The sequence below is a fragment of the Eriocheir sinensis genome, unplaced genomic scaffold, assembly GCF_024679095.1.
Source record: "Eriocheir sinensis breed Jianghai 21 unplaced genomic scaffold, ASM2467909v1 Scaffold290, whole genome shotgun sequence".
Classification (NCBI taxonomy): Eukaryota; Metazoa; Arthropoda; class Malacostraca; order Decapoda; family Varunidae; genus Eriocheir; species Eriocheir sinensis.
This window is the reverse complement of record NW_026111599.1, coordinates 279,691-351,779: the sequence shown is the minus strand read 5'-3', so window position 1 is coordinate 351,779 and position 72,089 is coordinate 279,691. Positions and strand designations below refer to the sequence as shown.

Genomic DNA, 72,089 nt, shown 5'->3' with positions numbered 1-72,089 from the left:
AAAATCGTGTACGAAAATGAAGCACAAATATAAGGAATTCGCCGATAAAGTGAAATAAAATATAGAGCTTAACGGGGTTGACTAAGTCCTGTAAATATACAAACAGGGAAGAACACACACACACACACACACACACACACACGCGCGAGCGACGCATGTATTAAATGAAATCGTGTGTGATTGAAATAACACAAATTACAGGAATTAGCCGATAAAACGAAATATAATACGAGGCATTGCGGAGCTGATTAAGTCCTGTAAATATACAAACAGGGTAGAACACACACACACACACACACACACACACACACACACACACACACACAAATACACGCATTCTTTATGTTTATATTTTCAGCAGAAAGGCTGCCTCTCATTCTCAATAACCCGTTTATTATTATTATTATTATCATTATTATTATTATTATTATTATTATTATTATTATTATTATTATTATTATTATTATTATTATTATTATTATTATTATTATTATTATTATTATTATTATTATTATTATTATTATATATTATGTTGATGATGATTATGAGGATGAGGATGATAATGATGATTACACACACACACACACACACACACACACACACACACACACACACACACAAACACAGTTACGGTGGTTCAGTGGACTACATCTCTGCCTTGTCAGACTTCGGCCTGTCATTCTGAGATTCGAGCTCCGTTATGGCCGAAAAAAAAATTCCGCTAACAAGGAGCGGTTACTTTCCGCTAACGAGCAAGAGGGATATGGGTATGTGGTGTGTGAACTGTGAAGGTCAGTTGCCTTGAGGTCGGCTAACGAGTTGACTCTCACTGGAGGGCACTTGCTGGTGGTCACGAATCCAGCAAGTGATCAGCCTTTGGTGAATTAAACACACACACACACACACACACACACACACACACACACACACAGACATAGTTAGTTAGTTAGTTTTATTGACCACAACAACTGTCTTATAAAAAAACGTTACAATGAAAGGTCCAACACAAATGATTTTCATGAATTACGTCTCTGAACAATAAAAATATCTTACATTAAAAAAAACTTTTCTAGCCGCATTAGCAGACATTTATAAGGACTATAAATAAGAAACTCCCCAAAATGCAAATAAATACCTATAAACTAAAACAAACCAGACACTAAAGCATATACAATCAAGCGAAAGCCACAAAACCGCGAAAATAAAACGACTCTCTCTAAAAATTGAACACTACCCAAAGTTTACTGAACTCCAGTAAAGCCAAACACTAAAACATATGCAATCAGGCAAAAGCCACAAAAAAAAAAAAAACACGAAAATAAAACGACTCTCTCTAAAACTTGAATCCTACCCTAACTTTAATGAACTCCAGTACCCAGTAAATATACTACTCGTATTTCTTTTAAGACAAAACGATTACAAAAAACTAAAACAATTGCATCAAAAAAAAATAATAATAAAATATATTTGACTAGAAACAAAATTAAGAAATAATGCGGACTATAGAAACATACTCAAACTAAAATACGTTAAAACAACTCCAAACGAGCAACGTAAGATTAAGCGTGACTAATTTAAAGGACTAGGTTTTGTAAACATCCAGGATCATGTATATTATATAGCATCTTTGGGCGTCATCATACTGGTCAGAAAACAAGTCAAGGATATTAACAAAGTTGTGTGTGTCCCTCAGTCGCTGTGTTAATGTGCAGTCCTGTACTACATGCATCTCTGTTTGGATCTGACCGCAGAGACAAAACCGTTCTTCCAATGGTAACCTTCCTCGTCCCCTTCTGTTCCATCTTCCTACCTCCACAGCCAGCGAGTGTGCGGACACACGGAACCGCGTGTACGCAATTCGGTGGTGCTCGCTAATGTGAGTCTTGGCCTCCGATACAGAAGGGACAGATAAACTTGGATTTATTTCTTTATATGTTACACGCTTAGAGGAAGGTTGAGTTAATAATATTAGCTTTTAGCTCTCTAAACCCTTCATCAGTGTCGTCAGTTACCCTGTTCAGCAAGTCATCGATGTATATCCAAGTCTGATAATTATTCTCCATGACAGTATTTACTGATAAAACTAATGGGTCATCCTCCATTCTTTGCCTTTCGCGCCACATCTTAGAAAAGAAGCTACTCTGCCTACTTCTAACTAAGGAGTGTAAAGGAGGATAGCCAGACTCAACATAGCATACATCATTGCACGTAGTTAACTTTACGTCAAGTAAATTTTTTAGTGACCAGTTGTACAGCTTTTTTATCGGCCTAAGGTCTGCATTCAGCCAGGACTCGCACCCGTATAAAATAGTTGACATCAAGCAAGCCTCAAATACACGTTTTTTAACACGAAAAGGAATGTCATTATTCTTATTTAAAAAGGACACAAATTTGATGACGTGAGGCATCTTGGCATCTGCATGAGCTCTGACTGACGACGATACTGAACCATCGGCAGTGAACGGGGAGCCCAGGTACACATCCTGAGCACACCGCTCCACCACCAAGCCGTTGATATGCAATGGCTCGTTGTCCTCGGGGGTGCCGTATACTACAAAACTATTGGTCTTTGACTCGTTTATTTTCATCCCATACTCGCTGCAGAATCGCTTCATGAATAATAATTTATTAATCATTCTCTCTCGTGATGTTGAAAGTATTACGGTGTCATCCATAAGTATAAGAATATGCAACCATTTTAAGAAGCCATCATCTTCGCAATTATATCTAATCAGTCTAATTAATTCATCCACATACAGTACAAACAGTAAACAGGATTTGGGTGAACCTTGACGGACTCCCAGAGTAACTGCAAACACTGCAGTGCCGATGATGCTCTCGGTTACACAATACATTGCACTAATGACGCCCAACATGACTATGCCGCACCCAAGACGCTTCAGAATCCGTATTAATATACCCCTCGAAACTAAGTCATAGGCTTGGCTGAAGTCGATGATTTTTTTTTTTTTTTTTTTTTTTTACGTTTGTTGCCTATTGCGCCGGTAGGCATCTTCCCGGTGGGGCCTGATGGTCGGCCCAAGGCTTCTTCCAGGTGGGGCCTGATGGTCGGCCCAGCCCGTTCTGGCGCAGGCGAGTGTTTATAGTGGCGCCATCTTGCATTGGCTCATGCTGCCCCCCGGAACTCGTTCTTGATTCGCTTGGACGGCTTCCTCTAGAGTCCGGGTTGATGGGTGGTCTTCAGGACAGCATGTGGGTAGTTTTAAGCCACTCGGCGGTGACTGAAAAATCCGAGTGGTAGCGTGAGGATTCGAACCCGCGTCGTCCATCACGCGGCGAATGTGGGTCCAGTACGCTATCACTTCGGCCACCGCCTACCCAACAATGTGACAAATAACTTTTTCTTTTTCTTCCTGGCTAAGTCAGTCAAAAGACGTAATGTTACGATGTGCTCGATACAACCGCGACCTTTTTGAGCTCCTGCCTGTTCACGGTGGGGTGTGAACCACTGCTCAAGTCTCGAACAGAGAACCATATCAAAGAGTTTCGATATACCGTTTATCACATTAATGCCTCTGTAATTTTGGGGGTCTTTTCGGTTACCTCTTTTAACAATAGTAAAAAAATTAGTCCTAGTCCAAAACGTCGGATACTGTGCAGTGGTAAATATGGAATTGAAAAGAGTTGTTATGAGCATTATCCACTGGGCAGGCAACAGCTTAAAAACACCGGGTGCGATACCATCTGGACTACATGCTTTATCTGATTTGATCTTCTTAATCTGAGCAGTGACTTCATCAGGGGAAACTGGATCGTCTAATATAGGAATTGTAATATTCGCATCCCGACATTTGTTGGCAAGGTCGTCTGGGGCAACATTCATTAAACTCTCATAGAAACATTTGAATTCCTCATCAGAAGGCTTCACATCTGTATGGGTGTTATCTTGCAGGCATCCCTTCCAGTTGATGGCTTGCCACACTCGTTTGTCGTCCTTGTCTTGTAGCAGCCTGTCCCAGCGGGTGGGACTGCTGCCACTGCCTGGACGCGCTTCGCTCGTGACGCGACTCTCCCCTGCACACTCGTATAAGGCGTTAGAAATGTTTTGGGCGAAAATATTAACATCATTAACATCTTCGTAGTTAGACACACCGAGGTTATTCATATTGTAGCGGAATACATCAACATCAATAGAGGTAAATTTGACGGGCATACGCACCATCGGGTCACGCTCCTCCTGGTTCCTCAGTGACGCGTGGCCACCAAGGTGACACGCACGCTGATACAGAGTCTAGGCTAATTTTTGGAACATTGACTTCAATACTAATGGGAGCGTGATCCGATGGTAAACATTCCGTTTTACGTACACAGAAGGACTTGATATTTTTACAGCTTCGTAAGACGTCAAACACAAATCGAGTTCTGATACCCAGTTTCCACCTTTTCGATAAGTCATATCACTCTTGTAATAGTTATCTGGTGACTTAAGGTTATTTACAACCAACATCTTATTATCACAACATATTGCAGATAATATATAGGCATTATCATTAGGGGTGTGCACACTGTCGGGGAGGATCGGGTACTCGTACAAGTGAGCGTTTGGTATTTCACTTCGAGCAGGTAACTCACGAACATAAGCACCAAGCCTGCAGTTTAAGTCACCCATAATGACGGAGTTACAGTCACCGTCACTAATCTTCTCTTGGATGGCTGCAAACGACTGGTGGTTAAAATATTCCGAGTCATGTGGAGGAATATAACAAAACCCAAACAACACCCTAGGAATGCATCGGAACTTCAACCACACTTGGTCATCAAGGCAATAATCGGCGCTAGAAACGTGACGGGCCAGATAGTTTTTCACCATAACGACCGTTCCTCCTCTGTGAAGTGAAGCACCGTTCGCACGCCTAAACGTTACAAACCCTGGCAAACTAACGTTCATTTTTGTTTTCGTTTCACACAGGCTGACAATGTCATATTGTAGTAGAAGTGTTTGCACTACCAACCACACACACACACACACACACACACACACACACACACACACACACACACACACACACACACACACACACATAATATACCCTTGATACCTTGCAAATGATGAAACAATTATCTATCGCATTTCTTTGTTACTCTGGTAACCTTGTAACAATTTAATTTTGCATCAGGTAATCCATTTATCGGCAACTGAAATAAATAAAAGCTTTTTATCAATTCCGAGTCACGTTAATATGTTATTTCTGTCTCGTGAATTAATTACCATCCTGTTCTAAGGAGCAAGAATAATTCATAATGATGACGATGATGATAATGATGACGATGATGATAATAATAATAATAATAATAATAATAATAATAATAATAATAATAATAATAATAATAATAATAATAATAATAATAATAATAATAGTAATACCAAAATTTTAGTAATAGTAATAATAATAATAATAATAATAATAATAATAATAATAATAATAATAATAATAATAGTAATACCAAAATTTTGGTAATAGTAATAATAATAATAATAATAATAATAATAATAATAATAATAATAATAATAATAATAATAATAATAGTAATAATAATAATAATAATAATAATAATAATAATAATAATAATAATAATAATAATAATAGTAATACCAAAATTTTAGTAATAGTAATAATAATAATAATAATAATAATAATAATAATAATAATAATAATAATAATAATAATAATAATAATAATAATAGTAATACCAAAATTTTAGTAATGGTAATAATAATAATAATAATAATAATAATAATAATAATAATAATAATAATAATAATGATAATAATAATAATAATAATAGTAATAATAATAATAATAATAATAATAATAATAATAATAATAATAATAATAATAATAATAATAATAATAATAATAATAATTATATAAAGTAATAATAAAAAATAATAATAATATTAGTAATCATCGTCATCACCATCATCATCATCATCATCATTATAATGTTAATAATAATAATAAAAATAATAATAATAATAATAATAATAATAATAATAATAATAATAATAATAATAATAATAATAATTAATACAATAGTAAGATAATGAAGACACCTTCTTACCCGAAATTGATTTCTTTTCTGATATTTTTATTTTTATTTTGTTCGGAGCAGCGTTTTTTTTTTTTTCTTACATTAAAGGAAGAAGGTCAAGGTAAAAAATAAATGACCGAATAAAAGCCCGCCAATCACTGCTCCAATAAAAGCAAATAGAGATGTGTTTCGTGTGGAGACGTGTTTTGATACTCTCCTCTTGATGGAGTTCAAGTCATACGCAGGAGGAAATACAAAGTAAGGCTGTTCCAGAGTTTATAAGTGAAAGAGATGAAGAAATGAAGATGGTGGTTAATTCTTGCATAAAGAATTTGGACAGTATAGGGATGAGCTGGAGTAAAAAGTCGAGTGCAGCAGTACTGTAGGAGTGAGGGAGGCATGCGGTTAGCTAGTTTAAAAGAGCAGTCAGCATGAGGAGGCGGTGGCTGAACGGATAGCGAGACGGCCCCGCGTTCAGGAGGACGCGAGTTCAATCCCCGACCGGTGCCACCAAGCTGGGATTTTTCAGCCGCCGCCGAGTGGATTAAAACTACCCACATGCTGTCCAGAAGACCACCTATCAACCCGGACTCTAGATTCTAGGATTAAAAGATGAGCTCCGGGAGGGCAGCATGAGCCAATGCAAGATGGCGCCACTATAAACACTCGCCTGCGCCAGAACGGGCTGGGCCGATCATCAGGCCCCACCGGGAAGAAGCCTTGGACCGACCATCAGGATCCACCGGGAAGAAGCCTACCGGCGCAATAGGCCAAGACGTAAAAAAAAATATATAAAAAAAAAAATATATATATATATATATATATATATATATATATATATATATATATATATATATATATATATATATATAGCTAGAAGATAGAAAGAGATGCAACACTACGCCGGAATTTAAGAGGTAGAAAACTGTCAAGTAAGACGAAGAGAAATGATGAGACGACTCTATTCTGTCTAAAAAAGTTGTGTGAGTAGAATTTCCTCTCCTCCTCCCCCCCCCGTCCCCCGACATGAGATGCATGCTCCATACGAGGGCGGACAAGGCCCCTACACTGTAAAAAATGAGGGGTATAAAAATGGTATACCTCGGAAACTAAGGTATATTATCGAGTAAAATACCCTTAACCTCACCAATACCCTTTTCAGTCAAGAGGCAAGGTATTTGATTACAAATATATACCCTTCATTAGACTTAGCACAACATATACCACCATCACCATCATCACCACCACAACCACCACCACCACCACCACTACCACATGTTGATGATGATGATGGTGGTGATGGTGGTGATGATGATGGTGAAGTTTGTGGTGATGATGGTGATGTTTGTGGTGGAGGTGGTCGTGATGGTGGTGGTGTTGGTGGTAGAGATGCTGATGGTGGTGGTGATGGTGTTGGTGTTGGTGGAAGAGATGGTAATGGTGGTGGTGATGGTGGTGGTGTTGGTGGCAGAGATGGTGATGTAGTGGTGGTGTTGGTGTTGGTGATGATGGTGGTGGAAGTGGTGGTGATGGTGGAGGAGGTGATGGTGATATGGTGATGTGATGGTGGTGGTGGTAGCGGCCGTGGTGGTGATGGTGGTGGTGATGATTGTGGCGATGATGGTTCGTGGTTGTACGTAAAACTTCACTTTTAAAAAACTACTAAAACCTTTTCCACTGGACTAACTTTTCGGAAGCTCTGAATATATCCATCTATCTATCTATCTATCTATCTATATCTATCTATCTATCTATCTATCTATATATATATATATATATATATATATATATATATATATATATATATATATATATATATATATATATATATATATATATATATATATATATATATATATATATATATATATAAATGTATATATAACATTATAAAAGTATATATAACATCATAAAAGTAATCGCTGTCGCCATGCTAAGAAAAGTGCGCCAAATTTAATGACCATTGCCCGTGGGCGAGGGCGGGGGGCGCGTCGCGGCGTCAGTCCGGTAGTTCCGGTACCGAAAACTTAAGTACCGTTAGTACCGGTACCGGTACTGGTACCCGAAGGAGTTTTTTTTTTCTTAATGGCTTCTGATGAAATTCCCATATAAATTTCCTGTAAAGAAAACTCTCTCTCTTTCCTTTAACTTAATATCAACTAGAGTAGAATTGCACCGTTTAGGAGCCTTCTGATTAACGTAAAATCACTTAGGTTTAAGGACAGACCACCTAGTCTGGACCATGGGGTCTGTGTGGTATGATTTTCTATGTAAATCTATATAAATCTCTCTCTCTCTCTCTCTCTCTCTCTCTCTCTCTCTCTCTCTCTCTCTCTCTCTCTCTCTCTCTCTCTCTCTCTCTCTCTCTCTCTCTCTCCATGCAAAGGATATTGCTAAATTAGAAGGTGTTCAGCGTCGGGCAACGAAAATTATCCCTTCCTTGCGCAACAAATCCTACGAAGAAAGCCTTTCTACCCTTAACATGTTCTCTCTTGAGAAACGTCGCCTCCGAGGAAAACTGATCGAATGTTTTAAAATACTTAATGGTTTCACGAATGTAGACAGATCAACATTGTTTATGATCGATGACACTTTGCGCACGAGGAACAATGGCGTAAAACTCAGATGTAGACAATAAATTCAGACTGCACCAAATTTTTCTTCACCAACGTTGTAATGCGAGAATGGAATAAGCTCCCATCATCAGTGGTCCAGTATAACACGATTGACTCCTTCAAAAATAAGCTCGACCGTCACTTCCTTCAACTTAATATCAACTAGAGTAGAAATGCAACGTTTTGGAGTCTTCTGATTAATGTAAAATCACTTAGGTTTAAGGACAGACCACCAAGTCTGGACCATGGGGTCTGTGTGGTCTGATTTTCTATGTAAATCTATGTAAAATCTCTCTCTCTCTCTCTCTCTCTCTCTCTCTCTCTCTCTCTCTCTCTCTCTCTCTGAATGAAGTGAATATTTATTTTTTCGAAAAAAAAATAGCATGTATAGTTATTATGGATGTACTCGATCATAGTCTAATAACAATAACAATATATATTAGCGTTTTCTAAAGACTCATGGGACTCACTAACTTTTAACCCAAGACTTCGTTTTCTTTTTACTTGCCACTGTTAAATTCGTATGACTCGTTAACTTTTAGAGAGAGAGAGAGAGAGAGAGAGAGAGAGAGAGAGAGAGAGAGAGAGAGAGAGAGAGAGAGAGAGAGAGAATCATATTTATCCAATAAAGCATTAACGAAAAAAGAGTTTGAATCCCTTGGCGAGAGTTTTTGGCTATAAAGAATTGTATGATGGATTATATAAAATGATTAAATACTGGAGGTGTAGTAGGCGAGAGAGAGAGAGAGAGAGAGAGAGAGAGAGAGAGAGAGAGAGAGAGAGAGAGAGAGAGAGAGAGAGAGAGAGAGAGAGAGAGAGAGAGAGAGAGAGAGAGAGAGAGAGAGAGAGAGAGAGAGAGAGAGAGAGATTTACATAGATTTACATAGAAAATCAGACCACACAGACCCCATGGTCCAGACTTGGTGGTCTGTCCTTAAACCTAAGTGATTTTACATTAATCAGAAGACTCCAAAACGTTGCATTTCTACTCTAGTTAATATTACGTTGAAGGAAGTGACGGTCGAGCTTATTTTTGAAGGAGTCAATCGTGTTACACTGGACCACTGATGGTGGAAGCTTATTCCATTCTCGCACTACAACGTTGGTGAAGAAAAATTTGGTGCAGTCTGAATTTACTTGTCTACATCTGAGTTTTACGCCATTGTTCCTCGTGCGCAGAGTGTCATCGATCATAAACAATGTTGATCTGTCTACATTCGTGAAACCATTAAGTATTTTAAAACATTCGATCAGTTTTCCTCGGAGGCGACGTTTCTCAAGAGAGAACATGTTAAGGGTAGAAAGCCTTTCTTCGTTGGATTTGTTGCGCAAGGAAGGGATCATTTTCGTTGCCCGACGCTGAACACCTTCTAATTTAGCTATATCCTTTGCATGGAGGGGAGACCAAAACTGTACCGCATATTCCAAGTGGGGTCTGACTAAACTGTTGTAGAGCGGGAGTATTACATCTTTATTCTTGAATAAAAAGTTTCTTTTAATGAAGCCCAACATTCTGTTCGCTTTATTTGCTGCATCGATGCATTGCTGTGAGAATTTGAGGTTTGACGCGATTTTGACCCCCAAGTCCTTGACGCATTGAACGCTTTTGAGTTTAAAGCCGCGCATTTCGTAATCGAACTTCTTATTCCTCGTTCCAACTTGAAGGACCTGGCACTTGTCTACGTTAAAGGGCATCTCCCATCTATCCGACCAAGCTGAAATTTTGTGCAAATCCTCTTGGAGGCTTTGCCTGTCTTCGTCAGTGAGAACCGAGTTACCAATCTTTGTGTTGTCTGCAAATTTACTGATGCGGTTATTGAGTCCAACATCCACGTCGTTGATGAAAATAATGAAGAGCACTGGGCCAAGAACCGAGCCCTGAGGGACGCCACTAGTGACCGGTGCCCACTCTGAGTTAAATCCGTCAATCACTATTTGTTGTCTGTTGCTCAACCAATTCGCGATCCATTGGTTTACTTGACCGTCAATACCTATTTGCTTTAATTTGTAAAGTAATTTATGATGCGGACTTTATCAAACGCTTAAAACTTTATCAAACGCTTATATATATATATATATATATATATATATATATATATATATATATATATATATATATATATAGAGAGATAGATAGATAGATAGATAGATAGATAGATAGATAGATAGATAGATAGATATATATATATATATATATATATATATATATATAGAGAGAGAGAGAGAGAGAGAGAGAGAGAGAGAGAGAGAGAGAGAGAGAGAGAGAGAGAGAGAGAGAGAGAGAGAGAGAGAGAGAGAGAGAGAGAGAGAGAGAGAGAGAGAGAGAGAGAGAGAGAGAGAGAGAGAGAGATCACCACTTAGTAAGTGGATATCTCGGTGATATGGGTAGTGGGTACTCGATCATAGTCTAATAACAATAACAATATTTATTAGCAACCTAAAAAAGAAAAAGAATCGGACATGAAGAATTATCCAGTAACTCCAATAAATAAATCAAATAATAAAATAATGGAAACGGGAGCTGTGATGGAAACGGAAAGCAGGACAAAATGGTGGGAACTTGGGGGGACGGTCAGCGGGGCAGTGACTCAGCGTCTACACACAGGGCCCATACCACATGGAGGCGGGCGAGCGCCGAGCGTCACTAAGATCCAAACGGTACCGGTGTCCTAGCGGCAATGCGCAGTGCCGAGTGATCATTAAGCTTCCCGGAACCCAAGTGATCATGAGGCTTCGCGGTACCAGGTACCGGTACCTGGTACCGGTACCTGGTATCGGTACCTGGTACCGCGAAGCCTCATGATCACTTGGGTTCCGGGAAGCTTAATGATCACTCGGCACTGCGCATTGCCTCTAGTACCGGTACCGTTTGGATCTTAGTGACGCTCGGCGCTCGCCCGCCTCCATGTGGTATGGGCACAGAGTTATATACCTAGAGCGCGCGAGCAAGACACTCGGGTGCGGCAACCGGAAGTACCTAGGCCGCCATCTTTGGGAGCCCAGTCCAGCCAACTCTGTGCTCCAGCCGTCAACTTCAAAGTGGAGGGAATTGGTAGGTGGTGGTGGTGGTGGTGATGGTTGTGGTGGTGGTGGTGGTGGTGATGATTGTGGTGGTGGTGGTGATGGTGGTGGTGATGGTGATGATTGTGATGGTGGTGGTGATAATGGTGGTGGTGGTGATTGTGGTGGTGGTGGTGGTGGTGGTGATGATTGTGGTGGTGGTGGTGGTGGTGATGGTGGTGGTGGTGGTGATGGTGGTGGTGGTGGTGGTGGTGGTGGTGGTGAGAGAGAGAGAGAGAGAGAGAGAGAGAGAGAGAGAGAGACGGATTGACGTGACATATATGACATAACTCAGGTTTTATACTCTCTTTCTCACTCTCTCTCTCTCTCTGTTTATGAAAACCACCATCACCAAGACCACCACCACCACCACCACTATCACGTACCACCATCACCACCACCACCACCACTATCACGTACTACCATCACCACCACCACCATCACCACTATCCCGTACCACCATCACCACCATCATCACCACCATCATCACCACCACCACTAACACCACCACCATCATCACCACCACCACCACCACCATCATCACCACCACCACCACCACCACCATCATCACCACCATCACCACCACCACCACCATCACCACCACCTTCACCACCACCACCACCATCACCACCACTATCACCACCACCACCATCAAAACCACCACCACAGAGTGAGGGAAAGTGGGCTCCCCAAGATGGCTGCCGCTCCAGGTTAGCATGCCTCACCCGCCGCTAACCCCACAACACGTGAGCGCGCGCTCTAGGTATATAACTCTGTGGGTATGGGCCCTGTGTGTAGACGCTGACGGCGGAATTTTCAGTGAAGCTCTTCCCTCTTCGTCGAAGCGTCGCTTAGAGAGTGTGTTTCCGTGAAGAGATATTTTCAAACCCTAGTTTCTCTTCCCCCTTCGAAACAATCTTTCCGTGTAGTGTTGGTACTACTGCAAATCAAACAAACGTTGAAAACCGAAACATTAATGCATTTTAGGTACATTTCTATAATGGAAAATATTGTGTGGCAAGTACTTATGTAAGCAGTGCTTGATACAGTGACATACACTATATATAGCAGAAAATTTACATTGATGGGTTTAATTGGTTGGAATCTGTGGCTATGTTTGCTTCGCTCTGATATCGTCCCGTTACCTGTGGGCGGAGCTTAGGAGACCTCGTTAGAATAAACTGCTTTTATTTTCTTTATTTTCCTCCTGTTCCATGAGATCTCTTTCTCCCTTCGTTATTTCTTCTTTGTAAATATATTTTTAACTAGCTTTAGAGCTCCTATCAGTGGGTGGAAAATGGTATCATCTATATTGCTGAGCTTTGCTAAGCTCCACCCACAGGTGACGTCACGAGTGTTGTGCTGGAAGCTTCCCCCGGCGACCATAGGCCTCTAGAAGGCTCCCGGAGAAACGAGCAACGAGCAAGGCGAGCCGTCCGCGCCCCACGGGGCGCGGCCAGGCGCCAGGCGGGAAGTGTTGCCAACTCGCATATATTTTTGCTACATGTTCTTGTATGATCTGAAATATACTGTAATATTCTAGACCAGTGTTTCTTAAACTTTTTTGTGCAGCGGACCCCTTTTATTAAAATTACTCATGTAGCGGACCCTTTATTATTATAATTTTCCTCTTGAGTTTGAAAGTGTTTGCAGGTCATAATATACTGAAATTACAACTGAATTATTTATTACTGGCTTATCTTCAAAATAAATGTTTATATTTTGCTTAACATAATTTCCATCAGGATTTGGTGCTACAAAAATAGGAATTTATGACGTTTTGGCCGAAAATTTGACTGAAATCGATATTAAAAATTATCCTGCGGACCCCTTGGAACATTCCACGGACCCCTGGGGGTCCGCGGACCACACTTTAAGAAACACTGTAATCTAGACTGTACTGTTCTGGATATATATAGGAGAAGAGGGCGAGAGAGGGCCAGTCCCAGTCATAGTAAGCTAGTGGTAAGTGAAGAGTCCGAGTGAAGTGTACTACTAAAGAAGAATATTAAACTACAGAAGCTGTGCAAAGTGTTTACATATCTCCCTCCCACGGAGTCTCCTGACGGCGACACGGAACCCAAGTAACACGTCCGGCATAACACTGGTGTCAGGAGTGTAGGCATTTGTTTTTCGCCATGGAGACTCGTTCCCAAGCTGCCCAGAGGGACGACATGTTGACTGAACTTTTGGAAGCCTTGAGACTACAGGGGGAGAAACAAGAAAGAGCACTCCAAGAACTCAAAGAACAACAAGAGCACAGCAACAACAAGAAGGAACACTCCAAGAACTCAAAGAACAGCTAGAAGATCGCTTTACGGGATTACAGCTACAGCTAAAAGCAGTACAAGATGGAAGTGAATCAGTGCGAAGAGAAATGACTGATGTGACCACGAACTTGGGACAACGCCTGATAGAAGTGGAGAAAGAACACACAAATTTTCAACAAGAGATGGAGGTGGTACGGGAGACGACACACAAAGAAATACTAGAAGTAAGTGACAGAGTGAAGGCCCTTGAAGACTGCTTGGCTGGAAACGGACAGCCAGTGCCTGCAGGGGCTAGTTGTACCCAAGATGCTTCTCCTACGCAAGTCCGGGGTAGTTTGAGCCCTGTTTCGCCTGAGTTTATCCCCGCAAGAAGTTCCGCCAGCCCCATGGGTCTGCTGGGTTCGCCTGTTAGAAAGAAGCCTCAGGAGTTTGATGGCAAGGTCTCCTGGGAGGCTTACTGCTCAGTTTGAGCTGTTGGCAGCTCGGAACGGATGGGATAACCAAGAGTGCGGTACAGCTGGCCACTAGCCTGAAAGGGGCGGCGCTGGAGGTCCTTGCTCAGCTCGACAATGCGACAAAGGGCAGCTACAGCGGGCTGGCACAGGCGCTGGAGCAACGATATGGGACCAAGCACCAGAACGAGCTCTTCAGGGTTAGGTTCAGAACCCGCAACAGGAGGCGCGGCGAGTCTCTTCAGGAACTCGCTCAGGACCTTGAGAGCATGGCGCACAAGGCCTACCCAGGTGCCACCCTGACCTGCTGACGGTTTTGCGTGATCAATTCATCGATGCCCTGGACAGCCCTCAGCTGTAGATACAAGTGAACCAATATAAGCCAACATCAATGCAGGAAGGTCTGGCACGTGCCATGGAGTTTGAGTCCTTTGTTAGGTCTAGCTTGTCAAGCTTCAGGGACGACTCGACTTCTGGCTTTAGGGCACGAAAGGGCGCTGTCAGCGACACAGACAGGTTCCAAGGAACGTGCTGGTACTGCGAGAAGGTTGGGCACAAGGAGAACGAATGCTATAAGAGGAAGAAGGAATATGAAGGTGCCGCTAAGAAGAAGACCAGGGAAGGACCCAAGTGCTGGACCTGTGGAGAAAAGGGGCACTGGAAGAATGAGTGTCGGAAAAATGTGCCCCAACGAGGGACCACCACTGGGAAACTAAGAAGGACTGGTTCACGGGGCAACGAACAGACTGTCCTGTACAAGCCCCGAAGATATCAGTGATCAGGAGAACCACCATGACAAGCTGCCAAGTGGAGGGCAAGGTTGACGGAGTGTTGTGGCCTGTGGTCGTCGACACAGGCTCGGAACGCACATTGGTGCGGCCTGACGTGGTGAGTCATCGTCGGCTTCCTAAGACGCCGCATCGACTGTGCGGAGTCACAGGACACTACGCAGAGCTCAGAGGCCCAGTGGACGTGAAGTTCGAGCTCGGAGGAAAGGAAGAGTTCTCTGTGTACGTGGCCGACATGGATGACCCCTGCATCCTAGGTATGGATTATCTTGTCTCCCACAGGTGCGAGCTGGACTTCCGCGCTAAGCAGCTGACTGTAAGAGGAAGGAGGGTGCCACTGACGACTGTGAACAAGGAAGACCTGCCAGTGACGGTCAAGCGCACCACCATTATTCCTCCGAGGTCGGAGATGCTGTTACCCTGTCAAATTACGGGTGCCCCCCCGGCTAGCCTGTGTGTGGTAGAGAGTGGAAGTCGATGCCCGGTAGAAAACGGGGTGATTGTAGGCAGTACTTTGGTAGACCCTGCTGCAGCGGAAGTGCCTGTCGTCGTGGCCAATGTCTCCTTCAGCCCAAAGAAAATAAAACAAGGGACCATGGTGGGGTTGTGCCAAGAGATCGACCAGAAACCAAGAACCTGTGTCTGCAGGAGAACCCTGACGAAGCCCCAGGAGGAGCTGCCTGACTACCTGCGCGACCTGTTTGACAGGAGCTCCAAGTGTCTAGAGGAACCCCAAGTGGAACAGCTCAGGGAGCTTCTCGTGAGAATTGCAGATGTGTTTTCCACAGGAGACCTGGACTTGGGGTGTACGGACCTGGTAGAGCACCACATCGACACAGGTAGCCACCGCCCAGTGAAGCAAGCTCCTCGAAGGATGGCACCAGCCCGTCGCAAGGAGATGGATAAGGTAATGGATGATCTCCGGCAACAAGGGTTAATCGAGCGGTCCAGCAGCCCGTGGGCGTCTGCTGTTGTGCTCGTCAGGAAAAAGGACGGTTCCCTCAGGTGCTGCGTGGAATACCGAGCCCTCAACGATCTCACCATCAAGGATTCATACCCACTCCCACGGATCGACGACACGCTCGACGCCTTGGTGGGCTCCAAGTGGTTTTCAACACTGGATATGAAGTCTGGGTATCACCAAGTCAAAATGGCGGAACAGGACAAAGAGAAAACAGCCTTCTCCTACGGTCAAGGCCTGTGGCAGTTTAAGGTCATGCCCTCTGGCCTGTGCAACGCGCCGGCCACGTTTGAGCGGCTGATGGAGAGGGTGCTGGAGGGACTTCACTGGAAGACGGCACTTATCTACCTCGACGACGTGATTGTCTTTGGCCAGACCTTCGAGCAGGAGATGGAAAGGCTATCAGAGGTTTTCGCCCGGTTTAGAGCTGCACACCTTAAGCTCAGCCCGAAGAAATGCTGTCTGTTCCAAAAGGAGGTCCAATACTTGGGACACATCGTGAGCGAGTCTGGAGTACGCACTGATCCTGAGAAGGTGGCTGCGGTAAGTGACTGGCCGACACCCACCAACGTGAAGGAGCTGCGGAGCTTCCTCGTGTTGTGCTCATACTACCGCAGGTTTGTGAAAGGCTTCGCTACGATTGCTGCACCACTGCACCTCCTGACGAAGAAGGGGCGCAAGTTTGAGTGGACAGCGGAAACTCAGGTTGCCTTTGAGAAGCTCAAGGAGGCCCTCATCAGCTCGCCCGTACTCACCTACCCAGACCCCTAAGCCTTTTATACTGGATTGTGATGCCAGTGATGAGGGGATTGGTGGAGTGCTATCTCAGGCATGTGCCGACATGGAACGGGTTGTGGCCTACTTCAGCAAGAAGCTCACCCCAGCCGAGAAAAACTATTGCGTGACCCGGAAAGAACTCCTGGCAGTAGTCAAGAGCCTTGACTTTTTCCATGCTTACCTGTACGGTGCAACTTTCACCATCCGCACGGATCACGCTGCATTGCGGTGGCTGAAGTCACTGAAAAACCATGAGGGCCAGCTTGCTCGCTGGATAGGTAAACTAGAGCAGCATCACTACACTATTGTGCACCGATCTGGACTAACACACGGTAACGCGGACAGCTTAAGCCGGCGCCCATGCCTATCGGAGTGTCAACATTGCCTCCAGAGGGAAAGCGTCCAGAATATGTGCCGCCGCACTACAGTGGAACAGACAGCGGAGGTGCCATGGGAAGACTTGGGAAAACTGCAGCGGGAGGACCGAGATCTGAGACCAATTATGAAGTGGCTGAGTCAGTCGTCAACGCGACCTGGGTGGGAAGTAATCTCGAGAGAAAGCCCTACCACCAAGAATTACTGGACTCAGTGGGACACTCTTCGGATAGACGACGGGGTGTTGCAGCGACGCTGGGTCTCTCATGATGGTCTTGACCACTACTGGTCCACGGTGTTACCTGTGAAGTCCCGGCGTCTTGAAAGAAATGCACGACAGCATCACCAGCGGACACCTAGGGGTAAAGAAGACACTGAGTCGCCTGCGCCAAAGGTTCTACTGGGTTGGCATGAGGAAGGACGTGGAAGAATGGTGTCACGCGTGTGAGGTGTGCTGTGCAAAGAAGGGCCCCAAGAAGCGTCACCGTGCCCCACTGCAACTATACCAGGTTGGAGCCCCCATGGAACGGGTGGCAGTGGATATAGCAGGACCCTTGCCTCTGACGACGAACGGAAATAGGTACATCTGTGTCACAATGGATTACTTCACCAAGTGGCCGGAAGCCTACGCCATCCCTAACCAGGAAGCCACTACCATCGCCAAGGTTTTGGTGGAGGAGTTCTTCTGTCGCTTCGGTGTGCCTAACGAGCTCCATTCCGACCAGGGAAGGAATTTTGAGTCAACAGTCCTTGCTGAGTGCTGCAAGCTTCTGGGTATCAAGAAGACCCGGACCACCCCTCTGCACCCACAGTCAGATGGAATGGTGGAGAGGTTTAATTGGACGTTGGGCCAGGAGTTGGCCAAGCAGTGCAACAATGATCAGTCTTCATGGGATCAGAAGCTGCCTGCGCTTCTCATGGCCTACAGGTCTGCCGCCCACGAGACTACGGGGTATTCACCGGCAAAGCTGATGTTTGGACGTGAGCTGCGATTGCCGGTGGACCTACTGACAGGAAGGCCTCCTGGGGAAAGCCTTCCAAGGAACGCCTCCAGTTTTGCCCGTCAACTAGAGGAACGGCTGGAAGAGGTGCACCATCAAGTCCGAGGTGCCGTGAAGTTCTCCGGGAGGCCATGAAGCGCGGTTACAATATGAGGGCAAGCCACGTTGACTTCAAGGAAGGAGACCGAGTCTGGCTTTACAACCCGCAGAGGAAGAAAGGACAGTCTCCGAAGTTACAGAGCCCTGGGAAGGCCTTAAACTGTGCTAGAACGCCTCTCCGACGTGACTTACCGAATCCGGAGAACGGAAAAGACCAAGCCGAAAGTTGTCCACGTCAACCGCCTATGGAGGTACCACGGTCCGGGAAACTACACCTGGAACAACTACAGACACCCAGCAGCCGACGAAAACGCAAGGGACGTCCAGGACCGAGAGGAGGTCGACGACGACGTTGGCCTCCTGGCCCTTTCAGCCGAGGGAGATAACCTCCCGGCTTCGGCAGATGTTCCAGGGACACCCCAAGAAGCGGACGACGACGAGGCGCACCAGGAGACAGACGCGCAGGAGGCAACGAACAGAAGACAGAGACAACGCAGGCGTCCACAGCGATGCGACGATTATTATGTTTTTGATTAATTCTCTTATGTTTGTACATAGTTAAGTGTGTGATCGGGACGATCACAATTAAGAGGGGGGGATAGTGTTGTGCTGGAAGCTTCCCCCGGCGACCATAGGCCTCTAGAAGGCTCCCGGAGAAACGAGCACAGGGGCGGGGAGCAAGGCGAGCCGTCCGCGCCCCACGGGGCGCGGCCAGGCGCCAGGCGGGAAGTGTTGCCAACTCGCATATATTTTTGCTACATGTTCTTGTATGATCTGAAATATACTGTAATATTCTAGACTGTACTGTTCTGGATATATATAGGAGAAGAGGGCGAGAGAGGGCCAGTCCCAGTCATAGTAAGCTAGTGGTAAGTGAAGAGTCCGAGTGAAGTGTACTACTAAAGAAGAATATTAAACTACAGAAGCTGTGCAAAGTGTTTACATATCTCCCTCCCACGGAGTCTCCTGACGGCGACACGGAACCCAAGTAACACGTCCGGCATAACACGAGTTTGGAGATTGGCTGTGGGAAGCCCAGCACGGAGTACCACATAGCACCACATATTCATACAGACTTGTGAAACATTCGCCCGGAGGCCGAAGCCTAGCTGTCAGTCCGTCACTTTTAAATTTGTCCCAGCACTCTTCATGCTTATGGTTTGAAGTGCCCGCCCTACAAACGCTTAAAAAGGAGAACTGTTGTGAATAGTTGAGTCTGAAGGGCGGGGCATGCTGGCTTGGAGGTGCGTTCCAGTGTTGGCTTAAATTATCATGGGAACCGTGAAGTCTTGAATAAACAGAAATAAATAATGTTTCTCGTATTGTATGACTTTTAATATAAGGCCTAGAAAATTTAAATTGTTCTTATACCCAATTAATAATACAGCAACATGGAAAAATGTTGTAATAAAGCATTAAATCTGCGAAGATATTAGCGAAGAGCGGGCCTTCACCTCCTCTTCGTCAAGAGAGGAAATTAGTTCATTTATTTCCCGCTCGCCGCTTCGCGCGCTGCATCAAAGACACTCCTCGTCACTGAGCATACCATTTGGTCCACGAAGCCTCGTTTCCTCGCGGGAAGGGGGAAGAGATTCACTGAGAATACGGCCGTGAGTCACTGCCCCGCTGACCGTCTCCCCAAGTTCCCACCATTTTGTCCTGCTTTCCGTTTCCATTATTTTATTATTTGATTTATTTATTGGAGTTACTGGATAATTCTTCATGTCCGATTCTTTTTCTTTTTTAGGTTGCTAATAAATATTTTTATTGTTATTAGACTATGATCGAGTAGTCGAGTATCCATATCACCAAGATATCCACTCACTGAGTGGTGATCTCTCTCTCTCTCTCTCTCTCTCTCTCTCTCTCTCTCTCTCTCTCTCTGAATGAAGTGAATATTTATTTTTTCGAAAAAAAAATAGCATGTATAGTTATTATGGATGTACTCGATCATAGTCTAATAACAATAACAATATTTATTAGCAACATAAAAAAAAATCGGACATGAAGAATTATCAATAAATCCAATAAATAAATCCGAGCAACTGGTACCGGTACCGAGCAATCTGGTACCGGTACCGCACCGTTTAGCTGGACCGTTAGTACCGGTACTGGTTCCGGTACCTGGCAGCCTGGCTACCTGCCCACCCCTAGTCAGTATCCAGAGATCAAGTGAGGGGAGAGGAAGCGTACGACGACACCCGAGTGGAAGGACGAAATACTTTGGGTTTCATCAACAAACAGCTGACCAAGGTAAGGACAATATTGTGGTCGTCTTTATAAACGTAATGATGATATATATGATAAAAGAGGAGTTGCAACACTGAGTGTACCAAGCAGCCTTCATTAACCCTCCCCGCCCCCCACAGCTGTGTGCTGGCGTCGAGTCCCTTCTGTCCTCCTAAAAAGTCATCCCACTAGATTATTACATCACCACTCTGCTCAAGACTGTGCTGCATGAGAGGTACGTAAATGTATACATTGTTCTCTACTCCAGAAATATGACAACTATTTTTTTTCAGGAGTAGGTTATTAGTTTATTTATTTATTTATTTTTTATTTTTTGCGAGATAGCCTACTGTTACATTCACTTTTGTTTTATGTCGTCAATCATCCAATGTTAAAATAGCTATATTTATAGTGCTGTAAAATATATAGCAGTAATAAGTTAAGTATAACATAGTTAAGTTATCGATGTATACACAAACTGTTCATAGCCTACTCCTGTTGTTTTTTTCTCTCTCTCTCTCTCTCTCTCTCTCACACACACACACACACACACACACACACACACACACACGTTAATATTTTTATTTCAACCTTATTAGGCTAGCTTTCCACATTTTTACTCATCCCGTAACACTCCCATGTTTCAGTTTATACAATATTTAAACGTGTTAGACTTTGTGTGTGTGTGTGTGTGTGTGTGTGTGTGTGAGAGAGAGAGAGAGAGAGAGAGAGAGAGAGAGAGAGAGAGAGAATTTTTTTTAAGAGTAGACTACCAATAATAATTGTGTATTTAGCGAAATAACAACCTACTGTTTTACTGATTTATTTCTCTTTTTGTGTTCCTTTTTTTCATTCCCCTTTATTTTGTCGTAATGTTTCTTATTTTCTCATTTGGCTAACAGGGAGATAAGGGTAGCGACAATGAACATTAGTCTGTGCTGCAACGCCACGTTTTCTGAGGAGTCACCGGGTAAAGCCGGTATTATACGGGAACGATTTTGCTCGGGACCCATACCTTCGGGCGGTGACTTTCGCGCAGTTGCTGTGCGAACATGACATGCACTAATCACACGAGGATGCTACGTTTGATGGGCATTGAGCAGTCTTGGCCTTGACCTTGACTTTCACGGACCGTATACCTACTTTCAAGTAGAAATACATGTTGATTAATTTGTCAGTCATATTATGTTTTAGTATAGTTATTCGCACACCGAAAACAAAAATGCATTTACATTAAATTCACACCTCACCCTTCCTCCCTTCCTCCCTCCCTCCCTCCCTCACCTCACCTCGATGAATTAGATGAGTTTGAGAGTTGTTCAGTTGATACAAATACGGCTGGAGATTTAAATGTACTAGTTAACAGTTTTAAAGACAAAGAAGAAGGTGAATGAATCACGAGTGCTCACGAGTAGTGTTGTGGAGCGACAACATTCGATGGCAAAAGACTTAATCAGAACCTAACTAGGAATAAATACGATATATGCAAGGTCCCTCCCTCCCTACCTATAACTACTCGAAGTAGTATAAGGAGAGAGAGAGATTTACATAGATTTACATAGAAAATCAGACCACACAGACCCCATGGTCCAGACTTGGTGGTCTGTCCTTAAACCTAAGTGATTTTACATTAATCAGAAGACTCCAAAACGTTGCATTTCTACTCTAGTTGATATTAAGTTGAAGGAAGTGACGGTCGAGCTTATTTTTAAAGGAGTCAATCGTGTTACACTGGACCACTGATGGTGGAAGCTTATTCCATTCTCGCACTACAACGTTGGTGAAGAAAAATTTGGTGCAGTCTGAATTTAATTGTCTACATCTGAGTTTTACGCCATTGTTCCTCGTGCGCAAAGTGTCATCGATCATAAACAATGTTGATCTGTCTACATTCGTGAAACCATTAAGTATTTTAAAACATTCGATCAGTTTTCCTCGGAGGCGACGTTTCTCAAGAGAGAACATGTTAAGGGTGGAAAGCCTTTCTTCGTAGGATTTGTTGCGCAAGGAAGGGATAATTTTCGTTGCCCGACGCTGAACACCTTCTAATTTAGCAATATCCTTTGCATGGTGGGGAGACCAATACTGCACCGCATATTCCAAGTGGGGTCTGACTAAACTGTTGTAGAGCGGGAGTATTACATCTTTATTCTTATATAAAAAGTTTCTTTTAATGAAGCCCAACATTCTGTTCGCTTTATTTGCTGCATCGATGCATTGCTGTGAGAATTTGAGGTTTGACGCGATTTTGACCCCCAAGTCCTTGACGCATTGAACGCTTTTGAGATTAACGCCGCGCATTTCGTAATCGAACTTCTTATTCCTCGTTCCAACTTGAAGGACCTGGCACTTGTCTACGTTAAAGGGCATCTCCCATCTATCCGACCAAGCTGAAATTTTGTGCAAATCCTCTTGGAGGCTTTGCCTGCCTTCGTCAGTGAGAACCGAGTTACCAATCTTTGTGTCGTCTGCAAATTTACTAATGCGGTTATTGAGTCCAACATCCACGTCGTTGATGTAAATAATGAAGAGCACTGGGCCAAGAACCGAGCCCTGAAGGACGCCACTAGTGACGGCGCCCACTCTGAGTTAAATCCGTCAATCACTACTCTTTGTTGTCTGTTGCTCAAAACAATTCGCGATCCATTGGTTTACTTGACCGTCAATACCTATTTGCTTTAATTTGTAAAGTAATTTATGATGCGGGACTTTATCAAACGCTTTCTGGAAATCAAGATAGACTACGTCCAGTGATTTGGTTGCGTCATAAACAGTGAAGAGGTCGTTATAAAAGGTTAATAGATTTGATAGGCAGGATCTTTTGTTTCGGAAGCCATGTTGTGAGTCCCCAATTAATGAGTGGCTTTCAAGGTAACTCACAATTTTGTCACTAATTATGCCCTCAAGTAGCTTACCTACAACCGAAGTTAGACTAATGGGCCTGTAATTACCTGGTACTTTTTTGTCTCCTTTCTTAAAAATCGGTGTCACGTTAGCCTTTTTCCAATCTGAAGGGACGATGCCTTGTCGCAAGGACATATTGAATACGGTTGTGAGGGAGGAGAGTATTTCGCTCTTTGTTTCTTTCAGCAGAGTTGGATATACATTATCAGGTCCAGGACTTTTATTTGTTTTAAGTGATTTGAGGGCTTTAAGGACTTCATCGGGTTTTATTTCAAAGTTAGACAATGCATGCTCGGGATTTACATTAGTACTGGTGTTGTTGGTGGTGGTGGGAGGACTGTTATTATTAAACACCGAGGAAAAGTAATTGTTTAATAGGTTAGCAACGTGTTGGCTGTCAGTCACTAGTGCACCGTCGCTGTTTGTTAAAGGTGAGAGAGAGAGAGAGAGAGAGAGAGAGAGAGAGAGAGAGAGAGAGAGAGAGAGAGAGAGAGAGAGAGAGAGAGAGAGAGAGAAACTGCTATATAAATAAACAATCTATGAAGCTACATATAAAAATTCAAAGTAGTACGATAAAGTGGAGAGAGAGAGAGAGAGAAAGAGAGAGAGCGGGAGACGAGACGACACGTCGGAGAGGAGAGGCGAGGCGAGGCGAGAGCGACGTCATTGAGGTGGGAGGAGCAGTTGAACCAGCCGGCCAATCAGGGTAGAGTGAGACGCGCGGCGGGCTACCTGTGCAGCAGAAAATAGCTCCAGTCTACCCGTTCTAGTACCCCCTCTGGTTCATGAGCACGAGTCCACTCCGTGAACTTTTGTTCACGGATGGGGCATGCTGCACCAAAAGCATCCCCGTGAAATACCGGCTTAAGAGAGCACGCGATTTGAGCGGTGACTGCCACAGAAGTAGTAGTAGTAGTAGTAGTAGTCCGTCATGCACTAAGACTATGCCTCTGCTTTTCACGTTGCCATTCAGAACCGCAAATAATAATAAAATAAAATAAAACTATTCCTACAACGTCTCTGCTTTACCAAATACTGAAGCATGTTTTATGCAGGCCAACGTGCAGTTCTTGCCATCGCTACTACCACCACCTTATTCCCTACCAACACCAACAGCCCCATCTCACCTATCAACGCCAACACCTCCGACACCACCACCACCTCCTCTAACACTACTACCACCATTTCCCTTACTACAACCACCACCACTACTACCGCTACCATCACCATCACCACTACCGTAATCATCACCACCACCACCCTTCCCATAACCACCGCCACCACCATTTCTACCTTCATAACCACAAACATCACTTCCACAATCACTCCTACCAGCATCATCTACATAACCACCACCACCCTCTTCGCCACCATAATTATCACAACTTACAGGAAATAATTATAAAACAATAATCGCCTACAGCTTTTACTCACTACATCACTCACTTTTTCTTCGGTCTTCTGGAACAAATGAGATACGACTCATTTTTCTCCCTCTTTTTATTTTTTTTTTTTTTTGTGGAGTGGACACTCGTATCAAAGTTTCAGACAACTTATAGGAATAAGTTTCCGCCTGCTCTTCGTCTGTCTGTCTGTCCTATCTTTTCCCTGTTTCTATTGGCCTGCTTGTTTGCCTTTTTGATTTTTACCTGCCTATCTCTGGCTGGCTGGCAGTCTCTTTTCAGTCCGTCTGCTCTTATATTTCTTTGTTATAGTGTCCGTTTGCCTCTCTCTCTCTCTCTCTGCCACAACACAGCAACTAACCCCCTCCTCTGCCAAGCTCATATTCTTCCTTACTTTCCCCTCCACGCACGGGTCTAGGACAACTGGCCGCAGACTAACTAGCCGCGGGAAACTGGCCGCCAAATTTAGCAGTTATAAAGACTAGATGCCGCTGCCAACTCGCCGCCATATTGAACTTTTTTTGTTGATAGGTAAAATTGTGTTTGATAAAACAAGAGGGTTGAAATTTCTTTATGGCTTGTTCTATTGGAATAAAGAAATATAAGATACTTATGCAAAACTTCTAAAATTTCAAAAAATTACTTTATTAAGTAACTGAGAAGAAAAATTAAGATACACCTGAAAAAATCTATGAAAAATTATCGGCAAGTCCCCCAAGATATTGAACAAAATTTCTACCCTCAAATTCACTGACAATTGCTTTAATTCTTTCATCTACTTGTCTGTATTTCTTCAACTTGACAGGTGGATCTTGCTCTGCGATCAGCTGCTCGGAATATATGTCTCTTCCACGTTGGACTTTTTCAAACCATCAATAAATTTCCAAATACTAGGATGTTGTATTCCAAGTTAATTTTGCAGCCTTCCATTAGTAGCTTCTGCGTGATTGCTTGTCCTGTCTTCGTCATTTAAGGAGAGTTTATAAACGTTCCACATTTCCTGTGGAAAAAGTGGAGCACGTCTGCCATTACCCCTTCTGTTTCTTCTGCCAACATAGTTGTCATCAAACCAATCAAGAAGCACTTCAAGTTAATTTGGCAGCTCATCAAAGAGATTTTCAAATGCTTCAATCAAATATTGCATGGGAACAAATGCCAAGCCCAGGGTTTGTTTTTCTTCATTCCTGCCTTCCCCAACACGCAGTCGTTTCTATGACAACTATCAGAGAGCTATCACAGACTTATCGTAGTCACCTCCCGATGTTTTTTTATAAAACAAAAAAAATGTGCGTTAACGAATAAGTTAATGGGTCCTATTAGGGTTACCAAATAGCATAATGAATAAAATTTAAGAGAGTCGTATCTTATGAACCCGACCTGAGTCGGTCATCAAAAGATTGGTGTCTTATTAACAAAATCACAGATGTGTCCGCGGCGGTAAGTCGGCCGCGGCCAGTTTGCCGCAGCGAATTGGTCGGCGGCTAGGTGCCCGCGGCCAGCTGTCCCAGTCCCTCCACACACTGGTTTGTGTTATCGCTGTTGGTATTCTCACCAAAACAAAGCGATTCATCGGCTCTGTTAAACGTGATTTATTTTTACCTCGGTCTGCTTTCCCATTCAAGGAAATAATTCATAGACTAATAATGGTTCTCAGTAGTTATTCTCCTTTAATAATTATCTCTTTTAGGCCCCGCCACTTGAATATATCTCTTCCTCGAAATTGAGTCTCGTCTACACGGCCGTGCTGTGTAGACGTGCGTTGTCCTGTGCTCCGTCCGTGGATGCCCTGCCTTCCACGGAATAAACGGTGTCTAGAGGACATGGCTAACGAACATTCCTACTCGGCGGCTTCCGGGCAGTGTCCTGCCCCTGAGGAACGGCGCCTGTGGTCTGAGGAGACTGAAGAGATGTACGACTCTGCCGAACTTGACCCTCGCCTTTGTTCGGAGGACCACGTGGCCAGCGCAAGCGGCCTGCCGGATAATCCTGGCTGCCTCTCCCACACTGCCTCTCCTGTTAAAGCTGCCGCCGCATCCATGGAGGGTGTGCAGTCTGGTAGCTCTGAAACTGTCCTGGTCGACGGTGAGGTGCCCCTGGAGGACACGCACCCAGCCGCGGCCCCGCGCCAACCCACCCGCCGCCGCCTAGACTTCCCCGCCGAGGCCGGGCTGACACCAGCCCAGCAATACACGTGGTTTGCATCTCTACTGAAGCAGCACGGTGAGTTGGAGCCGCTCTTCAAGGAGGGTAGGCTCCGACCTTATCTCACGGTCAGGGACGACGTCGCCTTCTACAAGCGGCTCCTCACTGAGGGGTTCCTCGACGTAGTTTTGGTCGAAAATGCAGCGGAGCGGCAGCACACTGTCATCATCCACAATGTGCCGCTCTACATGAATGCCAACCTCATTGAGACCCCAGACAACTTTCTGTGGATAAAGCGCAGGTATGCGGGCACGGCCCCTCGCCCGCAGCTTCTTGGAGCAGTGGTTGGCCACGTCCCGACAGAGGTGCACCTCCTCGGGGTGGGTCGTAAGGCTGTGGAGCCCTACACGGCGGAGCCCGACATCTGTCGCCACTGTTGCCGGTGGGGCCATCAGGAGTGGCGCTGCAGATCGGCCCCTCGGTGCCGGTATTGTGCGGGCACGCACAAATCAGCTCTGTGCCTCCAGAAGATCCAGGCGGGCACACCCGTCCCCCGTAAGTGCTGCAACTGTGGTGGTGAGCATAACGCCCACTACCACTCCTGCCCGATGAAGCCTAAACCATCTCGGGTCGCGGCGCCTGACCACCATCCTCAGCAAGGCCGCCCTAGGGTTGTGTTCCACCCTGCTCCTCTCCCTCAGTCCTCGGCCTGGGCCCGGGGGGCTCCCACAACGTCCGAGTTTCCGCCCCTGCCGGGCTCGTCCGCCCCTGCTGCCCCAGCCTCACCCACTGCCACCCCTGTGCCTCGCCAGGCTCCTGCTCCGGCACCCCAGCCACAGCCTACCGTCCCCCCTGTGCCGGCTGCCAGTCCCCCCGCTGTCGATGGGTCGACCCCTGTCCTCCATCAAATCCTCGCTGCAGTCACCCAGCTGCAGGAGACGCTGGCTGCAACGATCTCCAGGGTGGCGGCCTTGGAGCAGCGAGTCTCCACGCCCCCGCCTGTGCGTGAGCTCTCCTCCATCCCGGCCCCTGCTCCAGCTTCAGCCCCGGCCCCGTGCCCTGCCCTGCCGTCTGCTGGTGAGGCCATGGACGCCGATAGTGGGGCCAGTGTGGTTCCCCCTGCGGGCCAGATGCAGAACACCCCTGCAACCCCACCGGCTGTGGTGACTGCAGCTGCCGAGGGAACGGCCGAACCTCGCCATGGCCAGACGGGTCCTTCACCTTCACCTGCTGATCCTCCACTGCAGTGGGAGGCCACACTCCAGGTGCTGCTGGCGCAGTTTGCTTCCCTGACTCAGCAGGTGGCTGAGCTCCATCATCGGATCACCCCACTCCTTGACCGGCAACCACCCCCTCCTGACCAGTGAGTGTGTCCGCCTCTTAACTTGGAATGTCAACGGGCTACATGCCCGCTTCACTGACCTTCACTCCTATGTCATCACTCATAGGCCAGATATCGTTGCTCTTCAGGAGGTTGGGCCACGGGTGTCGGACCTGAGGGGGTATGATTTATATGTCTTAGATGGCGCAGCAGGCAGTACCGTACCCGGGATGGCTACGTATGTCAGACAGGGGACGGCGATAGTTTTGAGGACATGGGTATTAATGAGGGCATTGAATATATCACTGTTTCTTTACTCCATATGGGTGAAACCCTATTTTTAGATAACACGTATGTACATGCGGGGTCTTTAAATCTTGCTAACTTTCCTGATTATGTTCATGAGCAGCCGACTGTTCTTGTGTGGGATCTTAACTCACGCCACCGAAATCATTCTAGTCACCGCACCAATAATGACAATTGTGACCGCTGGAAGGCCTTCCTTGATGCCTGAGACGGCTGTCCTCACGGGGATAATGTGCCCACACATGTTCAGGGGGCAGGTTAGACTATGTCACTCTTTTAACATGCCAGCTTTTACTGCCCAGACCCTTATTTCCAGGTGTTTGCTGAGTGACCACTTTGCCCTGGAGACGACCATCCCGATCCAGCCTGCCCCTGCTGTGTCCCGGAAGCGGTTGGCTGTCCCTGCTGCCCGGATGCCGCGCCTCGTTGCCGAAGTCGGGGCGTGGTACCATACTGTGAAGGGATCCTTTACCGACGCCGCCTCGCTGTACCACGGCCTGCTGGACACCGTCGAGAGTTTTGTTGCAGCTGGCATGGCCCCTCCAAGGCCCGCCAAGCGCCGCCTGCAGACCTACGCCTCGGACCCGGCTGTCTCCAACTGTCAGCGGACCCTTGCCTCGTACCAGCGGCGCTGGCAGCAGGACCCCGCCGATCGGGCTGCCCGCGATGTCATGGTCGCTGTGGCGCGCCACCTCACTGAACTCAGACAAGAGGCCCGGTCACGACACTGGGTCGCCTTCCTTGCCAGCGTGCGCAAGACCCGCTCCCTGCGGGAGGTTTGGCACCATGTCAACAGGGTGAGAGGGAGGACCAAACGGCTGGTGAGTGACCCTGACCCTGCGGGCCGGGCCCAGGACCTGATGTGCCAGTGGCAGAGGGCCTCCTCCCTTGTTGGTCTCCCTGCACAACACCAGGCCGAACTTGCCCGCCACAGGGAGCGGCGGATGGCCCTCGTTCAGCACCACGTCACACTTCTGGATGACACATGTGTCCCCATTACCCACGATGAACTCCTTCTTGCCGTCAAACATGGCAAGTCGACAGCCCCGGGCCACGACGGGTTGACTTACGACATTCTTAATGCCTTACTCGTTGTGCAAGGCGACAACCCCCTGCTTGACCTGTTCAACATGTCGTTTGCCGCAGGTTGCCTCCCCCCTCCGTGGAAAGCTGCATTGATCGTTCCCATCCCCAAGGGTGATGGCACCTTTCGCCCTATCTCCTTGACGAGCTGTGTGTAAACTGTTAGAGCGGGTGATCTTGAACAGACTTCTATAAGCTGGGGACCGGCTCTCCCGAACTTACATGGGTTTATGAAGGGCCGTTCCACAAGTGACTGTTTTCTTAAGTGCCTTAGTAATCCAGACGTGAATTGTCGCGCTTTTGTGGACTTAAAAGGGGCCTTTGATAGGGCCAACAAGGATGTCATAATGGAGGAACTCACTCTGCAGGGTGTCCGTGGAAGACTCTTAAGCTGGATCAGGGACTATTTGTATGGTAGGAGGGCGCAAGTGGTCTTCCAGGGTGCTACCTCCACGGAGGAAGTGTTTGAGCTGGGTACACCGCAAGGGGGTGTCCTCAGCCCCATGCTTTTCAACATTTTAATGGACAAAATTGCTCGGTGGCCCTTTCCGGGCAATACTCAGGTCATTATCTATGCAGATGACATCCTTGTGCAATGCAGCAGTCCTGCTCTTCTCAGTTTAGCTTTGGAGCAGCTGTCAGCGCTGTGTGAACAAATGGGCCTTGTCATCAATGAAACTAAGACGAAATTTCAAGCCAATGGGAGGAGAGTTTCATCTGCCCAGCATTAATGGCACTCCTTTAGCTAGTGTTCATACATAAAAGTAGTTAGGCACCCCTGTCAGCTTCCTGAATTCTGTGCAGAGCGTCACTCATGTTCAGAACATCTGCCTTCCTAGGTTAGCTCTTAAGGTTTTGGCTAACAGGGCCTTGGAGTCGGCATCCCTGTCCTCAGGATGTTTTACCTTTCTGTCGTCAGGTCCCTCATTGATTATGCTGCCCTGTTTTGGTACAGTTTAGTGCGGCACAGCTTCACCCCTTGAACTTATTCAAATGAGGCCATGCGCCTCATTCTGGGGTGCCCCAGAACTGCAAAACTTGAGGTCATGAGGGCAGAACTGAATCTGCCTCGTGTTGTGAACAGAATCTGGGAAATTACTTGTCGCACCGTCAGCCGCCTGCTTCGTGCTGGTGCAGTGCCCCTTCACCAGGCACTGGTAACTCTGCACCGTGACTCCAGGGCTCCTGTTACCTCCTACCTTAGGAAAATTTATCTCATGTTAGCAGAGACGGGTGTGTTAGAAGCGTGCTTAGGCCTAGTTTACTCCCCGGCCCAACCTGCCTGGCCTCCCTATCGTGTCAGTGTAGACGTTGAACAACTACCTTTCCCTAAACGTGATTGGCTTCCCCATGTCCTCCAGGATCACTTCATGGTCAAACTGTCCAAGTACCCCCGTGTTCGGGCTGTCCATGTGTACTGTGATGGCTCCGTAGATGGCAGCAGGTCGGGCTGTGGCGTGTTTATCCGGGATTACGCTCCCCCCACCCAGTACACTGACATTGAGGTTACCAGGCGGCTGCCGGGGTACCTGTCCTCGACCCGGGCTGAGCTGTATGCCATCCTTGAGGCTCTCCACACTGTAGCAGCTTTGCACGAAAATGTCTACTTGTTTGTTGATAGCCAGGCTGCATTGCATGAACTTGTGTCCTCCTCCCCTGCCGACTGTGATCTTGTAGCTAAGTGCCTGACTGCCGTCCGTGCCTTTGAGGCCGCAGGTGCCACGGTCCACTTCACCTGGGTGCCCTCTCATGTGGGCATCCAGCTCAATGAGAAGGCAGACTGCCTTGCTCGACGAGCCCTTCAGGATGACACAGTGGACCCTGGCACTGACTATACGCTTAGCTATGTTAAGAATAGACTTAGGCATTATTCACATGATAGCATTGCTACCCAACTCAGACACTGCTGTGACAATGGCAGCGCCAGCAACCTCCACTATGTTAGTGTCTCCCAGCGCTGTGTTTACCCCTATGGGCGACACAGTGCCCCTCAGGATGTGGTAGCAATGCGCCTTAGGCTAGGCTATAGGTACTACTGGGAGGTTAGTAACTCCCCTGGTGTCTGCTGCACGCTCTGTGCCAGGCCGAGGGGCCACACACTGCATCACTATGTCATGGAATGCCCTCTCATTGCTCAGTTTAAGCCACGGGACTGCCTTGACCTGCCCCAGACAATTTGTTGGCTCCTGAACCATGATGTCCTCCCTGCTATCCTCAAAGAACACCCTCAGTTTGCACCAAGGTGGTGATGCCGTGTGTGGCAGCCTGAACTACTGCCGTGCTATACAAGGCTGTGATCTCTGCAGTATTTTACTTTAAGGACTAGTATTACTCTATCTCTGTATTCATTCCCATCTAGTGCTTGGGCAATGTTCTCCATCCCCACATTTTATTGTCTTATTGTCCAGGGGGAGGTGCCGCCCCCTCCCTTGTTGTGCTTTCCTTCCTGCCATTGTGTCTTTTTAATTTCATGGTGCTCCCTTCACATGTATTAATAGTTGTATAATCACACTCTGTCCTGCCTGGGGGTTGGGATGGCATGTTCCTCCCTTCTCCCTTGTTGTTTACCTGCAACAATAAACTATCAATCAATCAATCAATCTTCCTCGAAATTAATTTATCATCCTCCACTTAATGATATTCAGCAGTGATTATACTCTTCAAAAGTAAACGACTAGCTTCTCATTATTTAGTGATCATTATCTCCCCTAATTATCCTAATTTTTAAAGGGTGATTATCATCACTCTAGTTATTTCTCTGGTCTCTCCAGCCGCTTAACTTTCGAGAAGTATCTTCAGTTGATCTTTGCAGGCCTTGAATGTTGTAGGTATGTAATGCTAAAGGCTGCAACAACTGTTCTTTCTCAGTATTACTTAACTATTCGTTCTCCGTAAATGTTACCATTGAAGTTGTTTCGTCTTCCACACCACCCGAGTCCGTTCTTTCCTTCACTATCGTAAACGCCTATTGGATTCGTCTTGCTCTTTTTATTTTTACAGTACAGAGAGCAACTCAAGTGCAACAAAAAGATGTGAAAAAAAAGCCCGCTAACTGTTGCTCTCATATATATATATATATATATATATATATATATATATATATATATATATATATATATATATATATATATATATATATATATATATATATATATATTTTTTTTTTTACGTCGCGGCCTATTGCGTCGGTAGGCTTCTTCCGGTGGGGCCTGATGGTCGGCCCAAGGCTTCTTCCAGTGGGGCCTGATGGTCGGCCCAGCCTGTTGTGGCGCAGGCCAGAGTTTATAGTGGCGCCATCATGCATTGGCTCATCAGCTCATCTTTAATCCTAGAATCTAGAGCCCGGGTTGATAGGTGGTCTTCTGGACAGCATGTGGGTAGTTTTAAGCCACTCGGCGGCGGCCGAAAAATCCCAGCTTGGTGGCACCGGGCAGGGATTGAACTCGCGTCCTCCTGAACGCGGCGCCGTCACTCTGTCGACTCAGCCACCGCCTCCCCTAAAGTGGCCAAAAGAGAGGTCATTTCGGATGGAGAGGTGGCTTGATACACTCTTCTTGAAAGAGGTCAAGTCAGAGGCAGGAGGAAATACAGACGAAGGAAGGCTGTTCCAGAGTTTACCAGTGAAGGCGATGAAAGAATGTAGATGCTGGTTAACTATTGCATAAGGGGTTTGGACAGTGTAGGGATGAGCAAGAGTAGAAAGTCGCGTGCAGCGGGGCCGCGGGGGGGGGGGCGGGGGGGGGGAGGCATGCAGTTAGTAAGTTCAGAAGAGCAGTCAGCATGAAAAAATCGATAGAAGATAGAAAGAGATGCAACTTGGCGGCGGAATTTAAGAGGAAGAAGACTATCAGTAAGAGGAGGAGAGCTGATGAGACGAAGAGCCTTAGACTCCACTCTGTCCAGGAGAGCTGTGTGAGTGGAGCCCCCCCACACGTGAGATGCATACTCCTTACGAGGGCCCTATATATGGAAAGCATATGTGCGGGGAAGAAGAACTGACGGAAACGATACCGAACGCCCAATCTCGAGGAAGCTGATTTAGTAAGAGAGGAGACGTGAAGTTTTCAGTTGAGATTTTGAACTAAGGATAGACCGAGGATATTTAGTGTTGAAGAAGGTGACAGCTGGGTGTTGTCGAAGAATAGGGGATAAGTGTTTGGAAGATTATGTCGAGTCGATAGATGGAGAAATTGGGTTTTTGAGGCATTGAAGGATACAAGCTTAAGCTCCTTTTACCCCAATAATAAATGATAGCAAGGTCTGAGGTTAAGCGTTCTGCAGCCTCCAACCTGGAGTCTTGTAATTCCTGTTGAGAGGGTCTTCTGTTGAAAGAAATTGAATAATGCAGAGTGGAGTCGTCAGCGTATGAGTGGATAGGGCAGTTTGTTATAGAAAGAAGATCATTGATGAATAATAGGAAGAGAGTGGGTGATAGAACAGAGCCCTGTGGAACACCACTGTTGATAGGTTTAGGGGAAGAACAGTGACCGTCTACCGAGATAGAACGGCCGGAAAGGAAACTGGAGATAAAGGAACAGAGAAGGATAGAATCCGAAAGAGGGCAGTTTAGAAAGCAAAGACTTGTGCCAAACTCTATCGAAAGCTTTCGATACGTCTAGCGCGACTGAGAAAGTTTCACCGAAACGGCTAAGAGAGGATGACCAAGGGTCAGTTAAGAGAACAAGAAGATCGCCAGTAGAACGCCCCTTGCGGAACCCATACTGGCGATCAGATAGAAGGTCAGAAGTGAAAAGATGCTTTTGACTCTTCCTGGCTCTTGAGAACACCAGCAAACATCACTTCAACTCACCACCACAAACATCATCAATACTGTCTTCCTTATAACCTATGTCTCTTCTCCGCCATGGCCATGCAAACCAAGAAGCGCCTGGTCAAGATACTTTTTTCCTTATTGAGCCACCAAACATTACTTCACTGTTAATGATCTACAAATATCTAACTCTAGTTTCAGTTCTTTCTTGTCCACCACCATGAGTCCGTCTTCCCCGTAAAAGACATGAGTGCAAATGATTACTGCTCAGTTTTGGTTAGCCAGCTTGCATTACTTCACTGTTCATCGTCCACAAACAATTGTGACACTCACATCTCGCCTCTCCGCCTGGCCAGCAGCATCAAGTTACTTTTCTCTAAAACTAAGACACTTTTCTGCCTCAGCTGACAACGCGCCTGTAGGAGGATCCAGGGGAGGAAAGGCGGGGGCGGCGCACTGAGCACTACAGCGCTATTCCTCCTCCTCCTCCTCCTCTTCCCTTTTGTTAATTTTTCTTCTCCTCCTTCCTCTGTTTTCCTTTCTTCTTGTTCTTTTTGTTTTTGTTCTTGTCTTGTTCTTATTTTTGTATTTTCCTTCTTCTTCTTCTTCTTCTTCTTCTTCTTCTGCTTCAGAACATGAGTAAACAAGAAGTCTGGAAGAGGCAGGCAAGCCTATACAGGTAGGGCATCTTCTGTAAACTTTACCCCACCTTTCCTTATTCTCCATGAATTTATTCAATCTTTTATTGATGATATCAATCGTATCAGCAATCACTGCATGACTTCTACGCCATCGTTCTATTAGTAAAGTTTTTATTTTTTTATTTTTTTTACAGCAAAGGAGACAGTTCAAGGGCGTAAAGAAAAATATAAAAAAAGCCCGCTACTCACTGCTCCTGAATAGAGGTCAAAGGAGTGTCCAAAAAGAGAGGTCAATTTCGGGAGGAGAGGTGTCCTGATACCCTCCTCTTGAAAGAGTTCAAGTCGTAGGCAGGAGGAAATACAGATGAAGGAAGATTGTTCCAGAGTTTACCAGCGTGAGGGATGAAAGAGTGAAGATGCTGGTTAACTCTTGCATAAGGGGTTTGGACAGTATAGGGATGAGCATGAGTAGAAAGTCGTGTGCAGCGAGGCCGCGGGAGGGGGGGAGGCATGCAGTTAGCAAGTTCAGAAGAGCAGTCAGCATGAAAATATCGATAGAAGATAGAAAGAGAGGCAACATGGCGGCGGAATTTGAGAGGTAGAAGACTATCAGTATGAGGAGGAGAGCTGATGAGACGAAGAGCCTTTGACTGCACTCTGTCAAGGAGAGCTGTGTGAGTGGAGCCCCCCCACCCATGAGATGCATACTCCATACGAGGGCGGACAAGGCTCATGTAAATGGATAGCAACTGTGCGGGGGAGAAGAACTGGCGGAGACGGTACAGAACGCCCAGCCTCGAGGAAGCTGATTTAGTAAGAGATGAGATATGAAGTTTCCAGTTGAGAGTTTGAATTAAGGATAGACCGAGGAAGTTTAGTGTTGAAGAAGGTGATAGCTGGGTGTTGTCAAAGAATAGGGGATAGTTGTTTAGAAGATTGTGTCGAGTGGATAGGTGGAGAAACTGTGTTTTTGAGGCGTTGAAGGACACCAGGTTCCTCTTGCCCCAATCGGAAATAATAGTAAGGTTTGAGGCTAAACGTTCTGTTGCCTCCAGCCTTGAATCGTTAAGTTCCTGTAGAGTGAGCCTTCTATTAAAAGAAGTTGAGTAATGCAGAGTGGAGTCATCGGCGTAAGAATGGATAGGACAGTTCGCTTTGGAAAGAAGATCATCAGTGAACAACAGAAAGAGAGTGGGAGATAGGGCAGAACCCTGTGGGACACCACTGTTGATAGGTTAAGGGGAAGAACAGTGACCGTCCACCACAGCAGAAATAGAACGGTCAGAAAGGAAACTGGAGATAAAGGTACAGAGAGAAGGATAGAAACCGTAGGAGGGTAGTTTGGAAAGCAAAGATATGTGCCAGACCCTATCAAAAGCTTTTGATATGTCCAGCGCAATAGCAAAGGTTTCACCGAAACTGCTAAGAGAGAATGACCAAGAGTCAGTTAGGAAGGCAAGGAGATCACCAGTAGAACGCCCCTTGCGGAACCCATACTGGCGATCAGATAGAAGGTTAGAAGTGGAAAGGTGCTTTTGAATCTTCCGGTTAAGGATTGATTTAAAAGCTTTAGATAGACAGGAAAGTAAAGCTATAGGGCGGTAGTTTGAGGGATTGGAACGGTCACCCTTCTTAGGCACAGGCTGTACAAAGGCATACTTCCAGCGGGAAGGAAAGGTAGATGTTGATAGGCAGAGACGAAAGAATTTGACCTGGCAGGGTGTCAGCACGGAAGCACAGTTTTTAATGACAATAGGAGGCACTCCATCAGGTCCATAAACCTTCTGAGAGTTGAGGCCAGAGAGGGCATAGAAAACATAATTTGGAAGAATTTTAATAACAGGCATAAAGGAGTCAGAGGGGGGATGAGTTGGAGGAATATGCCCAGAATCGTCCAGGGTGGAGTTCTTACAGAAAGTTTGAGCGAAGAATTCAGCCTTAGAGACAGATGAGACGGTAGTGCTGCCGTCAGGGTTAAGGAGAGGAGGGAAAGAGGAAGAAGTGAAATTGGAGGAGATATTTTTGGCTAGATGCCAGAAGTAACGGGAAGAATTAGAAGAAGCAAGATGTTGACATTTTCTATAGATAAAAGAAGTTTTGGTAAGTCGGAGAATAGATTTGGCACGATTCCGGGCTGAAATGTAAAGGTCAAAGTTAGTGGGTGTTCGAAGGCTCTGGAACCTTTTGTGAGCTGCCTCTCTATCTTTAATAGCACGAGAACAAGCATGATTAAGCCAAGGCTTTTTAGCATGAGGAGTAGAGAAAGAACGTAGAATGTATGCCTCCATTCCAGAGACAATCACCTCTGTGATGTGCTGGGCACACACAGAGGGGTCTCTCTCCTGGAAGCAGTAATCATTCCACGGGAAATCGGAAAAGTACATCCTCAGGTCGTCCCACCGAGCTGAAGCAAAATGCCAGAGGCATCGCCTCTTCGGTGGGTCCAGAGGATGTACAGGAGCGATAGGACAGGATATAGAAATAAGGTTATGATCGGAGGAGCCCAACGGAGAGAACAGTTTGACAGAGTAAGCAGAAGGATTAGAGGTAAGGAAGAGGTCTAGAATGTTGGGCTTGTCTCCAAGACGGTCGGGAATACGAGTAGGGTGCTGAACCAACTGCTTTAGGTCGCTGAGGAGAGCAAAGTTGTAGGCTTGTACACCAGGCTGCTCAGTGAAAGAGGATGAAAGGCAAAGCTGGTGATGAACATTGAAATCTCCTAAGATGGAGATTTCAGCGAAGGGAGAGTGAGTCAAGATGTGCTCCACTTTAGAGTTCAAATAGTCAAAGAATTTTACATAGTTAGTAGAGTCAGGTGAGAGATAAACAGCACAGATGTATTTAGTAATAGAATGACAATGAAGTCTTAGCCAGATGGTAGAAAATTCAGAAGAGTCAAGGTCGTAGGCACGAGAGCAAGTGATGTCGTTGCGCACGTAGACGCAACATCCAGCTTTGGATTGAAATTTAAGATAGAGATAGTAGGAGGGAACAGAGTAGAGGTTGCTGTCAGTAGCCTCAGAAACCTGTGTTTCGGTGAGGAAGAGAAGATGAGGTTTAGAGGAAGAGAGATGGTGTTCCACAGAATGAAAATTAGAACAAAGACCGCGAATGTTGCAGAAATTGATAAGGAGGAGGTTCGAGGAGTCATCAGGACACCTCTCAAGTCGGTAGCCAGAAGGGGAAGTAGTTATTGTTTATGTATTTGCCGCTTTGCAGCTCCCTTACAACCAGAACCTTGTTGACATCCTCTCTATTGAAATCACCCTTTCATTTATAATCTTACATTGTCTCCTCGCACCCTACGCCTTTTAAGAGGATGCAAATTTGTATTATGGCAACTTTTTCAACCCATGAACATTGTTTGTCATCCTCCTTCTTTTTTTTTCCATGCTGATGTCCATTCCATAGTCAGAGGGAGCAAATAGGCCAGAGGGGTGCAAACCACTCCCAGTGAAGTATATACGAGGGTGAGGGGGTGCTGCAACTAATCAAAGACCAAACAAAGTCTCTTGATTTCCACATCAAAGTGCATGGATATGACACATTCACCAATTCCTCAAAATTTTATATAAAAAGAATAATCAACCCTTCTCGGAATCCCATCTATGGAGGGGACAAGAAAATGTCCCCAAGCGAGACCCCACCTCTTGAGACGATCTAAACGGGTTTTGATAATTCCTCCAACTCTCTCTCTCTCTCTCTCTCTCTCTTTTTTTACATTGTGGCCTATTGCGCCGGTATGCTTCTTCCTGGTGGATCCTGATGGTCGGCCCAAGGCTTCTTCCCGGTGGGGCCTGATGGTCGGCCCAGCCCGTTCTGGCGCAGGCGAGTGTTTATAGTGGCGCCATCTTGCACTGGCTCATGCTGCCCTCCCGGAGCTCATCTTTAATCCTAGAATCTAGAGTCCGGGTTGATAGGTGGTCTTCTGGACAGCATGTGGGTAGTTTTAAGCCACTCGGCGGCGCTGAAAAATCCCAGCTTGGTGGCACCGGGCGGAGATTGAACTCGCGTCGTCCTGAACGCGGCGCCGTCACGCTATCCATTCAGCCACCGCCTCTTCATTAACTTCTACAACATTCGCGGTCTCCTCTCTAATTTCTGTTTTGCCATCGCTCCTCCTTTAAACTTCACTTTCTTTTCCTAAGCAAAACGCAAGTTTTTTTAAGCTACTGGCAGCGGGTAGGCGATAGCCGAGCGGTCAGCGTGGGGGCGTGGTGAGCCCGAGGGCCTAGGTTCGAGTCCCACCGAAATGCGCTTATTTATCCAACCATCACCGAGTGGCGGAAGATTACCTACATGCTGCCCAGATCTTACATTCAACCCTAACTTAAGCGACTTCGGTCAAGAGCACCAGGGGGCAGCATGGGCCAAGCAAGAGTCATATATCACGGCAGCCATTATAAATAAAATTCGCCTGCGCCACTAACGGGCTGAGGCTACCCATTAGATAGTACCCAAGAGGCCACTCAAGACAGCCTACCGGCGCTAGAGGCAGCACACACACACACACACACACACACATTTTTATTTGTTCACTCCTACTTTATCTATCCTGAATTTCAGTCCAAATCTGGATGCTGCATATTTGTACGTAATGAAATCACTATCTGGTGAGCAAGCCAATAATTTTGCTATCCTTAATGACTGTCATGAATTCCTCATTCCAAGAATAGACGAGAGTGGGAAATTCCGTGGAGGTCCCCGACATTTTATTTAGAAGGCGGAAAATAATTCCTTGCTCCCAGACCCAGACCCAGACTTGATGAGAAGGTGAGGTGTCTGGAGTTAGTTAAAGGTCACTATTCTCAATCTCAGATCGTAGATGTGGGAGTGGCAGTAGTAATACAGGATGATGAGAACGTGCTGTCAGAAACATGCTGATTCTGTAGGTGCAGGTGTAGGGCATGAAAACCGTGTTGGCAGCGTAGCGTAGTAAAAACTTTTCTCCTGGAGAAAAGTTTTCTTAGAGGGAGGGCAAAATGTCATGATGTCATGAATTCCTCATTCCAAGAATAGACGAGTGTGGACAATTCCGTGGAACTCCTCATTCCAGCGGAAGAGTCCATTAATCTTGCTCTCCAACGGGTCAGTACAGCAAGAGCAAGGGCGGGCGGAGCTTATTCAAATAATATCATCGCCTAGAGAGCGGTTGTGACAGCCACACAAGGTAGACGTGCTGGATATCTCTCCTTGTCTGCCGGCTACCAGCTGCTCAGAGTTCCACGGCTGTGCGAGGCGACACGGCCTCCACCATGGCCAGCCAGTCAGGTGGGCCGCCCCTAGAACTCATCCACACCGAGGCCGAGACCCTAGAGGACGTCAACATGACAGACCCGTCTCTTGGCGAGGACCCCCACCAGCAGGCCAAACGTCAGAAGACGTCCCCGTCACCGGCGGAGGCCCAGCCGGGCCAGCAGCCCCCTACTCCTTCCGCTACACCAACCTTGCCGTCATATACCAGAGCATCCTTCCTCCTGCGGACCAAGAATGGCGCGCAGGTATTCAACAACCCCAGGAAGGTGTCGCAAGCCCTCACCTCCTCTCCAGTGGGGAAGTATATCCTGGAAGGGGAAACCCGTGCCCTGGGTAACGGTACGGCCCTCGTCATCGTCGTCTTTGCCCACAACCTACTCAAGGTTCCGGATCTCTCCAAGCCCTCCTTCTTCCTGGGAGAATGGGAGGTTACCTGCAGGAGAGCGGAGAAGGAAGATGACAAATACAACTACGCCAGGGTAGGGCCGCTGGCTGAAGACACCACGATGGAAGAAATCCAGGCCGGATTCAAGACCCTAGAATGGCCTAGATGGAGGTGAGTGTCTGGAACTCGCCTGGATTCCACCGCACCTTCTCCCAAGGACCACCACAGGGAAATGGCTACGCCTCAAGGTGAGAGGGATAATCCCTAAGAGGGTCGCCATTTCTGGGCTCACGTTCTGGCCGAGGCCCTTCCTCCTCCCACTCTTACGCTGTCCGGTCTGCCTAAAGATCGGACACAGCGCCATTACCTGCCGGCTACCAGCGCGCTGTGCTAGGTACAGCGGACTCCACCCCTCCAAGCAGGGGGACTCCACCTGCTCCCGGCCTTACCACTGTTTCCAGTGTGGGGGCCCACATGGACCCAGGTCCATTAAATGCCCCTTTACCTCAGAGGCCCAGCAGCTCTACACCAGACTGATGGACGAAGGAAAGTCGCTCCATGAGGCCAACAACCAACTCCGGGACCTTAGGCCGGTCTGGCCCCGGCCTACCCCTAGGCCAACAACGCAGGCCACACGACTCCCAGCGAGACCAGTCCAGGAGGGGGTCTCCTTCGCCTGCATCACCGGCAACAGGTATGCCTCCCTGGAGACCTTGGAGGATGAGCACCTGGAGGGCCCCTGGCCCAGCATCCACAACCCAGCACCATTCACCCCACTGCGCCCCAACCAACGACGGCACCAACATCGACACCCCACAGTCACCCCACGCCACCACACCGGAATCACCCACACCACCGCCGAAATAGAAGTTCACCACCCTCCTCCCACCCCCCACCACCACACGGAGCCTCCACACTCATCGCCTGAGGCTTCGGCAGACGCCAGTGCTCACACTCTGAGCCCACAAGCAATCACAAGCCCCCCTCACAATTCAACCCATCCACCCTCACACTCTGCCAGACCCCCCAGGCCTGTACACCCACTGCAGGATCCGCCTCAACCTACCTACTACTCCTCCTCCCCTCCCAACAGGCACGATTTTATCCCAGGTTTATTTACCCTCCTCACGAGGGGCTACCATCTTTTCCAGCAGGGCCTGTCTTTCATAGACATACTCAAGTCTCTGTGGCCCACTGTCTCCATGTTAATGTCTACCCTCCTCCAGTGATGGCTCTTTCCTTCATGCTCTGGAATGCCCGGTCTCTCCTTCGGAAATCACAGGAGCTCCACATCTTCCTCAAGGACACACTGCCCTCGGTAGCTGGGTTATGTGAGACCTGGCTCCCCCCCCATCTCAATCTCACCTTACCTGGGTACACCATCATCAGGAAAGATCGCCAGCAGGGACGAGGCGGTGGAGTCCTCCTTGCTCTCCGGGAGGAACTGGTACACTCAGAGCTCAGGCTTCCTAGGTGGCCGGATGGTTGCCTGGAGATAGCTGCCGCCAGGATAGGGCTCCATGGGGGCTGGCTCACTGTGGCAGTGTGCTACAATCCAGGTGGAGCAGCAACTTATCAAGAGCTAGAACACTACCTTTCTACCCTCCCACTCCCATTGCTAGTCATGGGGGACTTTAATGCCCACCACCACTGCTGGGACCCTAACCTGCCTCCATACCACAGGCACACCCCAGGCAACAACTTATTCCGGGTCCTCCAGGGTTCGCCGCACCTGAGCCTCCTCAGCCCTCCAGGATTGGCAACTAGGTACCACCCCCACACCGGGGCAGCATCAGTGTTGGACCTGTTCCTCGGTGACCCGGCGCTCAACACTTTAGAGTTTTCCACGGGCCCTTACATGGGGAGCGACCACCTTCCCATCTTAGCCTCTCTTCCCCAGGTCACCCCCAGGCCTCACCCGGGATGCCTGCCACGGTGGAAAATAACAGCGACTGGGTGGCCAAAATTCCAGCAGGCCCTACACTGCTCCCCTGACCTCTCCACCCGCCCACTGGGGGAGGCAACAAGTGGCCTAAACCAAACACTGGAGGGAGCTGGGCGAGCGGCGTTCCACCTCATTACCCGCCGCACCCCCCGCCGTCCGGGGAAGGCATGGTGGGACGACACATGTCAGCAGGCAGTAAGAGCCCACCGCCGGGCCTGGAACCAGTGGCGCAAGACACCGACCGTTCTGGCAGGCCAGGAATACCGACGACTCGACGCCATCTGTGGGAGGACCATCCTCCAGGCCAAGAGGAAGGCATGGGGAACCCACTGCTCCTCCCTCTCATTCTCCACTTCCACCAAAAGGACATGGGACTTCCTGCATGCCATGGAAGGCAGGAAGGTGCGCCAGTCCCCTCCCATCACCAATACCACCCATGCCCAGCTAGACGACCAACAGAAGGCGGAAGTCCTGGCCAACTTTTACCACACAAGGATAGGCGCCACACCCACCATCCATCCATCCCAGAACACCCACAACGCCATAGTCAACGCTGTCAACTCCCCGGGCATCCCAGAGCTCATCCAGCCCTTCACCCCAACTGAAGCAACCCAAGCAATGGCCTCCCTAAGGCCGGGGAAAGCTGCGGGCCATGATATCATCCCGTATGACTTCCTCACTCACCTCACCCCCGACATCAATGACCACCTCCTGCAGATCCTCAACATCAGCTGGCAGACAGGAGAGTTCCCTTCCTGCTGGAAGATGTCCACCATCATTCCCATACTCAAACCAGGCAAGGACCCATCGCTACCATCAGCTTATAGGCCAATTGCCCTCCTCTCATGCATTGGAAAGCTGTTGGAGCGCCTGGTGGCGACCCGTTTATCCTGGTGGGTGGAGGAGAAGCGACTGCTGAGGAGGGAGCAGTGCGGCTTCCGACCACACCGGAGCACCCTGGATGTCTTGGCGCAGATGGACTTCCACATCTGCGACACTTACCGCCAGCGACAAGTCATGTCGGCCCTCTTTGTGGACCTGGAGGGGGCCTTCGACACATCGCCACACGAGGGAGTCGTGTACAAGCTGGCCAGCATGGGGATCACTGGCACCACCCTTGCCTGGGTTAGAGACTTCCTCTCCGGCCGCTCCTTCCAGGTGGCGGTGGGAGCCTCCAAGTCATCACCACACCCCATCCGAAGAGGAGTGCCACAGGGTTCTGCCCTCAGCCCCTTGCTATTCAACATAATCATGTCTGACATCCAGGTACCACCCCACTCACACCTCCTCATGTTTGCAGATGACATAACCATCCTAAGCAGGGTACCAACACTGGTGGAGTCACAACAACACCTCCAGGAGGCTGCCACAGCCATCGCAGCCTGGGTTACCACCTGGGGCCTCACCATCAGTCCACACAAAAGTGCCCTTATGTGTTTCACCCTCAAGAGACTGACAGCACCACCTAGTGTCCCTAAATGGAACACCCGTCCCCTATGTCAGGACACACAACCTCCTAGGGCTGCGGCTGGATGGGCCTCGCCCCACCTTGGCCAGCCACATAGATTATCTGCACACACCCTGCAACAAGCAGCTGAACATCATAAAGAGGATTGCAGGTGTCCGCTGGGGGGCTGGCCGAGACGTGCTCCTCCAATTCTACCGCACCACCATCAGAGCGCGCCTATCGTATGGCAGCAACATCTATGGGGCAGCGGCCCCCTCCAGCCTCGCCAAACTAGACACCATCCAAAATGCTGCCCTGAGGATCACAAAGGGGGCCATGCGGTCCTCCCCAGTTGTCTCCCTCCACGCAGAAAGCGGCATCCCCCCTCTAGCCACCCACAGAAGAGAGGTGCTGTGCCACCACTACCACCGCATCTTGAGCCTGCCACCTTCCCACCCACTCTCAAAGCTTTACAGCACCTCAGGAGTCGACCAGCACGCTTCAGTCTGACTCCCTGCAGCCCGCCAACCCCTGATTGTGAGGGCATTACTGGTCCACCTACTACTCCACCTCACTCCACCACCACTACAACCCAATCAGCCCACACTCCCCCATCCCACCCTGGCTAGACATCTCCCACACGATGTCCCTGTACATCCACGACCTCCCACATAAACCAACCTCCAGCATTGTGGCGGCCACACACTTCCTCAAGATGGACAGGTCCCTCTACCACCACCACTTGAAAATCTTTACCGATGGCTCCCACTCTCCGTTTCCACCCTCCACCGCCTCAGCCATATATGACCCCAGCACCAGCACCTGCAGGACATGGACACTACCCCCAGAGACTGACGTTCTGACGGCTGAGCTCTACGCCCTGCACCAGGCCCTCGCATACCTTCACACCACCCATGCCAGGGGCAAGTCTGCCATTTACACCGACTCCCTCTCATCACTCCACCTCCTCCTCTCCCGCCACCCAACATCGTCGACGGCCCTGGCCCACACCATCCAACGAGCCCTCCTCCTCCTGACATCCGAGGGGTGGGAGGTCACCCTGCAGTGGGTGCCCTCGCACTCCGGCATACGAGGCAACAGTATAGCAGACGCCGCCGCCAAGATGGCCCTTGCGGAGGTAAACATCACGCCGCTCCCCCTACCACTCTCCACGGCCAAATGCCTTATCTTCCGCACCTGCCGCGCCTCCTGGGATGACACGCTCGCCAACACCCTCCGCACCACATCCATGGGCCAATACCGCACCAACTCCTCCCCACAGCCGTGGGTGAGAAAAAAGTCCCGCGTCCTAGACGTGGCCTTGACGCGCCTCCGCCTGGGCCACACACGTCTCGGCGCTCACCTCCACCGCCTGCGCCTCGTCCCCGACCCTCACTACCCCTGTGCAGGACCGTCGAGGACACCATTGAGCACCTGCTGCTGCACTGCCCACGCCACCACTCCCAGCGAGTGTTGCTCCGACACCAACTCCGCGCCCTGGACGTGCCCACCTTTGACCTGCCCACGCTGCTGGCGGCGGCAGGCGTCCACCCATCACGACAGGAAGCTGTCACCCGCCTCACCTGCGCCTTCCTTAGGAAGACGGGGCAGCTGACGCGCCTGTGAAGCCCTCACAGGACGACACCAGGGCTCATGTGAGCGACTAGATCGCCGCGGCCCTAAACAACAACAACAACAACAACAATATCATCGCCTATTGCTGTCAATGCTGAAGTATTCGTGGGATACATGACCCACTATTACTTAGTTCATGGTGTTAGGTTATTAACAAATAATAACCCATAGCCGTTAGGGCGTTAGTTTAAGTGTTATGCGGAAGAGATGTCAGTTGTGGCGAGTGCTGGCATCTTGACCGCGGGCCGGGACGGCTGGAGTGACCGTGGATCGGCGGCCGCACCCTCTCTTCCGCTACGCTAGTGACTCAGACACGCCAGGACGCGCCTCTACCTCCACCTCCCGACCCCGTGTGTTCATCGTGGCGGTCTTTCCTGCCCTGCCGTATCCACAAGCTAGGTAGCTGTATACTGCAGGCGAGGGAAACCCTTGGGAGGTTACGAGAGGCGTGTTTGCTGTGTGGGGCACCTTGGGAGGTTACGAGAAACGGCAGGAGGACTCATCGTGGGCGTGAGACCATGTGGATTCCAGGCGGGTGCATGACGTGACGTTGGGAGAAAAGTTAGCCCCAGAGGAGAGGGAACAATTAGCATCGTTGCTAAAGGGCCACTCGGCTTCTTGCAGTCTCCCCGTGTTCTAATGTTCTTATGTTCTAACCAAGTGACTGAAGTGGACAAATTAGGTGGCTCGGAGACTTTATGTTCGGATCTTGGGACCACAGATTCAGCTGAATCGAGGAACCAAGTGACGAAAGTGTGCAGATTAGGTGGCATCGAGGTGGTTGGCGGTGCACCCCGCCATCCGGCCATGTGTTTTTCGAGCAGATAGGAGCTGTCATAAACCGTAGGTGGTGGAGTCGTAAATGCAACAATGAAAAAAATGGTTTGACCTGAGAGTTTTGCGCCATGCTTAAAATTTAAGTTGCATGGTATGCTGCATGGTGTGATAATGTAGGAAAAATTATTTACATAGATTTACATAGAAAATCAGACCACACAGACCCCATGGTCCAGACTTGGTGGTCTGTCCTTAAACCTAAGTGATTTTACATTAATCAGAAGACTCCAAAACGTTGCATTTCTACTCTAGTTGATATTAAGTTGAAGGAAGTGACGGTCGAGCTTATTTTTGAAGGAGTCAATCGTGTTACACTGGACCACTGATGGTGGAAGCTTATTCCATTCTCGCACTACAACGTTGGTGAAGAAAAATTTGGTGCAATCTGAATTTACTTGTCTACATCTGAGTTTTACGCCATTGTTCCTCGTGCGCAGACTGTCATCGATCATAAACAATGTTGATCTGTCTACATTCGTGAAACCATTAAGTATTTTAAAACATTCGATCACTTTTCCTCGGAGGCGACGTTTCTCAAGAGAGAACATGTTAAGGATAGAAAGCCTTTCTTCGTAGGATTTGTTGCGCAAGGAAGGGATCATTTTCGTTGCCCGACGCTGAACACCTTCTAATTTAGCAATATCCTTTGCATGGTGGGGGGACCAAAACTGTACCGCATATTCCAAGTGGGGTCTGACTAAACTGTTGTAGAGCGGAGTATTACATCTTTATTCTTGAATACAAAGTTTCTTTTAATGAAGCCCAACATTCTGTTCGCTTTATTTGCTGCATCGATGCATTGCTGTGAGAATTTGAGGTTTGACGCGATTTTGACCCCCAAGTCTTTGACGCATTGAACGCTTTTGAGTTTAACGCCGCGCATTTCGTATTCGAACTTCTTATTCCTCGTTCCAACTTGAAGGACCTGGCACTTGTCTACGTTAAAGGGCATCTCCCATCTATCCGACCAAGTTGAAATTTTGTGCAAATCCTCTTGGAGGCTTTGCCTGTCTTCGTCAGTGAGAACCGAGTTACCAATCTTTGTGTCGTCTGCAAATTTACTAATGCGGTTATTGAGTCCAACATCCACGTCGTTGATGTAAATAATGGAGAGCACTGGGCCAAGGACCGAGCCCTGAGGGACGCCACTAGTGACAGGCGCCCACTCTGAGTTAAATCCGTCAATCACTACTCTTTGTTGTCTGTTGCTCAACCAATTCGCGATCCATTGGTTTACTTGACCGTCAATACCTATTTGCTTTAATTTGTAAAGTAATTTATGATGCGGACTTTATCAAACGCTTTCTGAAATCAAGATAGACTACGTCCAGTGATTTGGTTACGTCATAAACAGTGAAGAGGTCGTTATAAAAGGTTAATAGGTTTGATAGGCAGGATCTTTTGTTTCGGAAGCCATGTTGTGAGTCCCCAATCAATGAGTGGCTTTCAAGGTAACTCACAATTTTGTCTCTAATTATGCCTCAAGTAGCTTACCTACAACCGAAGTTAGACTAATGGGCCTGTAATTACCTGGTACTTTTTGTCTCCTTTCTTGAAAATCGGTGTCACGTTAGCCTTTTTCCAATCTGAAGGGACGATGCCTTGTCGCAAGGACATATTGAATACGGTTGTGAGGGAGGAGAGTATTTCGCTCTTCGTTTCTTTCAGCAGAGTTGATATACTTTGTCAGGTCCAGGACTTTTATTTGTTTTAAGTGAATGGAGACCTTTAAGGACTTCATCGGTTGTTATTTCAAAATTAGGCAATGCATGCTCGAGATTTACAATAGTACTGGTGTTGGTGGTAGCGAGAGGAAGACTGTTAGTATTAAACACCGAGGAAAAGTAATTGTTTAAGAGGTTTGCAATGTGTTGGCTGTCAGTCACTAGTGCACCGTCGCTGTTTGTTAAAGGTCCAATACCACTTTTGATCGCCTTTCTGTTGTTTATGTAACTGAAGAAAGATTTCGGGTTATTTTTACAGTTGGCTGCAATATTTTCTTCATATCTACGCTTTGCCTGACCTACTAGTCTTTTTACTCGTCGCCTGGCATCATTATAGAGTCTAATGTTCTCGGGCGTGCTTTGTTCTTTCTTTAACCTGTAAGACAATTTTCTCTCATTGACTGATTGTTTAATTTCGCTATTAAACCACGGTGGGCTTTTATTAGTGTTAATTCGCTTCTCGCACAAGGGGACGAATGTGTTCTGCTGAGTGAGTAAGTGATTTTTAAGGCTTAGCCAGGCTTCCTCTACGTTGCCGTCATCTGATAGTTGTATTTCTGTTAGTTTTTGTCGGATTTCTACGAAGTTAGCTCTTTTGAAATTGGGCACCTTTACTTTATTTTCAGTCACTGATGATTGAGCTTTAATGTCGACGCGCACTAATTTATGATCGCAAGAACCGAGGTGTTCTCCTACCGTGACACTACTGACAAGGTTATCTTGGGTCGTTATAACAAGGTCGAGTATATTATTTTGTCGAGTTGGCTCAGAAACCATTAGGCAGATAGCCAGGAATTTATATGATAGGTTACACCATTTTACACCTACCTTCATCTACTCCACATCTGTCTCACCTACACTGTGTATACATACATGACACCACTTACATATTGTGAATAATTGTGGCGAAGTTCGCCAAGCCCGCTCTAACAGGTAATGGCGCCTCGCCAGGGAGTTATCCCTCTAGTTTGAGTATTAACGTAAATGTTGAGGTTTTTCACTCACAGGCGAACCGTCATTTACCTGAGCAGAGGTTAACTGACATACACCACAGTATGAGAGGGTGTGTGAAAAGTGTGAGAATGTGCTGTCAGGAACATGCAAGTTCTGTAGATGCAGGTGTAGGGCATGAAAACCGTGTTGGCAGCGTAGCGTAGTAAAAACTTTTCTCCTGAAGAAAAGTTTTCTTAGAGAGGGGGCGAAATGTCATGAATTCCTCATTCCAAGAATAGACGAGAGTGGGAAATTCCGTGGAAGTTCCCGACAATGATCTAGAATAGTTAGTGTAGCACCTTACACGTAAACCTGACAGCCTTAGAGACAGCCCAAGTCTCTAGATCTCTTCCTAACCTCTAATCCTTCATCTTAAACTATTTCTTTTAAACGTCTGAAAGCCTTTGTTTAATTATACTCTCCGTTGGGCTCCTCTGATCCCAACTATATTTTCACATTCTGTTCTATTGCTGCTGTACAACCTCTGGATCCACCGAGGAGGCGGTGCTTCTGGCTTTTTGTTTTAGTTCTGCCTGTGAGATTACCTGAGCATGTACTTACTTCTGATTTTCCGTGGATTGATTACTACTTTCAGGTCAGAAACCCCTCTATGTGTGCCCAGCGTAATATGGATGAGGCCCACATTCAGTGTATTTTCTCTGTTCCTCATTCTAAAAAGTCCTCGTTCAATCACGCTTGTTCTCATACTATCAAAGATACAGAGACAGCTCACAAAAGGTACCTGAGCCTTCAAGCTCCTGCTTATCATGCTCATTTTATAACTGCAGGGAATCGTACTAACTGTATTCTTCGACTTAAACTTTTTCATCAATAGAAAATGTCAAAATTTCGGAAACTCTAATTCTCCTGCAGACTTGTGGGATCTAGCTAAAAATAGATAACAGTATTTCATTTTCATCATTTCCACTTCTAAGTTCCGATGCCAACCCAGATGTATATCTGTCTCCAAAGTTGAACTCTTCGCTCAAACTGTTTTTGAAAATTCCACTCTGGACAATTCAGGGCATATTCCTCTAATCTAACTGTCTTTTATTAAGATGTTTAAGAATGATGCTTTATATTCTCTTTCTGGCTCAGAGGGCTTGTGGACCCAATGGAGTTCCTTTTATTGTCCTTTAAAAAAAAATATGCTTCAGTGTTAACACCCTGCCTGGTGAAACTCTTGAGTCTCTGCCTTTCAACTTCTACCTTTCTTTGCTGCTGGAAGGAAGGAAGTTGCTGTCCATATAACAGAACCTTGTCCGCCCCTGTATGGATATGCATCTTGTTTTTCTTTTGAGGGGGGGGGGGGGCGGAGGGGGAGGCGGAAGTGTTTTCACACACAGCCCTTTTGGAAAAAGAATAGAGTCAAAGTCCAAAGTCTTTTCGCCTTAATTACACCCATTGTTATCACGGACTCTTCTGTCGCATAATTTCAGTCATAATGTTTCATCTCTTTCTATTTTCTACGCTGTATTTATGCTAACTGCTCTGAACTTGCTATCTGAATGCCTCCACCCGTTCTATAGCCTCACGACACATGACTTTCTATTCTAGCTCAGTAAATCCCTTATGCAAGAGTAAACCAGCATCTACATCCTTTTATCTCTTTTTTTTATTTTATTTTTGGTAAACATTTGAACCGTTTTCCTTCGTCTGTATTTCTATCTTTCTATAACTTGAACTTCTTTAATTGGCGAGTTTTAAAACACCTTTTGAACCATTTTTCAATTATCTTTTGGAATTCTATACCTGTTATCCTTTTGGTTAGCAATGGTTTCCTCATTGTTTATTGTTTGCCTGTGACTGCTTCTTCCGGTGTAAAAATAAGATCAGAACTTCACCGCGTGATCGAGATGAGATCCTTCTTCGCCTTTTCTTCCTCTTCCTCATCTTCCTCTCTTTCTTCCTCTTCCTCCTCCATCTCCTCCTCCTCCTAATCTTCCTCCTCCTCCTACTCATAATACTCTTCATCTTTATCATCCTCTACCTCCTCCATCACATCCACCACCACCAACACCTCCTCCTTCTCCTTCTCCTTCTCCTCCTCCTCCTCCTCTTCCTCGTCCTCCATCTTCCCCTCATCGTCATCATAATTCTCCTCCTTTACCTTTTGCTCTGCCTCACTCTTCGCCTCTTTTTCATGAACCAACCCTTTTTCGTCCCGCCAAGGGCGGCAGAAGCGCTGCTGCGCCACTGAGTAGAAGAACTGGTTGAGTGAGACTGGTTGGAAGATTAATTTAGTAGCTGACTGACGGGTAATTAATTGCATGGCTGATTAATTAAGTGATTGCCCGGCCGATGCATTTATTGATTCATTAATAAACTAACTGACAAATTTATGGAGCCACAGACTAACCGATGAATTACTTTGCTGACGGAGGAACTTATTGAATGACTGAAAAATTAATTGAGGGAATCCTACACTGAATTGCTGATTGACGTGATTGTCATACTGATACTGTGCCGACTCTGGGCCACGACAACCCAGCGACTTCTGCATTTGACAAGTCGGCTCCCATGCTTCAAGAATTTTTTGGCGTCTTGGTGTTGGCTACCATGATTGCCGACTGTCTGGGACATTCGGCCCACTAGTTGGCAGAATGTCTGCAACATGCTGCCAACTAGTCTCAAGACGAGTCTCAACGGTCAATTTTTTAAATGGCGCCAAGTCTACGACAACCACGAATCTGCCGACCGATTAGCCGACAGTCGCAGACGGTCTTGACGACAGTCTTCCAGATTGTCTGTCAACTGGTTGGCCGACTAGCTGGTCGACAGTTGCCAAGGAGTTGGCCGACGGTCTTCTGACGGTCTTCGCGACTGTCTTGGCGGCAGCCTCGCCGTTCCTTAAAATACGGAAAATGCTAACCCTCACGACTCCAGACTCCCGTCAAGACGTCGGCGCAGCATTCGGCAAGTCTCAAGACCTCTTTCAAGACATTCCCGGCTCTTTTACATCAACACCCAAGACCTCGTGTACCCTAGAGTCGTCGGTAGTCGTGGCCCAGAGTCGGCACAGTGTAAACGGGGCTCTAGCCAATATTTCTGAGCCGACAGTCGTCACGAACGTCCTTCATTAGGCGAAGACTGTCGTCACGACAGTCCCTTATCATTCTTAAGTAGTCGGCACAGACGACTGTGCCGACAGGAAACGGAAAAAATTTGAAAAATGGCCCCGATAGTCGTCACGACTGTCTCAAGACAAGCCAAGACTGTTGACGACAGTCTTGACGACTGCCCCCGACCTCCCTCAGACCTCAACCGGAAGTGTCGGTTGGTCCAGACTCTTGTTTACTCTTGTCGTGAAAGTTTAGCATGGAATACTGTTTTGCGCTAACCCTCACGACTCCAGACTCCCGCCACAACGTCGGCGCAGCATTCGCCAACAGTCTCAAGACCTCTTTTAAGACCTGCCAGACCCTTTCACATCAACACCCAAGACCTCGTGTACCCTAGAGTCGTGGGTTGTCGTGCCCCAGAGTCGGTACAGTGTGAACGGGGCTTAAGTGAATGAATGAACATAAAGAAAGGAAATAATAGAAAACGGGAGGAGAGAGAATTAAAGAAGATGGGAAAGGAGGGTAGAAAGGGAAAGAGGAAAAAAATGAAAGAAAGAAATTAAGGGAAGTAGGAAGGAAGTGGCGAACAGCGATCGACAGTCTTCTGAATCAACTGAATATCGAAACACAGAATTACATGGGTAACTATATAGAAACACACTGATCACTGACACTAAAGGTGGAGAGAGAGAGAGAGAGAGAGAGAGAGAGAGAGAGAGAGAGAGAGAGAGAGAGAGAGATAATAATAATAAGAATAATAATAATAATAATAATAATAATAATAATAATAATAACAATAATAATAATAAATAGTTTATTCCACTAACTGGTTATTCTTGATACATAAAATGTTTATAAAGGATATACAATTTGAAGGTGCACACTGTCGGAGGAATCAATACTAGTAGAAACATTTACTCTTAAAATAAAATAATATTACTTATACATAAAAACAATAAAACATTAAGATAATAACGGAATAAGATGAGTAGTAGATAAATCAATAAAACAGTAAAACATGTTTAGCAATGAGCCATGTAATATTTATGATGATCATGATACTATTATTGTAGGTTACAATGTTACGTTGGTTATTAGTTATTGCTGTGAAGTGCTTGCCGTAACTTAAACGTGGTTAAAGTGTTAGCCTCTTTAACAGAGGGAGGGAACCCATTCCATAGTTTAGTTCCCCTTAGAAAAAGGAGGAGGAGGAGGAGGAGGAAGATGTTAAAGCACCCCTGAAAGATTTACATCAAAACCTCGCTTTCTTTTTTTCTCTTCCCGTTCTCTCCCAAAGTCCCTTATTTCCCCGCAGGACTCTTTCACCCTCTTTTCCCTCACTCATGACACTCACACCTCACGCTCCTACTCTTCCCATCATTACCCTTGAGCTACTCACCTACAACATCATCACACCTCTCTCCCTTCACCTTTCCCAACCTTTTCACATGACTCCCTCCTCCGCTGCAACACACCTCTATACTCCCACCTCTCCCTGCATGACTTTAGGCCTATATTACGCACCCACTGCCCGTCGAAAACGATAAATCATTCAACACCACTTTTCATTCTCTCTCTCTCTCTCTCTCTCTCTCTCTTTTATAAAATGTTTAGATAAATGTGCTCCAGTTGTAACCAAAAAAATGACTAGACCTTTTGCTCCTTGGTTCAACGATGACTTGCGGCAGACCATAAAGTAAAGGGACAATACTCGAAGCAAATTGAAGAGACAGGCATAACATCAACCTGCATTACCAGTATAATGACGAGAAGAAACCTGTAAACCTTTGTCCTACTTCATTCAAAAAGGAAAACTACACGAAAAAACTAAGTGACTGCAGAGGCGATTCCTCCGCCACATGGAAAGTCATCAAAGAAATAATTCCTAGCCAGAAAAGCTGCTCAAAAGTGTTATTGATAAAGTAGAAGAATTTTACAATTTCTTCGCAAATATAGGCAAGAACTCTTATGATACGACACAGCAGACTTTATTAAAGAACAATATACCTCCCACGGACCTCATGACCTCAGAATCTAGCGAGGCTATTGCAAAATTTAGATATAAACCGGTAGACACAAACACTCTGATATTAATAATCAAAGGTCTGAAGGAAACGCGGGCTGTGGGTCCAGATGACATATCGCTTCAATTTATCAAGGATGCCCTATGCTCTATTGCCTTTTATTTAACTTGTATTATCAATACTTCATTAGTTACCGGTGTATTCCCCTCAAACTTGGAAGCATGCATTTGTCATCCCTGTCTTCAAAGCTGGTGATCATAACAATGTTAATAATTACCGTCCCATCTACCTTTTACCAATAATATCCAAGATTTTAGAAAAAAGTTGTATCAAGCCATCTATTAAACTTTTTAGAAACAAATAATTTCCTATCTAAATCCCAGAACGGATTCCGTCTTAATTTGTTGACCGAGTCTGCTCTTACGGTGGTAACTGACGCTATTTACAATAATATGGACAACAAGAAAATATCGCTGTTAACGTTATGCGATTTGTCTAAACTTTAAAACTTTCGACAGTATAAGTCACAGTATCCTACAGAGCAAGTACGCCAAGTTCAACATCGAACCCCTTTGACTCAGCAGTTACCTTCATAACAGAACTCAGTCTGTCAAACTCAAAAATGTAAGTTCTACGAAAATTTGTGTTAGTTATGGCGTCCCTCAGGGTTCCATACCAAGACCAACTTTATTTAACATATATGTCAATGACATGGCTGATTATATAGCAGAGTGCACAATAGTCCAGTACGCTGATGACACGCAATTTATACATTATGGCACTCTAGAAAATTTAGATAACATTATCAACGCAGCGGAAGCAACACTCGCTAAAGCTAAAGAAAATTTTCTCAGGAATAGTCTGCTAGTCAATCCAAGTAAAACAGAATGTATCTTTATTGTCAACAGACACTTGCTGTCCCATATTAATGGGGACACTGTTGTCCGATTCGATGGCACCAGGTTCATCCCAGCACTCATGTAAAAAACCTGTACCTGTACTGTGTACAGGGACCGCTACATGACGTACGGCAAACATATTAACGAACTGACCAAGAGAGTAATGAGGACACTAATATATGTTGGTCAAGTTAGCATGAAATTTGATCAAAGCACCAGGAAAACTGTAGTACAGGCACTTGTATTAAGCCTGGTAAACTATTGTATTAGGATCTGCGGTAGGCCTACCACCAATACTACGCTAATACACAAAGTACAGAAACTTCAAAATTTTACAGCCCGAGTTTCAATTGGTGGTATGAAAAAATATGACCACGTGTCCCCAGCCTTCAGAGAACTAAAATGTCTCAAAGTAAAACAAAAACATTTTCTAGACATCACTACAGCCATGTACAAATCTCTGAACAAAATGTTTCCTGCTTGGCTTTTGTCATCTCCTACTGTCCACAGTACGACGAGCAGTGTAACAAGGCAGAAAAATAATTTGGTAGTACCGAGGAAAAAGACTCTGGTGCCAGGGCTTTTTTAGTAAACGATCATAAAGTGTGGAATTCCTTCCCAGCGCACGTCACAATCACCAGCACGCAACCATATTTTAAAAGTAGAGTCATCAGACATATTTTAGATGCCACTGACGAATAAGTAATGCTGACATTTTAGTATGTTTTTAATATGTTGGCGAAACTACTGTCAGTGCTTCACTACTACTGTTTTACTTAATGTCACTTTTAATATATGGTTTCCGGCTCACTCTTTATGCACGCCCGATTTTTAGGCACTATAGGCATCGTTTTCACTCACTTTTCATGTATGTTCTATGTTTTATGAAAGTTTAGGTCTTATAGGCATATTTTCGACTCACTTTTTATGTTTGTTTTATTTTTTATGAAAGTTTAGATTTTATAGGCATGTTGTACACTCACTTTTTGTCTTTTATTTTTTTTTTTATCAAAGTTTAGATTTTATTGGCATGTGTTAAACTCACTTTCTATGTATGTCTCTTTTTTTTTATCAAAGGTTAGGTTTTATAGGTATGTTTTATAATCACTTTTTATGTATGTTTTATTCTTATCAAAAGTTAGGTCTTACAGACATCTTTTACACTCACTTTTTGTTATTTTTATTTTTATTCGAACTAATGCTAGCCATGACCTTTACATTTCTGCCCGGAATCGTGCCAAATCTATTCTCCGACTAACTAAAAATTCTTTCATTAATAGAAAATGCCAAACCCTTGCTTTCTCAAACTATTCCCGTGACTTCTGGCATCTAGCCAAAAACATCTCCAACTTCACTTCTTCATCTTTCCCTCCACTCCTCAGTCCTGACGACATCTTTCCCTCCACTCCTCAGTCCTGACGACAACACTGCCGTCTCATCTATCTCTAAGGCTGAACTCTTCTCTCAAACTTTTTCTAAAAACTCCACTCTGGACGATTCTGCGCATATTCCTCCTACTCATCCACCCTCTGACTCTTTTATGCCTGTTATAAAGATTCTTCAAAATTATGTTTACTATGCCCTCTCTGGCCTCAATCCTCAGAAGGCTTATGGACCTGATGGAGTGCCTCCTGTTGTCCTTAAAAACTGTGCCTCCGTGCTGTCACCCTGCCTGGTCAAACTCTTTCGTCTCTGCCTGTCAACATCTACCTTTCCTTCCTGCTGGAAGTATGCCTTCATATAGCCTGTGACTAAGAAGGGTGACCGTTCCAATCCCTCAAACTACCGTCCTATGGCTTTACTTTCTTGTCTATCTAAAGCTTTTGAATCAATCCTTAACCGGAAGATTCAAAAGCACCTTTCCACTTCTGACTTTCTACCTGATCGCCAGTATGGGTTCTGCAAGGGGCGTTCTACTTGTGATCTCCTTGCCTTCCTAACTGACTCTTGGTCATCCTCTCTTAGCCATTTCGGTGAAACCTTTGCTATTGCGCTGGACATATCAAAAGCTTTTGATAGGGTCAGGCACAGATCTTTGCTTTCCAAACTACCCTCCTACGGTTTCTATCCTTCTTTCTGTACCTTTATCTCCAGATTCCTTTCTGACCGTTCTATTTCTGCTGTGGTAGACGGTCACTGTTCTTCCCCTAAACCTATGAACAGTGGTGTCCCACAGGGTTCTGTCCTATCTCCCACTCCCTTTCTGTTGTTCATTGATGATCTTTTTTCCAAAACGAACTGTCCTTTCCATTCTTACGCCGATGACTCCACTCTGCATTACTCAGATTTTTTAATAGAAGACCCACCCTACAGGAACTTAACGATTCAAGGGTGGAGGCAACAGAACGCTTAGCCTCAGACCTTACTATTATTTCCGACTGGGGCAAGAGGAACCTGGTGTCCTTCAACGCCTCAAAAACACAGTTTCTCCACCTATCCACCCGACACAATCTTCCAAACAACTATCCCCTATTCCTTGACAACACTCGGCTATCACCTTCTTCAACACTAAACATCCTCGGTCTATCCTTAACTCAAAATCTCAACTGGAAACTTCATATTTCATCTCTTACTAAATCAGCTTCCTCAAGGCTGGGCGTTCTGTACCGTCTCCGCCAGTTCTTCTCCCCCGCACAGTTGCTATCCATTTACAGGGGCCTTATCCGCCTGCGTATGGAGTATGCATCTCATATGTTGGGGGGCTCCACTCGCACAGCTCTCCTTGACAGAGTGGAGTCAAAGGCTCTTCGTCTCATCAGCTCTCCTCATACTTATAGTCTTCTACCTCTCAAAATCCGCCGCCATGTTGTCTCTCTTTCTATCTTCTATCGATATTTTCATGCTGACTGCTCTTCTGAACTTGCTAAATGCATGCCTCCCCCCCTCCCGCGGCCCCGCTACACACGACACTCTACTCATGCTCATCCCTATACTGTCCACACCCCTTATGCAAGAGTCAACCAGCATCTTCGCTCTTTCATCCCTCACGCTGGTAAACCCTGGAACAATCTTCCTTCATCTGTATTTCCTCCTGCCTACGATTTGAACTCTTTCGAGAGGAGGTATCAGGACACCTCCTCCCGAAAGTGACCTCTCTTTTGGACACTCCTTTGACCTCTATTCAGGAGCAGTAAGTAGCGTTTTTTTAATATTTTCTTTACGCCCTTGAACTGTCTCCTTAGCTAATAAAAATATATATATATATTATATATATATATATATATATATATATATATATATATATATATATATATATATATATATATATATATATATATATATATATATATATATATATATATATATATATATATATATATATATATATATATATATATATATATATATATATATATATATATATATATATATATATATATATATATATATATATATATATATATATATATATATATATATATATATATATATATATATATATATATATATATATATATATAGGCAATATTTTTTTTCATTTTAGGTATATAGACGTCAAATGAGAATTACCTTATGTAGTTTCATTACCACTTTTAAAACAATCTCTACACTTCATGTTTTAAGATATGCTGTTCAAGATGTTCTTTATTATACTGAAAGATGACTTGTAGACAAATGTCTATTTCCTTGTATGTGTAATAACCAATACGCTGTGGAAAATAAACAAACTTGAATTTGAACTCTCTCTCTCTCTCTCTCTTTCGGAATCTCTTTCTTTCGGCTCCTTGTCACAGGTGCAAAGAGGTTAGGTGACACAGGGTCTGCTCAAACATGATTAGTCCTTCGCACCTCATCACCAACACCAGATGTTATCAAGCCACTCTCTACCTACCTAATCTTTACATAAAACACCCCATATCTTCCTTTTTTAATGCCATACTATACCGTTACCACATATGCTTTCCCTTAAAAAGGAGCAGGTAAGCTAAACGCGGATCTTTTCCGTTTGGCGTACAGCGCTAAAATTAATTTTAATATAGATTTTCTTATGTATTTTTGTCCGTAGAATCCGAATATGACAACCGTTTTATGGAGAAATGAACAGTTTTTAAGTTATTTTCCTTTACGCTGCAGCCGCCGCAGCCTCAAAATAGCTCGCAGAGGGCTTAGGGTCGGGGAGCATATTTAAACTACTCCAACCGAACTTTACGACCTACTAACGGGGGGGCTGCGCCCCCCTCGACCCCCCCTAATAACCAGGGGGGGCTACGCCCCTCCCTGGACCCCCCCCTCATGTATATGTGACTTATTTCAGCGAGGAGGTATTTCTCGCAACACCCGCTGCAGCCTCGCCGCGGCCAGCACCAGAGGCGACGCGCTTTCGTAAACATTATCCCATATTTTCAAGAGTAAAAAAAAAGTCCTTGAATTGGATTTTCAAAGCGTTTCCATGACTGCTGAAGGTTTGCAAACGGAATACTGAATATTACGACTTTTTAAAGTTTGAATTCCTTCAGTAATAGATAGGAAGAAAACAACTTTAAAGGCAAATAACTCAAAAACTGTTAATTTCTCCAAAAAAATAATGTGATATTCTGATTCTACGGACAAAAATACATAGAAAAATGTATATTAAAATTACTTTTAGCGCTGTACGCCAAACGGAAAAGACCCCTAAACGCTTACCACAACAGGCGTATATACGGGAGGTAAAGAGTTGCTGAAGCCCATCAAATAATCTTTCATGTCCTGACTTTCCCTGTCCTTTTTGTCTCGGTTAACATAAAACAAAGAAGTTCAGTATGCTCTTTAGAACAAGTTTTCTTACTTTTCACATCATACTACAGATCTTTCATTTCAGTCAGGGGCAAACAAAAACGATACAAAAGCTGGCAAAACTACTTCTCCCCTAAAGGAAAAGTGATAGATGATTCCCCCCCAAAATATTTAGAAACGGTTCAAGAGATCATTTGAAAGAGTTCAAGTCATACGAAAGTGGAAATACAGACGAAGAAAGATTATTCCAATGCTACTTGCGAAAGGGGTGAAAGAATGAAAATCCTGGTTATAAACTCTTGCATAAAGCTTATGGACCGCACAGGGGTAAGCTAGAGTAGAAAAGTGATTGAGTGAGGCAATAAAGGTAGAGGCATGCACGAATTAAAATAGCGGTAAAAAATGAAAAGAGATGCAACATTGCGGCGAAATCTATGAGAAAGAAGAGAGTCAGAGAGTAAAGGGGAGCTGATAAGATGAAAAGCCTTGGACTGCGCAATAGGACTGTGTATGTAGAGTTTCTTCACATGAACTGCATACTACATTCAAGGGCGGACAAGGCCCTTGTACGTATATAATTCCTGGAGATGTTACAAAACGTCTAACCTCGAGGAAGGTGATTTAACTAGAGATGAGATGAAGTTTCCAGTTAAGATTCTGAACTGTAGATAGGCCGATAACTTTTTATACTGAAGGAGACAGTGGAATGTTAACGAAGACTAAGGGATTGATGTTTGAAAAATTGTGTCGAATTTTCAGGCGTATTTGAGTTTTTGAGGCATTGACAGCCGTATGCTCGTCTCCCAACATCATCCTCGAAGGAAAACATAGCAATTCCAAGATACCTCCAGACCTCCCTTGAACCTTTCCCTTAGGACATAATTAGGAATTATATCGTCATTTATGCACGATGAAGTGCTAGTATATTCTCATTGGCATAAAATACATGAATTTCAGTCTACCTTGACCCGAATACGAGGAAAAAAATTACAGATACAAACCACTGATCTCTATTATAACTGGATTGGCTTTCTCTGTACTAGCCTGGTTAGAATCCTGAAGTCCGCAGCCGCCATCTTAAGATTCCCTAGGGCCAAGGCATATATGTAAAAAAATCGGCATCAACGCTCGCTGAGTGGCAGTAGCACGGTAAAACACTTCATTACGAAGTTATTAATTTATTGAATTTTTCTATCCCCTACCTACTAGCTCTTTATTGGTTTATGGAAAAAAAAACACTCTTTAACTATAATCTCAATATTTCGCACAAAACAATTATTTTCCGCGTTATTTGACTGTTACATCCTCTTATATATATATATATATATATATATATATATATATATATATATATATATATATATATATATATATATATATATATATATATAATGTGTTATATGTGTTTCCTTGCAAACTACTTTTTCAGTGGACTGCGAAATAACAAATGTAAGTCATCATGAAATAAAACAGAAAAATGTAGGTTCTTTTCATATATTTCTTTTGGTTACCCATTAAAAGAATTATCCATATTTTAAATCTAAGATTCAAACAGAAAACGAATCAATTTGATGAGTAACTAACTAAAACGTTCAACTAATTAACTTATTCTACACGTATACATAGTGACGTACATTTTTGTTTTGTTTTTTCTTGTAAACTGTAATATTTATGTTGACTGCATTATATTCGTCATTTACACAAAAAACTTCAACTTCAGTCTCAGCTCCAGTTCTCATAAGGGTGTTGTAGTTTTAAAGGCGGCTTTACACTTGGCAATTCCTGGCCGGCAATATAGCCGCGACGATCTAGCGGCTAGACCGGCTGGGTGCTCTCAGATGCATGTACCTTTGTTGGTGGTAGCGAGTGTTCTAAGTGCTAATCGGTTCACGGATAAAGTCATATCCGCCAGGGTTGCTTTATTGGACAAAACATACACAGCTCATTACGACAAGGACAACACATAGAATAGGTGTTTGTTTGTGTATGCGTTTGTATGAAGGCTGTGAAGTGTGGGTGTATGTGTGGAACAATGTAAAGATGGACAAAAGGACATAGACGTACAGTCAAAGGTAAACGAGGACAAGGAAAGTTAAACATTGAAGACGCTACACACAGGTACAAGTAGGGACGATGAACATTAAACATGAAAACACTGATAATCTTAGTCTGTGTTTACATCGCCCCATTTTCTTATGTCACTGAGTGGAAGGAACACGGAATTCGAGCGGTAACTGCTACAGATTACTCCCCCCCCCCCCCCAGTGACGAGGAAGAAGGAACGAAATCTTCCCTGGTGTGGAGGCGCTGTGGCAGACGATGATGCGTTGCGGTGTGTAATGTTGCGCGGTGAGTTGCGTTGAGGTACGCGGTAAGTTGCGCTGAGTTGAGTGAAGGTGCGCGGTAAGTTGCGCTGAGATGCATTGCGTTGAGTAGTGTTCAGCTACGGTGAGTCGAGCTGGGGTGAGTAGTGCAGTGACAACAGCTACAGTAAGTCGAGCTGGAGTGAGTAATGCGGTGACAACAGCTACGGTGAGTCGAACTGGAGTAAGTAATGCGGTGACAACAGCTACGGTGAGTCGAGCTGGAGTGAGTAATGCGGTGACAACAGCTACGGTGAGTCGAGCTGAAGTGAGTAGCGCGTAGGGGACAGCTACGGTGAGTGGAGCTGAGATGAGTAGCGCAGTGAGGACAGCTACGGTAAGTCGAGCTGAAGTGTTGAGCAGCGATGAGTTGAGCAGCGAGGGATTGAGCAGCGAGGGGTTGAGCAGCGAGGGGTTGAGCAGCGAGGGGTTGGGCTGCGTGAGTTGGGCTGCGTGAGTTGGGCCGCTTGAGGTGGGCTGCGTGAGTTGAGCTGTGGTGAGTTGAGTGGTTGGCTGTTTAATAGATCCTGGAAGGCTTGAATCCGCACTCCAAAATCGCGAACCGCGTAGACGGGTCCTGAGCAGAAGAGTGGTGCTCTGAAGGACACCGCCGTAGTATAGGAAGAGTTGCATGTCGTCGTCAGGTATGGTGAAGTCGAGCGGCGTGGAGATGGGCGAAAGGCACTGGCATAAACGCGCCGGGGGCCACGGCAGTCAGTGCGTCGAGGGAACTGCGTGTGAAGGCGCTAGCTGACAGCGTGTCAGGGGCCTCGGCAGTCCGTAAGGGCGTCGAACGACTGCGTGGTAAGGCGCTAGATGCCAGCGTGCCAGGGGCCACAGCCGGTTGAGGAATGAGAGGCGCTAGCATATGACAGGAGCCGCGGCAGTCGTGAGTGCGTCGAACGACTGCGTGTACTATGGGCGCTGGCGCATGCCAGGGGCCTCTGTGGCTCGGGGAGTGAACCAGTGTCCAAAAATGCACTGTAACATAACACTGTGCGCTTAGTAGGTAACACTGTGACACTAACTGTTGCTGGGGACGTGCTGCACTGAACTGTTGCTGGACACACTGCGCTGTACACAAAGATCCACAAGTGTAGGATAATCCAAGAGGGCGGTGGTAGATCCAGGAGGCGGTGATTAATTCAGGGAGCAGCTAGTAATCCCAGTGGGGTGTCACACTATGTTTGCGTGTCTCTCTGAGTTTGTGTGGTGTGTGGTGACGTATACACTGAGTTTGTATGGCGTGTACACTGAATCTGTGTGTGGCGTGTACACTGAGTGTGTGGCACTGAGTCTCTGTAATATGTCGCACTGTGTTTGAGTGTTCACCGAGTCTGTGTAGTGTGTCACACGGTGTGCGTGTCTCAGTCGCCGGACCAGCGGAAAAGCAGGGAGGAGGAAGGGTGGGGGTGGGTGGGTGAACGCCGGGAGGAGCACCATGGGCACAAGATGCCTGGAGAGGGAGCACTAAGGATGCCTGGAGGAGGTGCTGAAGGTGCCTGGAGGAGGCGCTGAAGGTGCCTGGAGGAGGCGCACAGAGGGTGCCTGGAGGAGGCGCACAGAGGGTGCCTGGAGGAGACGCAGAAGGCGTCTGGAGGAGGGCACAGAGGGTGCCTGGGGGAGGCACAGAAGGCGTCTGGGGGAGGGCGGGGGAGAACCCTGAAGGTGGCAACTACACCTACGGCGTAATGCTTCTCCCGACCTGAGTGCTCAGCCTCACGAGCCCCGAGCGGAGGTGAGGATTTTTACCCCAGGAGAGGGCGGACGAATGGACAAGTTACCCTGTCCAGGTCCTGCACCCTGGGAGAGAATGCCCTTGGTACGGCACCGGCTATAAGCCACCTTGAACCATAGCAACACTGCAGGGTCACCAATTGTTCTAAGTGCTAATCGGTTCACGGATAGAAAGTCATATCCGCCAGGGTTACACAAAGCATACACAGCTCATTACGACAAGGACAACACATAGAATAGGTGTTTGTTTGTGTATGCGTTTGTGTGAATGTTGTGAAGTGTGGGTGACATTTAAGTGTTGGTGTATGTGTGGAACAATGTGTAAAGATGGACAACAAAAGGACATAGACGTACAGTCAAAGGTAAACGTTCCTCCGCGTGCGGCTCTGCCACCTCTCGCTGCTGCCTCTCCGCCTCCACCTCCTCCCTCAGGTCCTGAACCTCGCCTTCAAGGGTCTGCTGCACCTCCTCCAGTCGTTCACTCCTCACGCTGTCGCAGGCCCGGTCCGTGTACGGCTGCGTTTCCACTTTCAGAGACGAGAAACTGTTCTGGAGAACCTCGGCAAGATGGCGGGCCTGCTCACGTGCCCTCTCATCTGCCCTCTGAGCCTGCTCGCGTGCACTCTCTTCTGCCCTCTTTTCCATCTCGCGTGCCCTCTCATCCTGCTCCTCACGAGCCACTGCCATTTCCTGCCTCATACCGGCCATCACGGCGGCAGCGAGCAAGTCCAACTGGCTCGGCTTCACCTCACTCGCATCTACCTCGACCTTGCCCGCCTCCTCGTCTCCCTCACGGCGGCCATTGGCGACACGGCGCAACTCACTGTTCACTGTTCACTAATCCTCACTCCTATGACACCAAGTGTTACGCCACCCCCCGCACGGGCAGGCAGGCGGCGTGATCCTCAGAACAATCACACGGGCACCGGTCACTGACAACGGCCCACACAGAACACCGAGGGAAGGAGAAACGAGGCAGGGCACAAAGGATACACGTTCAACACTAATTTCTAGTTTAATGACTGGTTCCTCACACAGTACAGCAACTCTCAAGGGCACAGAACAGTTAGTCAGGCACACAGAGGCACGACAGACTCGCACACAGTTAACGAACGGGGCATTCAGCCGAACCCCCGCCAGCCCAGACACCCGTGACCCGTCTATCTCACACTCTTCCGCTCCTCTCGCTCCCAACTCCCCTGCCCGGCGACCGGTGGCCCCGGGCTCCCCTGTCTCTCTCGTCCCAACACGTTGAGTTGCACCATGCTAAGCTAACATTGCATCATGCTATGATTTCATCACATTACACATGCAATCACACACATACAGCACATTCGTAACGATATTCACGGGCGAGGTTTAAGCTGCCAACCCACTGTAGTATATTTCGCATGCTTTTGACCTATTATTATGAATTTTAGCCACAAACGCACATACAGGGTGCAAAAAGCTATTCTTGTGCGGTTTTTGTTCTTGTAATTGCGTACAAGCAATTACCGACAGCATTAAAGTCAACGAATGTGACCTCATGTAGCCCGGTTATTTTAAAGATAATGGAACGACCAGGCTGCTTTGCTGAGAATAACACAGTCTGACGAAAATACGTGGCTTGTACTTAAAATAATAACGTTAACCGAATGATCTAGATCGCAGTGTTACCAGATAAGAGTGTTTCACAGAAGGTTTCGATCTGGCCTCACTGCTAGGAAGGAAAACATCGAGCATAAGGTCGTGAAAGACACGAAGTTTCTTCTGCCAAATTCAGAAAAAAGAGCAAGGTCATTATCATCATCATCATCATCGTCATCATCACCATCATATTTCCTACCTCCATAATTACGATGGATCTGCAGTTGTCCCGCCTTTTTTTTCTATTTTTTTTTTTTTACGTTGCTGCCTATTGCGCCGGCAGGCATCTTCCCGGTGGGGCCTGATGGTCGGCCCAAGGCTTCTTCCAGGTGGGGCCTGATCGTCGGCCCAGCCCGTTCTGGCGCAGGCGAGTGTTTATAGTGGCGCCTGTCTTTAAAGCTTAAGCCGTGTCCACACTATCGAGCATGCTCGTCGGGCAACAGTGATACCAGATCCCGTTCCAATACATAAGCAAGGAGGGTGAGTGGCAGGCACGAAGGTGACGTCAGAAGCGAGGAGACTGCGGGCAAACGAGCGGGCAACTGTCTGTGAGTGAGTTTGAAGGAAACACCAGAAACTGTTTCGACTGGTATGATGCGAAACACTAAACGTTTCCTCGGAATTAAGTAGGAATCTATCTCACATTCAAAGTGTTATGTGCATATCAGCATGTCTGGCGGTCCTTCTACAAGTGTACCTGAAGGAGGAAACTTTCAGTGGTCCAAGCAAGATACAGCATGGATAATTGATATGTACCGTCATAGACACGCCAAGAATTATCCCACACAAGGCTATTTTCTTCCTCTCGACGGTGTTCGACATGGTGAGACAGGTCCCGCACCCCACTCTTCAGCAGGGTCAGAGTGAAACTGAACCATGAACCTGTATTTGACACTACTCATCAGCTTACAACTTTGCCCGCCAGTCTTTGCCCGGTGAAGGAGTAGATATTGTGGGCTAAACTACATCTGGTAGCACTGTTTGTTGCCAGATCCCTGCCTGTGGTTTTCCCGCTTCTGACGTCATCAACCCTCATTCTCACTACCTATTGTGATCTGGTATCACTGTTTGCCCGTCGAGCATGCTCGATAGTGTGGGCACGGCTTTAAACCTTCTCTAAAAATTCTAGTCTGAACGTTTCAGGGCATATTTCTCTTATTCACCCTACTTCTAACATCATTACCCTAGAACACTAACCTTAGAAAAAGTCACACCACTACTAACCATGGGTACATCATACCCGATTTTGAAGAAAAAAAAAAAAAATTAAATGTAAAGTTTTAATGGAATAAAGTTACATGAAGGGACTTCAAACTTTGTATCTTGACTTAACATTAAGAAGAACTGAAAAACGTATTGTTTTGGTATGAAAATCAGGTACTGAAAAATGTTACTAAAAATAGGAAAAATGTTCAAAAATTTCAAAAAAAAAATTTCATAAAAAAAAATTATCATCCGATGGCTTCCAAACTTCTTGTATGGCCTCCCAGGTCCTGTGATCCACTGCACAGGTGATCACTAAAAAAGTACGTAAACAATATCCTAGGGACATGTACAACACCCTGTATCACCAACCATGGGTATGCCGCACCCGAATGTAGGCCTACAACAAAGGTGAGCAGAGAGAGCGAGACAACGTGACCTTCCCCTACACTGTCAAGCGGGCACATGAAGCTACTGAGGAGGTGGGTACCCTCAGAGCACCGGAACCATACACAATGGCAATGACGTCATTCGCATGGGTACCTCATACCCATGGTTAGCGTTCTAGGGTTAATGTCATTAATATTCTTAAGAATAATGTTTTATATGCCCTCTCTGGCCTGAGTCCACATAAGATTTATTGACTTGATGGAGTTCCTCCTATTGTCCTTAAGAGTGCTTCCATGCTAAAACCTTGCCTGGTCGATCTTTCCTGTCTGTCTTTGAACACTGCCTTTCCTTCCCTTTTTTTTTTTACAAAAGACCCGGCTCAAGGGCAACAAAAACTTAAGATATAAAAAAAGCCCGCTACTCGCCGCTCCCACAACAGAAAATAGATAAGAGTAGCCAAAAGAGAGGTCAATTTCGGATGGAGAGGTGTCTTGATACACTCAACTTGAAAGAGGTCAAGTCATAGGCAGGAGGAAATATAGACGAAGGAAGGCAGTTCCATAGTTTACCAGTGTAAGGGATGAAAAAGTGAAGATGCTGGTTAACTCTTGCATAAGGTGTTTGGACAGTATAGGGATGGGCTAGAGTGGACAGTCGAGTGCAGCGGGACCACGGGAGGGGGGGAAGCATGCAGTTAGCAAGTTCAAAAGAGCAGTCAGCATGAATATATCGATAGAAGATAGAGAGGCAACGTGGCGGTGGAATTTAAGAGGTAGCAGACTATCAGTAAGAGGAGGAGAGCTAATAAGACGAAGAACTTTAGACTCCACTCTGTCCAGGATAGCTATGTGAGTAGAGCCCCCCACACATGAGATGTTTACTCCATACGAGGGCGGACAAGGCCACTATAAACGGAAAGCATCTGTGCGGGGGAGAAGAACTGGCGGAGACGATACAGAACACCCAACCTCGAGGAAGCTGATTTAGTGAGAAAAGAGATGTGAAGTTTCCAGTTGAGATTTTGAGCTAAGGATAGACCAAGGATATTTAATGTCGAAGAAGGTGACAGCTGAGTGTTATCGAAGAATAGGGGATAAGTGTTTGGAAGATTGTGTCGAGTTGATAGGTGGAGAAATCAGGTTTTCGAGGCTTTGGAGGACACAAGGTTCCTTTTACCCCAATCGGAAATGATAGCAATGTCTGAGGTTAAGCGTTCTGCACCCACCAGTCTGGAGTCATGTACTTCCTGTTGAGATGGTCTTCTATTGAAAGAAGTTGAATAATGCAGAGTGGAGTCGTCAGCATGTGAGTGGATTAGACAGTTTGTTATGGAGAGAAGATCATTGATGAATAACAGGAAGAGAGTGGGTGATAGGACAGAGCCCTGTGGAACACCACTGTTAATAGGTTTAGGGGAAGAACAGTGACCGTCTACCACCACAGAGATAGAAAGGCCGGAAAGGAAACTGGAGAAAAGGAACAGAGAGAGGGATAGAATCCGAAAGAGGGCAGTTTAAAAAGCAAAGACTTGTGTCAGACTCTATCAAAAGCTTTCGATATGTCTAGTGCAACTTAGAAAGTTTCCCTGAAACGGCTAAGAGAGGATGACCAAGAGTCAGTTAAAAGAGCAAGAAAATCGCCAGTAGAGCGCCCCTTGCGGAATCCATACTGGCGACCAAATAGAAGATCAGAAGTGGAAAGGTGCTTTTGAATCTTCCGGTTAAGGATTGATTCAAAAGCTTTAGATAGACAGGAAAGTTAAGCTAAAGGGCGGTAGTTTGAAAATACGTCTAAACAGGGTGACCGCTCTATTCCTTCAAACTGCCGTCCTATAGCTTATTTTCTTGCCTTTCTAAAGCTTTTGAAACATTTCTTAATTAATAGGAAATTTATGAAGCTCTATCAACCTACAACCTCTTCTTCGATCACCAGTTTTCTTAACCCTTTAACATGCTGATAGCCGGAGAAACGTCCACAGCCATATGCTGATTCTCAGCTAAAATATGAACTATTACAGCAAATAATGTTAACCCTACTTTATGATATATCATTGATTTGTTCTTCAACAAGTGAAATATTATACCCTCATTTAATTCATGTGGCGTATAATCCGTGATTCTTTAGTTTGGCAGTCAAAAAACACGTAGAATATTTTCTTCGTTAGTTTCTCTCTCTCTCTCTCTCTCTCTCTCTCTCTCTCTATCTCTCTCTCTCTGGCACACAAACACTGTTCTTCCATTGCTTAGTGGGATTGTCCACTCACACTCACAACATTCCTTTTACTCTGTTATCCCTCTTGGTATTTCATTCGCGCCCATTCACTTCACATGCCAATACCCTCGCATAGTGCACTTTTTTTACAATTTTCACCAATCCACACTTTATTCTTCCCACTTTACGAGACATACTAGAATTATACATACATTTAATATTGTACTATTTATAAAAAATAAAAATAAATTTACAAACTAGACGCATCGCACTCGGAGAGTGCACACCTCCGCCAAAGATCGCTCTGAAAATTGGTGTGGGCATCAACTGTGATCCTATGCATCATATGGAAGCATTTATTTTTCGAAATTTGATGAAATTCTATTTTTTTGGAAACTTTGACCTTTTACGAATTTTTCGAGGTCAAAGTCAAAGGTCAAGGTCAAGGACATGCAAGGTACATCATATAGAAGCATTTGTTTCGAAATTTGATAAAATTCTTTTTTTTTTAAACTTTGACCTTGGGCGAACTTTTCGAGGTCAAGGTCAAAGGTCAAAATCAAACGCCATACAAGGTGCGTCTTTCCATGAGCTAAAATATGAACCAAGTCTGAAGTCTCTACGCTGATGATAACCAAAGTTATTGCCAAAAATATGTGAATCTTCCCTCCTCTTCAGCTGGCGCTGATCAAGGTGTGTGTGTGTGTGTGTGTGTGAGTGTGAGTGTGAGTGTGTGTGTGTGTGTGTGTGTGAGTGTGTGTGTGTGTGTGTGTGTGTGTGTGTGTGTTTGCAGGCAAAGGATTAAGTGTAGTGAGAGGGATTGCCGGAATGAGTAAACCATGAGGGAACGTGTCAGAGAACAAGGTGCAAAAGAAAATGGTTTGTATGCTGAAAACTTGACAAAGGCTTGCTGTTTCTGTTCTTTGATCTCTTTATTGATGCTTTCCTTCTTCAGGTCCCACGTCTGGTGGATGTGTTGCAACTTAGTGTCTGACGCTGTGAGCTGCTGAGTCAACTGCAGATTATGCTGCCCTTGGTCCTTAATCTCCTCTTGAAGTTCAGTGACTTGGGAGACCATCTTTTGGATGGTTGCCTGGATGTCCCTGCCAAGGTACACTGGGGTAAATATTTCATCACACTGTCTTATTCTTGCTGGGCCAGTCACAAGGATGATCAAATACACAAGAACTGTGTGGAAGGCAAATGAAAAATAAAGTTGGGAGCATCAACTGTGTGTGGCCACAGTGTTCATCTCTGTGCAAGTGTCCGCCCTTGAGTCTGTGCTGGGTGAGACACTGGATCAGCGTGACTTCAAAATTGCCACAGTTTACCTTCCTCAGGTTTTCCCAGGTACCCATTTAATGACCATCCTGAAAGAGAGGATGAACAGCTGGGTGGGTTGCATGCTGACTGCCTGAGCTGGCATTGAATCCCATGCCCAGAGATTCATAGTTAGAAACACTAACCACTGCACCACAGTGATGTTAAAGCAAAGCATCTAATTCAAAGAATGCTGCTTTAAACTAATCGCTACCATCCATGAATTTATCCAATCTTGTTCTGGTACTTTCAACTATGTTTAAATGAAGTGCTGTAAAGTTTGTTCAATTACCCAGCTATATTCAACCTATTTATGTCATATGTGGCCCTTGTCCATAAACTTATCTAACCCATTTCAGGAACTTTTATTCACATATCTACTCAATAGATGACTGTAAAATCTGTAAAAGTCATCCACTACTCATTGTTTATCTTCTTGAATTTCTATTGGTTATTCATGCCCACTGCCAAGAGTAATGACCAACTTGTTTACCAAAAACACTTATTTGTGCTAAACCCCTTCATGAAGTCTCCCTGGTGGTATGGTTGGCATGCAAGCTACAGCTTGTCTAGCTTAGGATGACCCTGGCCAGGGCAGCCAATGCATAATCCACCAATAAGTTATCTTCAGTTTCAAGATGGTTGACAAATGGGAGTATCTGGAACCTGGAAAAGCTACTGTGAAGATCTGACGGTCACAGCAGCACTGACTCCTGAAGTGTTGGGTTCTTATCCACCAGAGGCTCAAGGGCCAAACAGATGGACATGGGCACTGATCTATCTATCTATCTATCTATCTATATCTCCGACGCCCTGCTCCCTCTTGGGAACTTCCCTCCAGGGGGTGGCCGCGGCAGAAGTGCCTCCATCTCTCCCTGTTCTGGCACTCCCTCTCAGCACATTCAGTCCGCCAACTTCCAACTCTCTCGCTCCAATACTCAATCATCCTATTGATCCACTTCACAGGTGGTCTTCCCCTGACACTCTCTCCTTATCAGGGTTGGTGATTTTTTTATTATTTTTTTTTAAATTTAAAAAAAAAAAAAAAATCATTGATTTTT

At 46.0% G+C, this 72,089-nt stretch overlaps 2 protein-coding genes across 2 annotated transcripts; both read left to right on the top strand.

Annotated features, from left to right (window-relative positions):
• The first annotated feature begins 26,808 nt into the window (after positions 1-26,808).
• Positions 26,809-29,998, top strand: LOC126991501 (uncharacterized). Its single transcript, XM_050850255.1, has 2 exons — positions 26,809-28,493; positions 29,074-29,998. Exons 1-2 carry the CDS (start codon positions 26,809-26,811, stop codon positions 29,996-29,998), a joined length of 2,610 nt encoding a protein of 869 aa, XP_050706212.1.
• Positions 29,999-44,150: 14,152 nt separating this feature from the next.
• On the top strand, positions 44,151-45,987 carry LOC126991498 (uncharacterized). The gene has a single exon (XM_050850252.1). The coding sequence runs from the start codon at positions 44,929-44,931 to the stop codon at positions 45,898-45,900; it is 972 nt and encodes a 323-aa protein (XP_050706209.1). The 5' UTR covers positions 44,151-44,928; the 3' UTR covers positions 45,901-45,987.
• Positions 45,988-72,089: the final 26,102 nt, after the last annotated feature.

What these genes read in the sequence shown, in the direction of transcription:
- LOC126991501 (XM_050850255.1), top strand. Translation starts at nt 26,809, where the DNA reads ATGGCTAACGAACATTCCTACTCGGCGGCTTCCGGGCAGTGTCCTGCC. An exon ending in CAACCACCCCCTCCTGACCA is followed by an intron (nt 28,494 to 29,073) that starts GTGAGTGTGTCC and finishes CCTTATTTCCAG; the next exon opens with GTGTTTGCTGAGTGACCACT.
- LOC126991498 (XM_050850252.1), top strand. Translation starts at nt 44,929, where the DNA reads ATGTCCCTGTACATCCACGACCTCCCACATAAACCAACCTCCAGCATT.